Below are 72,089 nucleotides of genomic sequence, written 5' to 3'. Positions count from 1 at the left end.
AAGGACACCAGAAACAAAATTGTAGACCTGCACCAGGCTGGGAAGACTGAATCTGCAATAGGTAAGCAGCTTGGTTTGAAGAAATCAACTGTGGGAGCAATTATTAGGAAATGGAAGACATACAAGACCACTGATAATCTCCCTCGATCTGGGGCTCCACGCAAGATCTCACCCCGTGGGGTCAAAATGATCACAAGAACGGTGAGCAAAAATCCAAGAACCACACGGGGGGACCTAGTGAATGACCTGCAGAGAGCTGGGACCAAAGTAACAAAGCCTACCATCAGTAACACACTACGCCGCCAGGGACTCAAATCCTGCAGTGCCAGATGTGTCCCCCTGCTTAAGCCAGTGCATGTCCAGGCCCGTCTGAAGTTTGCTAGAGTGAATTTGGATGATCCAGAAGAGGATTGGGAGAATGTCATATGGTCAGATGAAACCAAAATAGAACTTTTTGGTAAAAACTGAACTCGTCATGTTTGGAGGACAAAGAATGCTGAGTTGCATCCAAAGAACACCATACCTACTGTGAAGCATGGGGGTGGAAACATCATGCTTTGGGGCTGTTTTTCTGCAAAGGGACCAGGACGACTGATCCGTGTAAAGGAAAGAATGAATGGGGCCATGTATCTTGAGATTTTGAGTGAAAACCTCCTTCCATCAGCAAGGGCATTGAAGATGAAACGTGGCTGGGTCTTTCAGCATGACAATGATCCCAAACACACCGCCCGGGCAACGAAGGAGTGGCTTCGTAAGAAGCATTTCAAGGTCCTGGAGTGGCCTAGCCAGTCTCCAGATCTCAACCCCATAGAAAATCTTTTGAGGGAGTTGAAAGTCTGTTATGCCCAAGGGCAACTTGCTTAAATTCCCCTTTTCCCAGAAACACACAACAAAGTTACCAAACAGAGTAACCAGCAAATGAATGCGTAAACAAAACACAGGACACCACAGTATCCATACTCACATACGGAAAATAGTCTCTAACAACAAACACAACTGACCGGCTTTTAAACAATGGGATGTGTGATTGAAAAACCAGAAACAGGTGGTGCAATGCAGAGGAATGTCCACTGATTGGTCCACCTCAGCAATGTGTGAGCAATGTATTTAACACCTTATTTTTTGCACTAAACAGTCTCCATATACAGTGCCTTGCAAAAGTATTCATCCTCCTTGGCGTTTTTCCTATTTTGTTGCATTGCAACCTGTAATTTAAATTGAATTTTATTAGGATTTCATGTAATTGACATACACAAAATAGTCCAAATTGGTCAAAACTTCTAAAAAATAAATAACGAAAAAGTGGTGCGTTTATACGTATTCACCCCCTTTGCTATGAAGCCCCTAAATAAGATCTGGTGCAACTAATTACCTTCAAAAGTCACATAATAAGTTAAATAAAGTCCACCTGTGTGCAATCTAAGTGTCACATGATCTGTCACATGATCTCAGTATATATACACCTGTTCTGAAAGGCCCCAGAGTCTGCAACACCACTAAGCAAGGGGCACCACCAAGCAAGCGGCACCATGAAGACCAAGGAGCTCTCCAAACAGGTCAGGGACAAAGTTGTGGAGAAGTACAGATCAGAGAGCACCATTAAATCCATTATAAAAAAATTGAAAGACAATGGCACCACAACAAACCTGCCAAGAGAGGGCCTCCCACCAAAACTCACAGACCAGGCAAGGAGGGCATTAATCAGAGAGGCAACAAAGAGACCAAAGATAACCCTGAAGGAGCTGCAAAGCGCCACAGTGGAGATTGGAGTATCTGTCCATAGGACCACTTTAAACCGTACACTCCACAGAGCTGGGCTTTTATGGAAGTGGCCAGAAAAAAGCCATTGCTTAAAGAAAAAAATAAGCAAACACGTTTGGTGTTAGCCAAAAGGCATGTGGGAGACTCCCCAAACATATGGAAGAAGGTACTCTGGTCAGATTAGACTAAAATTGAGCTTTTTGGCCATCAAGGAAAACGTTATGTCTGGCGCAAACACAACACCTCTCATGAAGCATGGTGGTGGCAGCATCATGCTGTGTGGATAGTTTTCATCGGCAGGGACTGGGAAACTCGTCAGAATTGAAGGAATGATGGATGGCGCTAAATACAGGGAAATTCTTGAGGGAAACCTGTTTCAGTCTTCCAGAGATTTGAGACTAGGACGGAGGTTCACCTTCCAGCAGGACAATGACCCTAAGCATACTGCTAAAGCAACACTTGAATGGTTTAAGGGGAAACATTTAAATGTCTTGGAATGGCCTTGTCAAAGCCCAGACCTCAATCCAATTGAGAATATGTGGTATGACTTAAAGATTGCTGTACACTAGCGGAACACATCCAACTTGAAGGAGCTGGAGCAGTTTTGCCTTGAAGAATGGACAAAAATCCCAGTGGCTAGATGTGCCAAGCTTATAGAGACATACCCCAAGAGACTTGCAGCTGTAATTGCTGCAAAAGGTGGCTCTGCAAAGTATTGACTTTGGGGGGGGGGGGGGGGTGAATAGTTATACACACTCAAGTTTTCTGTTCTTTTGTCTTATTTCTTGTTTGTTTCACAATAAAACATATTTTGCATCTTCAAAGTGGTAGGCATGTTGTGTAAATGAAATGATACAAACCCCCCAAAAAATCCATTTTAATTCCAGGTTGTAAGGCAACAAAATATGAAAAATGCCAAGGGGGTTGAATACCTTCGCAAGCCACTGTATGTAGTACTGTGTGCCTCCCATAGTCTGTTCTTGACTTGGGGATTGTGAAGAGACCTTTGGTGGCATGTCTTCTGGGGTATGCATGGGTGTCCGAGCTGTGTGCTAGTAGTTTAAACAGACACCTCGGTGCATTCAGCATGTCAACACTTCTTACAAAAACAAGTAGTGATGAAGTCAATCTCTCCTCCACTTTGAGCCATGAGAGATTTACATGAATATTATTAATGTTAGCTCTCCGTTTACATTTAAGGGCCAGCCGTGCTGCCCTGTTCTGAGCCAATTGTAATTTTCCGAGGTCCCTCTTTGTGGCACCTGACCACACAACTGAACAGTAGTCCAGGTGTGACAAAACTAGAGCCTGTAGGACCTGCCTTGTTGATAGTGTTGTTAAAAAGGCAGAGCAGCGCTTTATTTTGGACAGACTTCTACCCATCTTAGCCACTGTTGTATCAACATGTTTTGACCATGGCAGTTTAGAATCCAGGGTTACTCCAAGCAGTTTATTCACTTCAACTTGCTCAATTTCCACACCATTTTGATTTTGTTGAGGTCTAGGGTTTAGTGAATGATTTGTCCCAAATACAATGCTTTTAGTTTTAGAAATATTAAGGACGAACTTATTCCTTGCTACCCATTCTGAAACTAACTGCAGCTCTTTGTTAAGTACTGCAGTGATTTCACTCGCTGTATTAGCTGACGTGTATAGTGTTGAGTTATCCACATACATAGACACACTGGCTTTACTCAAGGCCAGTGGCATGTCATTAGTAAAGATTGATAAAAGTAAGGGGCCTAGACAGCTCCCCTGGGGAATTCCTGATTCTATCTGGATTATGTTGAAGAGGCTTCCATTAAAGAACACCCTCTGTGTTCTGTTAGACAGGTAACTCTTCATTCACAATATAGCAGGGGGTGTAAAGCCATAACACATACATTTTTCCATCAGCAAACTATGATCGATAATGTCAAAAGCCGCACTGAAGTCTAACAAAACAGCTCCCACAATCGTTTTATCATCAGTAATTTATGTAAGTGCCGTGCAGTTGAATGTCCTTCCCTATAAGCGTGCTGAAAGTCTGTTGTCAATTTGTTTACAGTAAAATAGCATTGTATTTGGTCAAACCCCATTTTTTCAAAACGTTTACTAAGGGTTGGTAACAGGCTGATTGGTCGGCTATTTGAGCCAGTAAAGGGGGCTTTACTATTCTTGGGTAGCATAATTACTTTTGCTTCCCTCCAGGCCTGAGGGCACACACTTTGTAGTAGGCTTAGATTGAAGATATGGCAAATAGGAGTGGCAATAATGTCCGCTATTATCCTAGTAATTTTCCATCCAAGTTGTCAGACCCCGGTGGCTTGTCATTGTTGATAGACTACAATAATTTTTTCACCTCTTCCACATTTACTTTACAGAATTCAAAATTACAATTATTGTCTTTCAGAATTTGATCAGTTATACTTGGATGTGTAGTGTCAGCATTTGTTGCTGGCATGTCATGCCTAAGTTTGCTGATCTTGCCAATTAAAAAAATATATATCAGTGGGTTTTGTGATGAATGAGCCATCTGATTCAATGAATGATGGAGCTGAGTTAGCATTTTTGCCCAAAGTTTCATTTAAGGTACTCAAAAGCTTTTTACTATCATTCTTTATATCATTTATCTTTGTTTCATAGTATAGTTTCTTCTTCTTTTTATTCAGTTTAGTCATATGATTTCTCAATTTGCAGTACGTTTTCCAATCGGTTGTGCAGCCAGACTTATTTGCCATTCCTTTTGCCGCATCCCTCTCAACCATACCATTTTTCAATTCCTCATCAATCCATGGGGATTTAACAGTTTTTACAGTCATTTTCTTAATGGGTGCATGCTTATTAGTAACTGGAATAAGTAATTTCATAAATGTGTCAAGTGCAGCGTCTGGTTGCTCCTCATTAAACACCATAGACCAACATATATTATTTACATCAACAACATAGGAATCACTACAATACTTATTGTATGACCTCTCATACACTATATTAGGCCCAGCCTTTGGAACTTCAGTTTTTCTAGATATTTGACTGCTATATTGTGATCACTACATCGAATGGATTTGGATACTGCTTTAAAGCAAATTTTTGCAGCATTAGTAAAGATGTGATCAATACATGTTGATGATTTCATTCCTGTGCTGTTTGTAACTACCCTGGTAGGTTGACATTTTGTAATTGTTGGAGTAATGATTACACCCTAGATCAGCTAGATGCAAGCAAGAGTGTGCAAGGTAGTATTGAATGTGTCACTGTCTGTCCATGTGTCACTTTCTGTCACCTCAAATGTTTATCTCGACCTGTATTGTCAACTTTCATTCATAGGCTAGGTTGCAGCAACGTCATGAAGGGAAAACTCAAGTATCATGTAGTAGCCTAAACCTATATATGTTACATTGAACTGGGTGAATGGAATATGAATGACAGTCATCCAATATGCTGTAATAGAAATAAGGCCATGCTCATGAAAAAAATAATCTTGTCCTCCCTCATCTTAAACGGCACCGACCGCCACTGGTTTAGGTTACTGAAAACTTGGTATCGTTTGATTCAGATGTTATAAATGGAATTAAATGCCTTTGTTCTCTCTCTTATCGGAGTATCCAGTCCATGGAGGAAGGTTGAATGATCAATTCTAATTTCCCAGGTTTCTAGGCCTCTGGCCTAGTAAGCATCTCTTTGTTCATGCTTTGTATTGTACATTAACCTTAGGATATACAGTGGGGAGAACAAGTATTTGATTTTGCAGGTTTTCCTACTTACAACGCATGTAGAGGTCTGTAATTTTTATCATAGGTACACTTCAACTGTGAGAGACGGAATCTAAAACAAAAATCCAGAAAATCACATTGTATGATTTTTAAGTAATTAATTTGCATTTTATTGCATGACATAAGTATTTGATCACCTACCAACCAGTAAGAATTCCGGCTCTCACAGACCTGTTAGTTTTTCTTTAAGAAGCCCTCCTGTTCTCCACTCATTACCTGTATTAACTGCACCTGTTTGAACTCGTTACCTGTATAAAAGACACCTGCCCACACACTCAATCAAACAGACTCCAACCTCTCCACAATGGCCAAGACCAGAGAGCTGTGTAAGGACATCAGGGATAAAATTGTAGAGCTGCACAAGGCTGGGATGGGCTACAGGACAATAGGCAAGCAGCTTGGTGAGAAGGCAACAACTGTTGCCGCAATTATTAGAAAATGGAAGAAGTGCAAGATGTCGGTCAATCACCCTCGGTCTGGGGCTCCATGCAAGATCTCACCTCGTGGGGCATCAATGATCATGAGGAAGGTGAGGGATCAGCCCAGAACTACACGGCAGGACCTGGTCAATGACCTGAAGAGAGCTGGGACCACAGTCTCAAAGAAAACCATTAGTAACACACTATGCCGTCATGGATTAAAATCCTGCAGCGCACGCAAGGTCCCCCTGCTCAAGCCAGCGCATGTCCAGGCCCATCTGAAGTTTGCCAATGACCATCTGGATGATCCAGAGGAGGAATGGGAGAAGGTCATGTGGTCTGATGAGACAAAAATAGAGCTTCTTTTTTTTCCACTCGCCGTGTTTGGAGGAAGAAGAAGGATGAGTACAACCCCAAGAACACCATCCCAACCGTGAAGCATGGAGGTGGAAACATTATTCTTTGGGGATGCTTTTCTGCAAAAGGGACAGGACGACTGCACCGTATTGAGGGGAGGATGGATGGGGCCATGTATCGCGAGATCTTGGCCAACAACCTCCTTCCCTCAGTAAGAGCATTGAAGATGGGTCGTGGCTGGGTCTTCCAGCATGACAACGACCCGAAACACACAGCCAGGACAACTAAGGAGTGGCTCCGTAAGAAGCATCTCAAGGTCCTGGAGTGGCCTAGCCAGTCTCCAGACCTGAACCCAATAGAAAATATTTGGAGGGAGCTGAAAGTCCGTATTGCCCAGCGACAGCCCCGAAACCTGAAGGATCTGGAGAAGGTCTGTATGGAGGAGTGGGCCAAAATCCCTGCTGCAGTGTGTGCAAACCTGGTCAAGAGCTACAGGAAACATATGATCTCTGTAATTGCAAACAAAGGTTTCTGTACCAAATATTAAGTTCTGCTTTTCTGATGTATCAAATACTTATGTCATGCAATAATTACTTAAAAATCATACAATGTGATTTTCTGGATTTTTGTTTAAGATTCCGTCTCTCACAGTTTAAGTGTACCTATGATAAAAATTACAGACCTCTACATGCTTTGTAAGTAGGAAAACCTGCAAAATCGGCAGTGTATCAAATACTTGTTCTCCCCACTGTATATGCTTGGAATGATGCCTTCAATGCTTGTTAATACTTGTAACTTAAGCTTCATGCTTTGTATGTGAATCCATTCATTGTACAATGTTTAATTAAATATCTGCCTTTGATATAGACAATTCTCAAACCAATTATTGCTAGTCAACGTCATCTAATTGCCTAATGCTTGCTTGTATATTTTAATTATCTTTATGGAGTCAGAAAAACATTTTATTAGGTCAATTGCTTAGTCTTATCACGAGTCGCATGTCATGTACATATAATATACCATATATTCACATATCAAATATTACTGCCCACTACAAGTGACCAGTGTTCAATGTCTCTATATACATGGGGCAACAGTCTGATGGCCTGGAGATAGAAAACCATTTGATGATACCAATTATTTTATTGATTACTTCATTGGCAACGTGGGCAAACTTAGGCAGGAAATGTCAACAACGAACAGTGAGCCATCGTACTCATGCATAAAAAAAATGAAAAATGAAAGAAAAGCATTGCAAGTTTGAATTTTGTAAAGTTAGTGTGGGAGAGGTGGAAAAATTATTGTTATCGCTCAATAATGTCAAACCTTCTGGCATTGACAACTTAGATGGAAAGCTACTGAGGATGGTAGCTGACTCTATAGCCACTCCCATCTGTCATATCTTTAATCTGAGCCTAGAGGGAAGTCTTTGTCCTCAGGCCTGGAGGGAAGCCAAAGTCATTCCGCTACCCAAGAGTGGTAATGCGGCCTTTACTAGTTCTAACAGCAGACCTATTAGCTTGCTGCCAGCTCTTAGCAAACTGTTGGAAAAAATTGTGTTTGACCAAATACAATTATATTTCTCTGTAAACAAATTAACAACAGACTTTCACCATGCTTATAGAGAAGGGCACTCAACATGTACTGCACTGACACAAATGTAATATGATTGGTTGAAAGAAATTGATAAAAACAAGATTGTGGGAGCTGTACAGTTAGATTTCAGTGCAGCCTTTGACATTATTGACCATAACCCGTAGTTGAGATAACGTATGCGTTATGGCTTTTCAACCTCTGCCATATCATGGATTTAGAGCTATCTATCTAATAGAACTCAGAGGGTTTTCTTTAATGGAAGCTTCTCTAATCGTATCTATTTTTATCAATGATCTGCCACTGGCATTAAACAAAGCATGAGTGTCCATGTCTGCTGATGATTCAACCATATACGCATCTGCAACCACAGCTAATGAACCCTTAACAAAAAGTTCAAGTCTGATTTGGAATGGGTGGCCAGTAATAAACTGGTCCTGAACATCTCTAAAACTAAGAGCATTGTATTTGGTACAAATCATTCCCTAAGTTCTAGACTTCAGCTGAATCTGGTAATGAATGGTGTGGTTGTTGAACAAGTTGAGGAGACTAAATTACTTGGTGTTACCTTAGATTGTAAACTGTCATGGTGAAAACATATAGCTATTTTGCCCATGAGAGGTCTGTCCGTAATAAAGAGATGCTCCGCTTTTATGACACCACACTCCAAAAAGCAAGTCCTGCAGGCTGTAGTTTTGTAATATCTTTATTATTGTCCAGTCGTGTGGTCGAGTGCTGCAAGGAAAGACCTAGTTAAGCTGCAGCTGGCCCAGAACAGAGCAGCACATCTTGCTCTTCATTGTAATCAGAGGGCTAATATAAATACAATGCATGCCAGTCTCTCTTGACTAAGAGTTGAGGAGAGACTGACTGCATCACATTAATGTATTTAAAATTCCAAATGGTTTGCATAGTCAACTTACACACAGCTCTGACACACACACTCACCCCACCAGACATGCCACCAGGGGTCTTTTCACAGTCCCCAAATCCAGAACAAATTCAAGAAAGCGTACAGTATTATATAGAGCCATTATTACATTGAACTCTGTTCCACCTCATATTACTCAAATTAACAGCAAACCTGGTTTAAAAAAACAGCTAAAGCAAAACCTCACGGCACAACGCCTCTCCCCTATTTGACCTAGATAGTTTATGTGTATGTATTCAAATCAAATCAGATCAAATCAAATTTTATTTGCCACATGCGCCGAATACAACAGGTGTAGACATTACCGTGAAATGCTTACTTACAGCCCTTAACCAACAATGCATTTATTTTTTAATAAAAAAGTTAAATAAAACAACAACAACAAAAAAGTGTTGGGATAAAAAGAGCAGAAGTAAAATAAAATAACAGTAGGGAGGCTATATACAGGGGGGTACCGGTGCAGAGTCAATGTGCGGGGGCACCGGCTAGTTGAGGTAGTTGAGGTAATATGTACATGTGGGTAGAGTTAAAGTGACTATGCATAAATAATTAACAGAGTAGCAGCAGCGTAAAAATATGGGGTGGGGGTGGGGGGGCAGTGCAAATAGTCTGGGTAGCCATGATTAGCTGTTCAGGAGTCTTTTGGCTTGGAGGTAGAAGCTGTTGAGAAGCCTTTTGGACCTAGACTTGGGGCTCTGGTACCGCTTGCCGTGGGGTAGCAGAGAGAACAGTCTATGACTAGAGTGGCTGGAGTCTTTGACAATTTTGAGGGCCTTCTTCTGACACCGCCTGGTATAGAGGTCCTGGATGGCAGGAAGCTTGGCCCCAGTGATGTACTGGGCCGTACGCACTACCCTCTGTAGTGCCTTGGAGGCTGAGCAGTTGCCATGCCAGGCGGTGATGCAACCAGTCAGGATGCTCTCGATGGTGCAGCTGTAGAACTTTTTGAGGATCTGAGGACCCATGGCAAATCTTTTCAGTCTCCTGAAGGGGAATAGGCATTGTCGTGCCCTCTTCACGACTGTCTTGGTGTGTTTGGACCATGATAGTTTGTTGGAGATGTGGACACCAAGGAACTTGAAGCTCTCAACCTGTTCCACTACAGCCCCATCGATGAGAATGGTGGCGTGCTCAGTCCCCTTTTTTGAAGTCCACAATCATCTCCTTTGCCTTGGTCACGTTGAGGGAGAGGTTCTTATCCTGGCACCACATGACCAGGTCTCTGACCTCCTCCCTTTAGTCTGTCTCATCGTTGTCAGTGATCAGGCCTACCACTGTTGTGTCGTTGGCAAACTTAATGATGGTGTTGGAGTCGTGCCTGGCCATGCAGTCATGGGTGAACAGGGAGTACAGGAGGGGACTGAGCACGCACCCCTGAGGGGCCCCTTTGTTGAGGATCAGCGTGGCAGATGTGTTGTTACCTACCCTTATCACCTGGGGGCGGCCCGTCAGGAAGTCCAGGATTCAGTTGCAGAAGGAGGTGTTTAGTCCCAGGATCCTTAGATTAGTGATGAGCTTTGAGGGCACTATGGTGTTGAACGCTGAGCTGTAGTCAATGAATAGCATTCTCACGTAGGTGTTCCTCTTGTCCAGGTGGGAAAGGGCAGTGTGGAGTGCAATAGAGATTGCATAATCTGTGGATCTGTTGGGGCAGTATGCAAATTGGAGTGGGTCTAGGGTTTCTGGGATAATGGTGTTGATGTGAGCCATGACCAGCCTTTCAAAGTACTTCATGGCTACAGACGTCAGTGCTACGGGTCGGTAGTCATTTAGGCAGGTTATCTTAGTGTCCTTGGGCACGGGGACTATGGTGGTCTGTTTGAAACATGTTGGTATTACAGACTCAGTCAGGGACATGTTGAAAATGTCAGTGAAGACAGCACATGCTTGGAGTACACGTCCTGGTAATCCGTCTGGCCCTGCGGCCTTGTGAATGTTGACCTGCATAAAAGTCTTACTCACATCTGCTACGGAGAGCATGATCACATAGTCATCCGGAACAGCTGGTCCTCTCATGCATGCTTCAGTGTTGCTTGCCTCGAAGCGAGCATAGAAGTGGTTTAGCTCGTCTAGTAGGCTTGTGTCACTGGGCATCTCGCGGCTGTGCTTCCCTTTGTAGTCTGTAATAGTTTTCAAGCCCTGCCACATCCGACGAGCGTCACAGCCAGTGTAGTACGATTCAATCTTAGTCCTGTATTGACTCTTTGCCTGTTTGATGGTTCGTCGGAGGGCATAGCGGGATTTCTTATAAGCGTCCGGGTTAAGAGTCCCGCTCCTTGAAAGCGGCAGCTCTACCCTTTAGCTCAATGCGGATGTTGCCTGTAATCCATGGCTTCTGGTTGGGGTATGTGCGTACGGTCACTGTGGGGACGACGTCATCGATGCACTTATTGATGAAGCCAGTGACTGATGTGGTGTACTCCTCAATGCTATCTGAAGAATCCCGGAACATGTTCCAGTCTGTGCTAGCAAAAGAGTCCTGTAACTTAGCATCTGCGTCATCTGACCATTTTTTTATTAACCGAGTCACTGGTGCTTCCTGCTTTAGTTTTTGCTTATAAACAGGAATCAGGAGGATAGAGTTATGGTCAGATTTTCCAAATGGAGGGCGAGGGAGAGCTTTGAATGCGTCTCTGTGTGTGGACTAAAGATGGTCTAGAGTTTTTTTTCCTCTGGTTGCACATTTAATATGCTGGTAGAAATTAGGTAGAACGGATTTAAGTTTCCCTGCATTAAAGTCCCCGGCCACTAGGAGCGCTGCCTCTGGATGAACGTTTTCCTGTTTACTTATACAGCTCATTGAGTGCAATGTTAATGCCAGCATTGGTTTGTGGTGGTAAATAGACAGCTATGAAAAATATAGATGAAAACTCTCTTGGTAAATAGTGTGGTCTACAGCTTATCATAAGATACTCTACGTCAGGCGAGCAAAACCTTGAGACTTCCTTAGTATTTGATTTTGTGCACCAGCTGTTGTTTACAAATATACACAGACCGCCACCCCTTGTCTTACCGGAGTCAGCCGTTCTATCCTACCGATGTAGCATTTATCCCGTCAGCTGTATATTGTCCATGTCTTCGTTCAGCCACGACTCGGTGAAACATAAGATATTACAGTTTTGAATGTCCCGTTGGTAGGATAATCATAATCTTAGGTCATCTAATTTATTTTCAAATGATTTAACATTGGCTAATAGGATTGATGGAAGAGGCAGTTTACTCGCTCGCCATCGGATCCTTACAAGGCACCCCGACCTATGTCCACGATATCTCAGTCTCTTTCTCCTGCGAATGACGGGGATTTGGGCCTTGTCGGGTGTCTGTAGGATATCCTTCGCGTCCGACTCGTTGAAGAAAAAATCTTCGTCCAATACGAGGTGAGTAATCGCTGTCCTGATATCCAGAAGCTCTTTTTGGTTATAAGAGACGATGGCAGAAACATTATGTACAGAATAAATGACAAATAACGTGAAAAAACACACATAATAATACAATTGGTTAGAGGGCTGTAAAATAGCAGCCATCCTCTCCGGCGCCATCATAGAAAATAAAAATAAATAAAAACTACAATTGATATGTAGGCTACGTGTGCCATTTTTAAATTGATGTAGTTCTGTCCTTGAGCTGTTCTTGTCAATTCATGTTCTGTATTATGTCATTTTTCATGTTTTGTGTGGACCCCAGGAAGCGTAGCTGCTGCTTTCGCAACAGCTAATGGGGATCCTAATAAAATACAAAAAATACCACCTGGGGGAGATCCTTCAGGAAGTCTAGGACCCAGTTGCACAGGGAGGGGTCCTGTCCCAGGGCCCTGAGCTTAGTGAGGAATTTGGAGGGCACTATGGTGTTGAAGGCTGAGCTGTAGTCGATGAACAGCATTCTTACATAAGTTTTCCTCTTGTCCAGGTGGGATAGGGAGGTGTGCAGTGTAGTGGTTATTGCGTCATCCGTGGATCTGTTGGGGTGGTATGCAAATTGTAGTTGGTCGAAGGTGTCGGGTAAGATGGAGCTGATATGGTCCTTGATTAGCCTCTCAAAGCACTTTATGGTAACAGAAGTGAGAGCTACCGGGCGATAGTCATTTAGCTCAGTTACCTTCGCTTGCTTGGATTCTGGAACAATGGTGGACATCTTGAAGCAAGTGGGGATGACAGACTGGGATAGGGATAGATTAAATATGTCTGTAAACACTCCAGCCAGCTGGTCTGTGCATGCTCTGAGGACGCGGCTTGGAATGTCGTCTGGGCCACCAGCCTTGCGAGGGTTAACTCGCTTGAAAGTCTTACTCACGTCGGCCATGGTGATCGAGAACCCACAGTCCTTGTGAGCAGTGGGGGACCCGTCAGTGGCTCTGTGTTATTCTCCTCAAAGCGGGTGAAGAAGGTGTTCAGCTTAGCTGGGTATGACATGGCTGGGTTTCCCTTCATAATCTATGATTGACTGAAGTCCCTGCCACATGCGTCTCGTGTTGAATTGTGACTCCACTTTGTCTCTGTACTGTCATTTCGCCTCTTTGATCACCTTACAGAGGTCATAGCTGGTCTGTTTAGCATCATGAAGAAACATAGGACCTCTGGATACTGGACTTGTATGTAACCGACCTGACTTAGATAAACAATGGAGACCACAGAAACCCGGAGAAGAACATTCCTCGTATGTCTCTCAATAAGGGTTCTCACAAAACCTTGCAGTAGAACAGCAGATAAAAACACAACACAACCGTGCCAGAGGATTGTGGTCACCAAATACCATCACTCACTTATCCAATCAAGGTCATTTCACAATGTAGCCGAGCTGTTGCTAGCGGGTAGACCAACCACTGATAGTTACAGCTTAATGAGAAAACAAACCCAGGGAAATGTTGGTCTTTCTGTTTACAGAACAAAGTTAGTTTGATAGTAGTCAGCCAGTCATATAGCCAAGCAGGAAACACCAGTCTGAAGCTACAGCTTCAGGAGAGAGGAATAAAAACATAGCAGCCGGAGAGGCAACAGACATGAGTGTAGCTCAACAGTGTTTAGAGAACGAATCGGACATCCTGATTCTGCCCCTGTCTATTCTTACCTGACAAGGGTGTGACATTTTTTGGGGTGGAGGGTGGAGGGATGAAGGGTTTGGCAAGGCTTAGTCTAAGGCAGTGTGTGGTGTGTGTTTGTTTGTGTGTGTATGCATGTGTGTGTGTGTGTGTGTGTGTGCATGCGTGTGCATGCGTGCATGCGTGTGAAACTGTCCAACTCTTTCAACCAATGTGTGTGTGTAGTCCCAGTCACCCCAGGTTGCTGTCACACTGTCACAAACACTGACTGACGGATGGAACGCTGAAATCCAAGCCCCTGCGTGCCGTGACTGCCGTCACCCGAGAGCACTGGTTTTAGGTTCTGTGCCAGCGTCCATCTCTCCTCTCTCTCTCCAAATGTCACGCGGTATCAGGTCTCAGGTCTCAGACCCACCCAGGTACTGGCAGGCCCCAATCAAACAAATCCAGTAAGGCCTCAAATGCCTCCCTGGCTCTCTCCACAGAGCCCTGCTCAGGGCTGGCAACAATTACTTACTATCAGACCACATGACACAGCTTACCGGTCAGATGATGCTATGATACCTGCCCTGCCCTGCACGGGTCACTTTTCATCAGGGACGTCAACTGGGTTGGGCAGTGTCTCTCTAAACTGAGTGATGTCACTGTTTCAAAATACCCTCAGATTGAAATACATTTGGATGGAAATTCGCTGATAACATACTGTAGTTCTGGCTGCGTTGTGTTATGATTATATTTTGGGGTTTCATCTAGATACCAAATCGGTTACGTGTCTAGTTTCATTCTCATAATCCCAGTACTGCAAAAACTGGCTACGAATCAAAGAGACAGAGACTTTTTCTGATATGGTCCCCATGGGAATACAGTGTTGTGATTGTGTTGATGTTGAGCACAAGAATGTGGATTCATTTTTCATTTGGACTAATGGACTTGTCCTATATGACCTCATCTGTTCCCACTCTAAAACCAGTAACAAAAAACTGACAAAAATGAATCCTCTAAGTGATTGGGATAGTGAGTCTGTTTGCTCCCTCAAACATATAGTATGTAGTAATTCACAACAGACCCTCGTGGTGTGGTGCACAGGGCTGGAGTATAAATATAGGCCCCTATAACATTCCACTCACGTTCTAGGCTGAGGCCTACTGGGAGTGCTCAGAGCGGCGGCAAGGGTGCACTTTTCTAAAGGACGTTCAAAACAGAACTATCCTCGGGAGGACTTTCATAGGGGGGCTGATTGGCTGAAACCTTTTCGTGTGTTTCTGGGTTTATATTTATAGAGTGTGAAGTCAGGGCGTCAGGGCGGGAGGCTGAACCATGCGGGGTGGCCTTTTTAAACCTAGCTGCATGTTAAGCGATGCTGCTGAGGGGAGCTCTCACAGTCTCACTGCAGAATTAGACGATTATCCACGTTTCTCCCAACGTCAAATATCAAAGTTGCTCCAAATGTCAAATTTATAAGGTTAAGGGTTAAGGTTTTGGATAGGGTTAAAACATTACGTTTAGGCACTCATTCCGAATGGTTAAGGTAAGGGTTAAGGATTGGGATAGGGGTTAAACAAAAATCTAAAACAAGTGTCCAACACTGGGCTCAAACATGCAACCTTCAGATCCAGAGTCATGGGATTATGCTCATCTGCCACCCAAGTCCAGAAAGCGCTAGCAAAACCCACGCTCACTTGATGGAAATAGCACTTATTGTTGCCCTTAGTGGCCGGTTTTGAAGCAATTTCTTGATATCCTCAGGACATGGATAGACATCCAATTTTGAAGTCCCTCTTGAGCAATCTGCCTGGAAAGGAGGCCACCAATTGGTCAGCGGTGGGGGTGGAGCAATGACATGGCATTCATTCCATTCTAAATGTAAACCTGCCTGGGACAATAGTAACCCTGTACAAAAGCTGAAGAACATAGGCACATCCAAGTACTTTCCTCAGGTGCTGGAGTTGTAGGTGAATCATGAAAAACAGAAAGGAAAACGCTGCACACTGCTGCTCACCCTTAGGTCGCCTGATGAAGACCTAAGGGTCGAAACGTTGTTATAAATAAATATCACCTGGGAGCATGAGCAGCAGTGTACTGCATTTTCCTTTATGTTTTACAATAGTAATCCTAGCCTGGTTGCACCAAATTAAACGCATCGCTCACTATTATGATGAGGCCGGGCAGCGTTCAGTCCCGGTATAACCAGGGCTGTGTTCAGTATGTTTTTACGTTCTGGAATGTTCAATTGAACAGAAACAGTGCTGTACCAAACAACCAGTTGAAAAAACTGGGAGGGGGAGGGGTTGGGTTGTGGGTTGGAGAATGCTATCAGCATGGCTACTGCCCTTTAAATATGTCACTTATTGCTTCAAGCCACACCTCGCCACACCAACGAAACGGGAGCAAACTACAGGAGGTTGGTGGCACCTTAATTGGGGAGGAAGGGCTCGTGGTAATGGCTAGAGCGGAATTAGAATCTGTTCAAGAACGTACAAACGTACAAACCATTCCAATAAGCAAGCGTTCAAGCGAACTGAACGCACCTCAGGCTATAGTAGCCCTGCCCTGCACTTCACACTGTGTAAACCTAATGGGCAAGTTCATTTTGCATGGCCCGGTGCCCTGGGTGGGTAAAGATTTCACTTAAGGACCAAAGGAAGGTTCTAAAATGTACAAACTCTGCCCACCTGGGACACAGGGCCATGCAAAACAAATGCGCCCACTGTGTGGACCATAAGTCCCCGCCTCGCTAGAACCACTGGATTTAAACAACATGAGATAGTGAGAAACATGAGCCTGCATCCTGTTGGACATCCTTCATTAATAGAGGGCTGAAAGTGTAGTAAATGTAGCCAAGAGCAGGTCAGGAAAGAGTATATGAGACGCACAGTAGCAGACTACCTTGATCCTAGAAACGTATGGTATAACCTCTATGTTGCACACTCTAGACCCAGTATGTCTATGAGGTTAGTTTGTCTATTGCAAATGTCTAATGCAAATGCCTAGTTTGTCTGATGCAAATGTTTTGATTCAAAGGAACAGCAGCATGATTTAGCTTGTAATTCCAGTCACAGACCTGTGAAACACTGCCTCTTTTATAACGAACACCCACATTGTCTTACTTGCTAGACAGTTAAAGTCTCCCACTGTAATGGATGGCAATGAATGCCATGCCAAACAATGGTATGGGAACATACCTTAGTGGTAATACACTGTCATAATCTCTGGCTTTAAGAGCCCCATTAGTTCAGCATTACTGGGGGAGTATGACTCAGTGGGAATAGCTTTTAAGTTTCTGTTTGAGAGCAGCAGACCTGGGTTCAAATACCATTTGAAATCATAATTTTATTTATTTATCTGAGCTTGATTTAGTTTGCCTGTTGCAATATAACCAATAGACAGTGCCAACAGTGCAAACCCTACACACCTGACACTCCAAGTGGGCTAAAGCAAACGCTCAAAGCATTTGAATGATTTAGAATAGTGTTTGAATCCAGGTCTGGAGAGCAGCAGTCAGTCCAGTCATCCTGTTAAGTCAGGCTGGTGGAAAAGCAAAGCGGTAATGCAGTGTTTTTGTAGTGAAAGCACAGAACCCCAGGGGAGACAATCACAGTAGAGTAATAGTGACAGGCTCATGCCATGGAAAACAAAACAATGAGGAGTCCTATCGCTAAGACAACAGTCCAGCATGAGGCACTGTCTATATTAGGCAGAGGAGGGGAGCCGTATTGGGCTGACTGTTGGGTGAGAATAGTTACATCACTGTTAGGCTACAATAACTTAAATACCTGAGTGTCTCTACTGTGGAAGGACCTAAATCATTCACAACCACTGCCTTTCAGCGTGTAACTACAGTCACAAGGAAAGGAAATAGGAAGTGATCCTCAATCAGAGATGGTAGCACTGATATAGTTCCTGCTGTGGTGTACATATTCCTCCTTGTGACACCCATTTCACAAACAAGCCTAAAAACTCTCCTGAGTAACTGCAGCTATGAGATGACACTGATGACAACCAGGGATGGGGATACATTACAAGTTACAAATACAAAATACAACTACAAAATACCCTAAAGATAAATGTATCGCAACAGAATATAAGATACTTCTGCAAAGTATTGTATTTAATTTAAATACATGTATTTTGTATTTTAAAACACAAAAATAAATGTGCAAGTAGGTGGCCAAACAGCAACAACATTCTCAGTAAGGGTTACTGAAACTTCTTTGTTGCTATGACTGTGATATGTTGTGGTTTATCTACATTAGTTGAATGCACTGTCATTCTGGATTAGAGTGTCTGCTAAATTACCTAAATATAAATGTTTATGTGAAAATGAACAACTGAAAAGCACACTGGGTATTGTCATTGGTCTTGTTTCAGGGCGGTGCTCCTTAGAGTCTACACCCACTAAAACTTTTTTTTTCACATTTTGCTGCCTTACAATTACATTTTAAATTACAGATCTAAACAGAGCTACAGATCTAAACAACCTACTCCACATTTTCAAAGTGAAAGAAAGTTATCCGCCATTTCCTGGTTGCTAAAGTCTAATAGTTTGCCTAATTTCAGTTTATGTGACAAAACAGCATCATGTTATGGGTATGATTGTCACCGGCAGGGACTGGGGAGTTTGTTAGGATCAAAATAAATATGAAAGGAGCAAAGACCAGGTAAAGCGTCTTCTGAAAACCTAACCCTGCGATATGGTTAAATTTTTCTGCAGGACAATTACACAAATTTTTATGCAAAACACACTAAATTGGCTTTCCAAGAGGTGTTGAGTGTTCCTGAGTGGTCTAGTCTCAGTCCTGACTTAAATCTTTAAAAAATATCAGAGACAATGTTTGAATATAGCTGTCCATCAATGATTCCCAACCAAATTTAATGAGCTTAAGCAATTTTGACAAAAACTATGGATGCCTTCAGAAAGTATTCATTTCCACATTTTGTTGTGTTACACCCTGAATTTAATTTTTTTTTAATTGAGATTGTTTGGGTCACTGGCTTACACGCAATACCCCACAATGTCAAAGTGGAATTATGTTTTTAGAAATTCTTACAAATTAATAAAAAATGAAAATCTGAAATGTCTTGAGTCAATAAGTATTCAACCCCTTTGTTATGGCAAGCCTAAATAAGTTCAGGAGTAAAAATGTGCTTAACATGTCACAGAATAAGTTGCATGGACTCACTCTGTGTACAATAATAGTGTTTAACATTATTTTTTAATGACTACCTCATCTCTGTACCCCACACATACAATTATATGTAAGGTCCCTCAGTCGAGCAGTGAATTTCAAACTCAGATTCAAACACAAAGACCAGGGAGGTATTCCAGTGCTTCGCAAAGAAGGGCACCTATTACATTTACATTACATTTTAGTCATTTAGCAGACGCTCTTATCCAGAGCGACTTACAGTTAGTGCATACATTATTTTATCGAACCCACAACCCTGGCGTTGCAAACGCCATGCTCTACCAACTGAGCTACATCCCCTGCCGGCCAAATCCCTCCCCTACCCTGGACGATTGGTAGGTGGGTAAAAAAAAAAGAAGCAGACATTCAATATCCCTTTCAGCATGGTGAAGTTATTAATTACACTTTGTGTGTTCCAAAGGAAAACCATTACAGACAAACATATTTAAATCAATAATTATTTATAAATCAATAACAGTCTGTATAACATTGAGTAAAAAAAATGTAAAAATACACTCATCAAAAGGGATGGGTTGGGGACAGGGACATAATGCAGTGTGTGATACATAATACATAGAAGAATAGGGAAAAACCAAGTGTATCAATGAAGGCACTGAAGATACAGTATAGTACAAAATAAATGACTGTGAAAAGGGCCAACAATGTATTTAAGTATGTACAGAGGCTCTCTGTTAGGAACCATTCAATGTATCAATACACCCAGTCACTACATTTAAAAAACATTTTTAGTCATTTAGCAGACATGCTTATCCAGAGCGACTTACAGTTAGTGAGTGCATAAATGTTTCATACTGGCCCCCCGTGGGAATCAAACCCACAACCCTGGCATTGCAAGCACCATGCTCTACCAACTGAGCTACAGGAGGGCTTACCACGAGAAAGATCCAGGCATCCTTCTTAACTCAGTTGCTGGAGAAAGAATGGCGCCAGATGGGATGGCCGCTGTTTTATGGGCTCCTGACCAATAGTGCATTTATTTGCGCTGTTTTAAACTTTTTTTTGTACATAATGTTTTTTTCTTTAATGAGTCGGACGTGAAGGATATACTGCGCTTCCCGGACCAGGCCCAAATCCCTGTAATTCGTAAGAATAGGAGAGGCCGCTACAGAGGTCGACAAGCCGGATGCCTGGCGAGACTGCGTCAGTGAGTGGCCTTTACCCTCCATTCTACTGGCAAACATGCAATCACTGGAGAATAAACTGGATGAGCTCCGTTCAAGACTATCCTATCAACAGGACATTAAAAACTGTAATATCCTATGTTGCACCAAGTCGTATCTGAACAAGGACATGGATAATAGACAGTTAACTGAGTTTTCCGTGCATCGGCAAGACAGGACAGCAGCCTTCGGTAAGATCAGTGGGGCTGGGGTGTGTCTCTTTGTCAACAACAGCTGGTGTGCCATCTCTAATATTAAGGACGTCTCGAGGTTTTGCTCGCCTGAGTTAGAGTACCTTCCAGGACCTCTATACTGGGACCTCTATACCAGGTGGTGTCAGAGGAAGACCCACACTATTTACCAAGATCATTTTCATCTATGTTCTTCGTAGCTTTCTATTTACCACCACAAACCAATGCTGGCACTAAGACCCCACTCAACAAGCTGTATAAGGCCATAGTCAAACAAGAAAAAGCTCCTCCAGAGGCGGTGCTCCTAGTGGCTGGGGACTTTAATGCAGGAAAACTGAAATCCATTTTACCTAATTTCTACCAGCATGTCACCTTTGCAACTAAAGGAAAAATAAAAATAGATCACCTTTACTCCACACACAGAGACACATACAAAGCTCTCCCTCGCCTTCCATTTGGAAAATCTGACCATAACTCTATCCTCCTGATTCCTGCTTACTAGCAAAAACTCAAACAGGAAGTACCAGTGACGCGCTAAATACGGAAGTGGTCCGATGAAGCGGACGCTAAGCTACAGGACTGTTTCGCTAGCACAGACTGGAATATGTTCCGGAATTCATCCGATGGCATTGAGGAGTATACCACATCAGTCACCGGTTTCATTAATAAGTACATCGACGACGTCGTCCCCACAGTGACCGTACATACATATCCCATCCAGAAGCAATGGATTACAGGCAACATCCGCACTGAGCTAAAGGCCAGAGCTGCCGCTTTCAAGGAGCAGGACACTAATCAGGACACTTGTAAGAAATCCTGTCACGCCCTCATCAATCAGGCAAAGCGTCAAGGCAGGACGAAGATCGAATCCAACTACACCAGCTCTGACGCTCATCAGATGTGGCAGGGCTTGCAAACTATCACGAATAACAAAGGGAAACCAAGCCGCAAACTGCCCAGTGATGCGAGCCTACCAGACGAGCTAAATGCATTCTACGCTCGCTTCGAGGCAAGCAATACTGAACCATGCATGAGAGCACCAGCTGTTCTGGAAGACTGTGTGATCACACTCCCCATAGCCGATGTGATTAAGACCTTTAAACATGTTAACATTCACAAGGTCGCAGGGCCAGACAGATTACCAGGACGCATACTCAGAGCATGCACTGATTAGCTGGCAAGTGTATTCACTGACATTTTCAATCTTTCCCTGACCCAGTCTGTAATACCTTGCAGACCACCATAGTCCCTGTGCCCAAGAATGCCAAGGTAACCTGCCTAACTGACTACCGCCCCGTAGCACTCACATCTGTAGCCATGAAATGCTTTAAAAGGCTGCTCATGGCTCACATCAACACCATCATCTCAGAAACCTTGGACACACTCCAATTTGCATACCTCCCCAACAGATCCACAGATGACGCAATCTCTTTTGCACTCCACACGACCCTTTCCTACCTGGACAAAAGGAACACCTACGTGAGAATGCTGTTCATTGACTAAAGCTCAGCGTTCAACACCATAGTGCCCTCCAAGCTCACCACTAAGCTAAGGACCTGGGACTGAACACCTCCCTCTGCAACTGGATCCTGGACTTCCTGACAGGCCACCGCCAGGTGGTGCGGGTAGGCAACAACACATCCACCACGCTGACCCTCAACACGGGACCCATCAGGGCCATGACTGCGGGGCCACACACGACTCCAATACCATCATTAAGTTAGCCGACGACACGTCGGTGATAGGCCTGATCACCGATGACGATGAGAGAACCTATAGGGAGGAGGTCAGAGGCAGTGTGATGCCAGGACAACAACCTTTCCCTCAACGTGAGGAAGACAAAGGAGCTGATCATGGACTTAAGGAAAAGGAGGGCCGAGCATCGACGGGGCTGTAGTTGAGCAGGTCGAGAGCTTCAAGTTCCTTGGTGTCCACATCACTAAGGACCTATCATAGTACAAACACACCAACACAGTCATGAAGAGGGCATGGCAACGCCTATTCCCCCTCAGGACGCTGAAAAGATTTGGCATGGGACCTCAGATCCTCAAAAAGGCGCTACAGAGGGTAGTGCGTATGGCCCAGTACAACACTGGAGCCAAGCTTCCTGCCTTCCAGGACCTCTATACCAGGTGGTGTCAGAGGAAGGCCCTAAAAATTGTCAAAGACTCCAGCCACCCAAAGTTATAGACTTTTCTCTCTGCTACCGCATGGCAAGCGGTACCGGAGTGCCAAGTCCTGGACCGAAACGCTCTTTAACAGCTTCTACCGCCAAGACATAAGACTGCTGAACAGTTCATCAAATATTTGCATTCACCCCTAATTTTATTCTTATTTTTTGCACTGACTCTCTTGCACAGGCTTGATGTACACTCACTGGACTCTAACCACACACTCACACATACTACACTGACACTCCAACACACACACACAAACACATGCATGCAAATTGACGCCACACACATACATTCACATTCCTGAACACTCTTCACATACACTGCTGCTACTCTCTGTTTATTATCTATGCATATTAACTTTACCCCTGCTTACATGTACATATTACCTCAATTACCTTAATGACCCCGTACATTGACTCTGCACCAGTACCCTTTGTATATAGCCTCGTTATTGTTATTTTATTGTGTTAGTATTTTTCCTTTAGTTTATTTAGCAAATCTTTCTTACTTACTTTTTAAAAAACTCTGCATTGTTGGTTAAGGGCTCGTAAGTAAGCATTTCAATGTAAGGTCTACACCTGTTGTATTCGGTGCATGTGACAAATACAAATAGATTTGATTTGATTTGAGAGGAAGGAAACCTCTCAGGGATTTCACCATGAGGCCAATGGTGACTTTAAAACAGTTACAGAGTTTAATGGCTGTGATAGGAGAAAACTGAGGATGGATCAACAACATTGTAGATACTCCACAATACTAACCTAATTGACAGAGTGAAAAGAAGAAAGCATGTACAGAACATAAATATTCCAAAACCTGCATCCTGTTTGCAACAAGGCTAACTTAATACTACAAAAAATTTGGCAAAACAATTAACTTTTTGGCCTGGATACAAAGTGTTATGTTTGGGGCAAATCCAATTCAACACATTACTGAGTACCACTCTTCATAATTTCAAGCATAGTGGTGGCGCATCATGTTATGGGTATGCTTGTTATGGTTAAGTACTGGGGAGTTTTTCAGGATAAAAAATAAACGGAGTGGAGCTAAGCACAGGCAAAATCCTAGAGGAAAACTTGGTTCAGTCTGCTTTCCACCAGACACTGGGAGATGAATTCACCTTTCAGCAGGACAATAACCTAAAACACAAGGCCAAATCTACACTGGAGATGTTTACCAAGAAGACAGTAAATGTTCCTCAGTGGCCGATTTACTACTTAAAGATCTATGTCAAGACCTGAAAATGATTGTCTAGCAATTATCAACAAACAATTTGACAGAGCTTGAAGAAGTTTTAAAAGAATAATGGGCAAATGTTGCACAATCCAGGTGTGGAAAGCTCTTAGAGACTTACCCTGAAAGACTGCTGTAATCACTGCCAAAGGTGCTTCTACAAAGTATTAACCCGTTTTTGCTTTGTCATTATGAGATATTGTGTGTAGATTGATTAGGGGAAAAAACTATTTAAGCAATTTTAGAATAAGGCAGTAACGTAACAAAATGTGTAAAAAGTCAAGTGGTCTGAATACTTTCCGAAGGCACTGAATACATTTAGTTCATTTAGCAGACGCTCTTATCACACCATAGTGCCATCATACTTTTGATACCAATGTAGGGTGAAAGAGGGCCATAAAATGTTGAACAGCTATAAAGGAATTGTATAGATTTTGAAAATACAAATTACAGCTTTCGAAAATATCTTGTTACAAAATACATTAGAGTGCAGTTCAGCACAGAAGTAATTAAAATACGTATTTCAAATACATGTAACAGAAATACTGCCCATCTCTGATGACAACCAATGCCATTAGACGCCGCCCACCACCACTCTGATTTGCTTTTGTATCTGTGCCCAATTTTCCTGTAATACAGTACTCTCATCACCTGTCTGACACTGACGGTAACTGGAGACAAGCCCCGGGGTTTGGACTTGAGTGGAGGGCTACTGTCATTGTCAGTCCAAACCCAAACCCCTGATTACCCAGATTAGTGTAAAAGATCCTGGTAACATGACACACATATTGTTATTGTGTGCTACATTAGCTTACTGTGTGGACTCTTCCTGTGCTATGAATTATTAACCAGGAGACTGTAACCTATACACCCCAGGATAGTTACCTCAGAGTGGGGTTAGGTTGTTTATTGCTGTGTCCGAAATGGCACCCTATTCCCTATGCAGTGCGTTACTTTTGACCAGGGTCTATTGGGATCTGGTCAAAAGTAGTGCACTATGAAGTGAATAAGGTGCCATTTGGGACACACATTCTGATGCTGCTGTAAGTGAAGACTGACTGAACTCATCTGCTTCAAACACTACCATACAGAAAAAAATACATTTAAAATATACTTTTAGATACATTTTTTAGGATACATGTGAAAAACTTAAAGTTGGACAAATAATGTATCCAAAAAAAAAAATATATATATATATATATATATATATATATATATATATATATATATATATATATATATATATATATATTTAATACATTTTAAATAGATTCCAAAATGTATTAAGGAATGTATTTAAAATGTATATCACAATCAGAGATGGCCAGTATTTCAAAACGTCTTAGTATTTTGTCATTTGTATTACACAGGGATGAACTACACGCCAATGATTTTGTAAAAATATACTTTTGAGAGCTTTAATTAGTATTTTCAAAATACAAAATCATTTTCTATACTTTTTGTTGTTGTTGTTGTAGTTCGCAGTTTTATGGCCCCCTTTCACCCTGCATTGGTATTGGAAGTCTGATAGCACTATGGTGTGATAAGAGCAACTGCTAGTTGAACTAAATATACAGTGCCTTCAGAAAGTATGCATACCCCTTGACTTTTTCCACATTTTGTTGTGTTCCAGCCTGAATTCAAAATTTATTAAATTGAGTTTTTTATTACCTATCTACATACAATACCCATAATGACAAAGTGAAAACATGTTTTTAGAAATGTTTACACATTTATTGAATATGAAATACATAAGTACCCCTGAGTAAATACATGTTAGCATCACCTTTGGCAGCGATTACAGCTGTGAGTCTTTCTGTGTCCCTAAGATCTTTGCACACCTGGATTGTACAATATTTGCACATTATTCTTTTAAAATTATTTAAGCTCTGTCAAGCCAGTTTCAAGTCTTACCATAGATTTTAAGGCGATTTAAGTCAAAACTGTAACTAGGTCACTCAAGAACATTCAATGTCGTCTTGGTAAGTAACTCCAGTGTATATTTGGCTTTGTGTTTCAGGTTATTGTCCTGCTGAAAGGTGAATTTGTCTCCCAGTGTCTGTTGTAAAGAAGACTGAATCAGGTTTTCCTAGTACTCAGGACATAACGTTAATTTCTTTGCCACATTTCTGTCAGTTTTACTTAGGGCCTTATTGCAAACAGGATGCATGATTTGGAATATTTGTATTCTGTACAGGCTTCCTTCTTTTCAGTCTGTCATTTATGTTAGTATTGTGGAGTAACTACAATGTTGTTGATCTCCTGTCACAGCCATTCAACTCTGCAACTGTTTTAAAGTCACCATTGGCCTCAGCGGTTTCTTTCCTCTCCGGCAACTGACTTAGGAAGGACGCCTGTATCTACGTAGTGACTGGGTGTATTGATACACCATCCAAAGTGTAATTAATAACTTCACCATGCTCAGAGGGATATTCAAAGTCTGCTCTTCTTTGCGAGTAATCTGAAAACCTCCCTGGTCTTTGTGGTTGAATGTGTTTGAAATTCACTCCTCGACTGAGGGACCTTACAGATAATTGTATGTGTGGGGTAAGATATGAGGTAGTCATACAAAAATAATGTTAAACACTATTATTGCACACAGATTGAGTCCATGTATTTTATTTTGTGACATGTTAAGCACATTTCTACACTGAACTTATTTAGGCTTGCCATAACAATGGGGCTCAATACTTATTGACTCAAGACATTTCAGATTTTCATTTTTTATTAATTTGTAAAGATTTGTGAAACATAATTCCACTTTGACATTATGGGGTATTATGTGTAGGCCAGTGACACAAAATCTCAATTTAATCAATTTTAAATTCAGGCTGTAACACAACAAAATGTGCAAAAAGTCAAGGGGAGTGAATACTTTCTGAAGGCACTGTATGTACATGCATCTCTGGAATATATTTTAAGGCATTACATGCATTTTATTACATGTATTTGAAATACATTTTACGTGACGTTAAATATATTGAAATGTACTGTGGTCAATGGAACGCAGACCGTGGGGGAAAAAGCAAGGACACGGTCATTGGCGGCCATTAAAAATATTGGAATCTAGCAAAGTGGATATTCGTCAAATCCGTCATTATTTATGAGTTCCAACAGGCCCACAATATGGTTAATAAAATCAAATTTGGATATATTTGGCTGTTTTTGCTGCATAATATTTAGAAGTTATCCTTTTCGGGTTTAGAAAAAAATATCTGATAAACGTTCAATTCCCGTTTCTATAAACTTGTAGCATAGCTAGCCATATAGAAATCGGTAGTGGTAGTTAAAGTGTTTTTAAGTGTGATGCAGTTGATTAGTGACAATGACATGAACATGTATTGCGGTTGACATCCATACAAGCGTTATATTCAGTTTTTTACCCCAATGTGTGAAATACATATACTGTATAAACAATAGCCTTAAAATAGGCTAATTTTGATGGGTGGCAATGTGGAGATTCTGAATCTTTCCCCCACAGTGGGGATGCGTGCATGGCGTTTCCATTGCATTTCCATCATCTTGGTGGAATACCATTTACATTTTTATCGCATCTATAAGCCAGGGGGGAGCAGCATGGTTGCCATGTAACTGCAAAGAAGCAGTAAATACTCATAAGGATAATTGGGCAGCAGGTAGCTTAGTGGTTAATAGTGTTGTGCCAGTAACTGAAAGGTTGCTGGTTCTAATCCCCGAGCCGACTAGGTGAAAAATCTGTCAATGTGCCCTAATTGCTCCTGTAAGTCGCTCTGGATAAGAGCATCTGCTCAGAAATGCCAAAGTGACAGCAATGAAAAGAAGCAAATTTATGCTGTTATTTTCCATTCGTCAACCATTTTACAGATCTTTTTTTTTCACATTTTCAGGCTGTTATAATGCAGACACTTATCCATATGACTCACAGATGTCCACTATAAAGTAATGTTTCCCCTTAAACATTCCTTCATGGCGTATGCAGAAGGTTTTCAGCTCTGCTGGTGTTTGATTTCCTCCTATTTTGATTTGACTGAAAGGTATCCTGGGAGGGTGGTGGTGGAGAAGTCCAGTTGTGTGTTATAGTGTTAGTTATTATACATTTACATTTACATTTTAGTCATTTAGCAGACGCTCTTATCCAGAGCGACTTACAGTTAGTGAATGCATACATGTTTTTTTATTTTATTTTTTATTTTATTTTTTCATACTGGCCCCCCGTGGGAAACGAACCCACATCCCTGCCGGCCAAACCCTCCCCTACCTTGGACGACGCTGGACCAATTTTTGCGCCGCCCATGGGTCTACACAGCTGTAGGGCGAGGGAGGCCCATACTACCTCTCCTGCCAAGATTTACAACCACTGTCCAACTGCACCCAACAGATGTGTCTGCCATACATAGGCCTAACCAACAGGAGCCAAAGTCCAAAATCACACCATTGAGATATTATCTCTCTCTCACACACACACACACACACACACACACACACACACACACACACACACACACAGTCCATTTAGTCTGCACATGGATCTAGGCCTAGATCCAACAGAGCCATAGATGATTTAGCTGAGGCTGACTGTACATATTGTACATATTACAGACACGTTTACCGTCCAGATGTTCAACATTCACATTTCATTGGGTCATAACCAGACAGGAAACCTGATTCTAAAAACCATAAAGTTGATATTCACATTTAGAGGCCTTGAAATGCAAGCTTCAAGGCATTTAGCATTCCTTTAATATTTTCATCAGCAAAGTGTAGCCTAATTCTTGAGGCTCACAATGCTGAGAGAAACAGGTGACAACGAGCATGTAGAACCTTCTGAAAAGTATTGCTTTGTTTTCATGGCAAATTAATTCAGAATGTCTCCAGCAGACTGTTACAGCTACTGCAATGGCTGTGGATGGCTGCTGTTCAAATGGAATAGGCTACAATGTGACTATGTCCAAGGAGAGTAGTGAGTTTGGGAGGTAACTCTAAACTCCAACTGTCCTCTAAGTCACAGCAAATCCCATAATCAAAACGAGTAATGATTTTGCTGTCAAGAGATACAATGCATGCAGTTGTGTGGGGACTCTCTCTGTACCCATCGATGCTGAAAGTATAAAATCTGCAGTATGTCCATCAAGCAAATTTTTTGATGGATTCAATCTATAAGGAATAGCCCTGAACAGTATGCATAGGAAAATGTTCTGTGTAACGGGCTATTCCTTATAGATTGAATCCAAAATAATTACTAGTTTTGATTATGGGATTTGCTGTGACTTAGAGGACAGTTGGAGTTTAGAGTGGCCTACCTTGAAATATTAACCCCCCCCCCCCCCCCCCCCCCCCACCCCCGAAATGCTTCTCATTGCCTCTCATAGCAACCCATAGCAACCACGTCTGTAGCAACTGAAATGTGGGACAACTCACCTCCCAACTGAAGCAACCAGCCTTTCGGACGGTCCAAGATGCCATTGGCTTGCTCGAGCCCACAGCAGGAGTGGCCAGCGAACTTGTCCATCAATAATGTATCTTGGATTACCTTTCTAAATTCTTCAGCTCATGCTTAGGTGAGGACTGGTCGAGGTGAGCCTCTGTGCTGTTAGCGCTGGATGTCGGGGAAAACCTTTGTTTATTCACGTGTAAGTGTATTTTATTTCAATACAGCCTACTGTTATTTACAAAAGATGCTCATATACCTGTGACTGTGACTAATTGGCTATTTTCGCCACGTGATATTTCCTTCAATTTAAGTTTTTTCCAGTGGACATTTATTACTCGAAATATCAATGATATGTCAATGATGCCAAAAAGGTGTGACATTCATGCAAATGTAGAATATTTTTAATATTCTCAAATATTTTAAATATTCTCAAATATTTTAAATATTCTCAAATATATTATAGGAGCACAAGTCAACGTCTGGCAGTAGGAAGTAGCCTAACTTTAGTATTTTTGAAATTGCATCCCAGAAACTGAGAAGGGGGTAGCTGCAGCCCAACATGGCGACTGGAGTGTGTGTGTGGACAGAAAAGAAGTGGACGTGTGGAAGGGAGTGGGTGTATCAAAAGGAAAGTAGTGGCTGTGTGGAAGGGAGTGGGTGTGTGGAAAGGAAAGTAGTGGCTGTGTGGAAGGGAGTGGGTGTGTGGAAAGGAAAGTAGTGGCTGTGTGGAAGGGAGTGGGTGTGTGGAAAGGAAAGTAGTGGCTGTGTGGAAGGGAGTGGGTGTATCGGAAGGAAAGTAGTGGCTGTGTGGAAGGGAGTGGGTGTGTGGAAAGGAAAGTAGTGGCTGTGTGGAAGGGAGTGGGTGTATCGGAAGGAAAGTAGTGGCTGTGTGGAAGGGAGTGGGTGTGTGGAAAGGAAAGTAGTGGGCATGTGGAAGGGAGTGGGTGTATCAGAAGGAAAGTAGTGGCTGTGTGGAAGGGAGTGGGTGTGTGGAAAGGAAAGTAGTGGGCATGTGGAAGGGAGTGGGTGTATCGGAAGGAAAGTAGTGGGCGTGTGGAAAGGAGTGGGTGTGTCAAAAGCGCTCTGCATTAGGTTAGATGGTTTTGATTGAGCAGTGTTTTCTTTCTTCCGTTTCTTACCACTCAACTACCGTACATTGAGGTACCATACTGCGAGAGTTTGGACTTGTGTTTTGAAGCCAGAGGATTAGTCTGAGTCGTATTTCACTGTTAGTTTTACACAAATAATTGTACATTGTCAGTTATAAAACTGGCAATTATTTATTTTTGATTAAAAGTACTGATGATGGGTGTACTGTTTCCTTATGTGTTGTACAGTATGTGTGTGCTTACTGTGACTGTCACCCTGACTACTAGGTAGCTACTTCCCAGTGTAGCCGGTCAGTAGTGCTTGTTAAGCGGGAGCGAAGGGCACTGTGTCCCAGTGTTGTTGCCGTTCTTGCCCTCCCCATTGAGTAGTAGACTGTATGTATCAAGATGACATCTAGATGGTTATCAATAATAGTTACTTCTTGTGTAGGCTGCTATCCTACTTGAAATAAAATCATGGGAGGGGAAAACATTTGGCCACATTAGCTACAGACGTCGACACAATGGTGATACCAAAGATATTTATAACTAACCGAAGATTGTTAATCTGTGTTGTTATCAATGGGAGCAAATTAAGCATAGTGGGCAGAACAAGCAAGGAGGTGGGCAGAGCCAAGCACAAGCTAGAGAGATCCTATTGGTGCGTTATAGCATGTTTTTGCATATTTCCATTAGGGAACATCTTCCCTGTGAAGTGAGTCAATTCACCCTTGCACTCCTTGTAAATTTTAGAACTTTGGAACTTTTAGAACTTTGGCAAAGGGTCACGTCTACAAAACTTAATGCACTCTTTTCGTAACAGATTGTAGTTTTGGGAACGGAAAACTGTATTGAGATCAGGCTTTTCTTTGATGAGAAAATCAACAGAATGTTGGCCCAGTTCCATCTCGCTGCATACTCTCCCACTGATGGCCACTGGGCTTCCTCTCCTCACCATATTGGTGGGGAGTGGAAATTCCAACCGGATGCTTCAGATTTATACTTCCAGTGAAACATCTGGCTCCTTGTTCTATCTGTGGTGATAACCAGTAGGAAGCAGGTCGGCAGTCACGTCAATACAACACCGCTGCACTGGTCGCCGGCTTATCAACTCCTCGTGGAGCCCAATCAGTCACGCAAAAAAATCCTAAAAGATACTAGAATGTGTGGGTCTTGTGAAACTGTTCATAAAATATGAGAGACAGATACCAGTCTTTCACAATCTCATAAAGGCTTATTGATAACAGATGACATGTGATATGTAAGTACACTAATACACAGATCCAATATTGCATGTTTTCAGGAGACAAGAGGAGCCCTGAGAAGAAGAGTGACAGATGGAGCTGATGGGATCCACCCTGACGGCGGAGTACGCCCGGCCCAAAGCCAGCCACTTCTTCCCAGCCATCTCCACCATGGTGTCCTCCTACCGGAACAACCAGCCCGCCCTGGCCATGAACCCAAGTGCCAACCAGCCCTGGAGGACTAACGCCTACTACCGCACAGGCAGCGCTGCCACCATCCCCGCCCTCTCCTCCATCCAGAGGGAGAACCTAGGCTTCGACCTGGTCCGGGCCAAGACCATGTTCTACCCATCAAACCGGTCAGCCATGACCACCCGTTACACCCCAGACGACTGGTACAAGTCCAACCAGAGCAACTACCGTGAGTCAGAGTCGTCCAGGAACAGTGCTGAGCGGCTGAGGAGAGACACCATCAGGCTGATGCAGGATAAAGAGCAGCTGACCAGGAGGACCCAGGAGACCACCAGTAAGAACATCGGGGAACGCCTCAACGACATCAGCTTCTGGAGGTCAGAGTTGAACCATGAGATAGACAACATGGTGAGCGAGATCATGGCCCTCACTGAGGTGAAAAGAAGGCTGGAGAGAGCCTTGCAGGAGACCGAGGGGCCCCTGCAGGTAATGGAGTGTGTGTGTGTGTGTGTGTGTGTGTGTGTGTGTGTGTGTGTGTGTGTGTGTGTGTGTGCACGTGTGCAAGTGCGTGCTAAGTTCTACCTAAGAGTGTCCTGTAACTCCAACAGTACACAATGCATTCACACAGAAATGCAAATTGTACAGTATAAAGCACAACTAACCCCATCTCCAGTGCACCTATTTAATCATCCATGCATATCACTTACTCAGCACAGCGTCTTCCTGTCAGACTGTGGTGACACAGTTTTGTCAAAGGGGTCTGATGGTGGTGGATAAAGTGACAGTAGAGTTATTGGTTCTTCACACCACTTCAGAGCAGAGGGGTTCAGCATTCACAACACTCTAAATTAGGTCGCACGTATCCCATTAAGGTTGCTAGGCAACCAGGCAACCTTCCACAGAACAGCACCGGTGGTCATTTGTCTTAACCCAGAGTGCTTTGGGGTGTATAGTAGCGTCAACTTGATCTGGATGGAGATCTGGTGACATGAAGGTAGTTGAGACCAGGTAGCAACAAATAGTTCTCAGAGGGGACCTCTAATAAGTAATTGGAACCTATGAACTGAAGGTACACTCACTGTATAGAGAGAAATACAAATCAAATCATAATTTGTGTATATACACTACCGGTCAAAAGTTTTAGAATACCTACTCATTCAAGGGTTTTTCTTTATTTTTACTATTTTCTACATTGTAGAATAATAGTGAAAACATCAAAACTATGAAATAACACATATGGAATCATGTAGTAACCAAAAAAGTGTTAAACAAATCAAAATATATTTTATATTTGAGATTCTTCAAATAGCAACCCTTTGCTTTGATGACAGCTTTGCAAACTCTTGGCATTCTCTCAACCAGCTTCATGAGGTAGTCACCTGGAATGCATTTCAATTAACAGGTGTGCCTTCTTAAAAATTCATTTGTGGCATTTCTTTCCTTCTTAATGCGTTTGAGCCAATCAGTTGTGTTGTGACAAGGTAGGGGGGGGGTATACAGAAGATATCCCTATTTGGTAAAAGACCAAGTCCATATTATGGCAAGAACAGCTCAAATAAGCAAAGAGAAACGACAGTCCATCATTACTTTAAGACATGAAGGTCAGTCAAAACTGAAAATTTCAAGAACTTTGAAAGTTTCTTTAAGTGCAGTTGATAAAACCATCAAGCGCTATGAGGAAACTGGCTCTCTTGAGGACCGCCACAGGAATGGAAGACCTAGAGTTACCTCTGCTGCAGAGGATAAGTTCATTAGAGTTACCAGCCTCAGACATTCCAGCCCAAATAAATACTTCACAGAGTTCAAGTAACAGACACATCTCAACATCAACTGTTCAGAGGAGACTCTGTGAATCAGGCCTTCATGGTCTAATTACTGCAAAGAAACCACTACTAAAGGACACCAATAATAATAAAAGACTTGCTTGGGCCAAGAAACACGAGCAATTGACATTAGGCCGGTGGAAATTTTCCTTTGGTCTGGAGTCCAAATTGGAGATTTTTGGTTCCAACCGCCGTGTCTTTGTGAGACGTGGTGTGGGTGAATGGATGATCGCCGCATGTGTATTTCCCATCGTAAAGCATGGAGGAGGAGGTGTTATGTTGTAGGGGTGCTTTGCTGGTGATACTGTCTGTGATTTATTTAGAATTCAAGGCACACTTAGCCAGCATGGCTACCACAGCATTCTGCAGCGATATGCCATCCCATCTGGTTTGGGCTTAGTGGGACTATCATTTGTTTTTCAACAGGACAATGACCCAACACACCTCCAGGCTGTGTAAGGGCTATTTTACCAAAAAGGAGAGTGATGGAGTGCTGCATCAGATGACCTGGCCTCCACAATCCCCCGACCTCAACCAAATTGAGATGGTTTGGGATGACTCGGACCGCAGAGTGAAGGAAAAGTAGCCAACAAGCGCTCAGCATATGTGGGAATTCCTTCAAGACTGTTGGAAAAGCATTCCAGGTGAAGCTGATTGAGAGAATGCCAAGAGTGTGCAAAGCTGTCATCAAGGCAAAGGGTGGCTATTTGAAGAATATAAAATATAAAATATATTTTGATTTGTTTAACACTTTTTTGGTTACTACATGATTCCATATGTGTTATTTCATAGTTTTTATGTATTCACTATTATTATACGATGTAGAAAATAGTAAAAATAAAGAAAAACCCTTGAAAGAGTAGGTGTTCTAAAACTTTTGACTGCTAGTGTATATATTTTGTATACCTAAAGGGGTCCTTAAATTCAAAATTAAATAGCTAAATGATCCTTGGTATGACCCCGGCTTAGACTCTTAAGGATTAAGAACCAACGATGTGCTACCTTTTTGTAGCATTTCCGACAATGTTAACATCTTGTCAGCCAAATCTCATAGTTCTTAAATCAAACCAAAGCACTTGGGTTGTGCAGTGCTAGTAGCTAGCTAACACCAGTCTGATGAGAGGCAAGCTACAAGCAAAGGAAGCTAGCTATATTTTGCTATGGAAGGTTTTTCACATGGCTGAAGTCATCTGTGCAAACTGTTGGCCTTGACACTTGCGTGTAATCAGAGCACAAACAAATAAGCACAAATAAGATAGCGAATGTTCTTGGCTGTTATTGCCAGTTAGCTAGCCAACTAATGTTAGCCAGTAAACATTAGCTAGCTAGCTACAAGCCAACAAGGCTGTAATGTTAGCTGTATGGACAGATCGTGCATCGGCAAAACTCAATGTTGACAATATCTCCCACATTCTTCCACAAAGCACTGCTAGCTTGCTAGCGAAGTAAAGTTCATAGTCAACACCAAACATTGGGAAACTACCACACTGCTAATGTATAATACATGCAATGGGCATTGCTCATCTAACGTTAACGTTGGCTAACGTTACTACATACACTAATAAATCATGCTTGCTTAGCAATGTAGCTAGCTAGCTAACGTTACCTTATGCATTGATTCAGTATGAGCCCTCTGTCAATGCAAAAAATGTTTTGTCATTATAATCTAAATTTGTGCTGACTGATTAACACGGTGTCAAGTTACTTTTCAATGTATTCCCAAAAACCTGAAGTCGCCATCCAAGTAAAAAGTAGCCAGGGGGTGCGGGTGCAACAACATCATTGCTTGCTTGTCTGACCTTTGCACAGTGAAAAGACAACACCATGCTTGCTAACTTAGTGAGCTATGTGACATCAACTATTTTAGATTTTAAACCAAGCAATATAAATAAACATTCAATCAGTACTGAGTGAATGAACAACAAAAACATTTTGCAACTAAAGCTTCCTGTCATCACCAGTCTGTCCATTTAAATAGTGATAAAGTGTTTATGACAGGGTTTGTAGAGTAACAGTTAATGTCACCGCCATGGGATCTAAAGGTTCTGGGTTCGCCTCTCGGAGGACACATTTCGACCATTCTCATTCGTGTATAGTTTTGAAACCCCCTCCAAGTCCCGACACACACACACACCGATGAGCATGCACGGTTTGTGCTTATTTTCAATTATTTGGTGGCTCTTCAAAAAGCATTGTTGAGTGACAATGGACAGGGAGTGTGGTGTGTGTACTACTGCGTGCGTCTTGCTACTACGGAGGAGAGAACGTTGGAGACTGGAAAGACCAAGTCTCAACTCTCAAGTAATACATCGTTGACCTCATCCGTCAGATGCACTCCACCCCTAAGGTACGTCCCAGGGACACACTGCTTAATGGCAGGGTGGCGGATTGTGTTCCCTGAAATGCGTACACTAGCTGATCGACAGAGTGCCGTGCCGTCTCTATGCACTTGTTTATCTTCTGGTCACACTCCCACTGGAACATCCAGCTCCTCCGCTGCACAATATCAGAGAAGACCACCGTTGTCCCGGGAAACATTCGGATGGCCACCTCTAAATCCGAGCATCTGCCGCACCAGTGCCTTCGCCTTGGTGTCACCTAATGTGACAGTCAATAATGTATGTAAATAGTTAATGGGTAGGCTACATGCTGATTATTTGTGTATTTTCCAGGAGCTTGCTTGATTGCCATTTTAAACATAATTGTCTTAATTTTAATTTAATTAATTTTAGTAATTTAGCAGACGCTCTTATCCAGAGCGACTTACAGTTAGTGAGTGCATACATTAAAAAAAAGAAATCATACTGGTCCCCCGTGGGAAACGAACCCACAACCCTGGCGTTGCAAACGCCATGCTCCACCAACTTAGCTACACGGGACTAATTGGGTTTATTGGCTTAATTGGGTTTCTGTTTTTTTGCTGTAATTTTACATAAATACTAATAACAACATTATTTCTGTTTACATTTGTCATTATTGTGTATTTTTACTTTACTTGTATTGCTGTGTTATGCTATATTCTAATGTTGAATAATAATGTTGCATAATCACCTTCCGGTGTAAAAAACATGGAAATTAAAAACAAAAAAACAACGTTTTAAGTGAGAAGTAGGCATTGGTCTGAAGCCGAAAAATAAAGGAAATTCCCATGAGCACCAGAATGCCTACTCCACCCATGCACTACCAAAGTTTTCTATCACACAGATTTGACCTACTACAGTAGCTATTTATTTAACTAGGCAAGTCAGTTAAGACCAAATTCTTACTTACAATGACGGCCTACACCGGCCAAACCTGGGCTAATTGTGCGCCGCCCTATGGGACTCCCAATCACGGCCGGTTGTGATAAAGCCTGGAATCGAACTAGGGGGTCTGTAGTGACGCCTCAAGCACTGAGATGCAGTGCCTTAGACCACTGCGCCACTCTGTGTATTGTACTTCAAACAATGTGTAGGCAGGTTGCGTAGGATTCAAACCTTCTCAAACAGCCTAATTCATACTCTTCAGAGGGATACTGGACTTTACAGTGTCCTGCTATTAAAATAATGTATATATATATATATACAGTATACAGTGCATTCGGAAAGTATTCAGACACCTTTACTTTTTCCACATTTTGTTACGTTACAGCCTTATTCTAAAATGGATTAAATTATTAGTTTTTTTTTTCTCATCAATCTACACACAATACCCCATAATGACATAGCATAAACTGGTTTTTAGAAATGTTTGTTAATGTATTAAAAATAAAAAAACTGAAATATTACATTTACATAAGTGTTCAGACCCTTTCCTCAGTACTCTGTTGAAGCACCTTTGGCAGCAATTACAGCCTCGAGTCTTCTTGGGTATGACACTACAAGCTTGGCACACCGGTATTTGGGGAGTTTCTCCCATTCTTCTCTGCAGATCCTCTCAAACTCTGTCAGGTTGGATGGGGAGCGTCGCTGCACAGCTATTTTCAGGTCTCTACGATAGGGTTCAAGTCTGGGCTTTGGCTGGGACCACTCAAGGACATTCAGAGACTTGTCCCGAAGCCATTCCTGCGTTGTCTTGGGTGTATGCTTAGAGTCTTCACCCCAGTCTGAGGTCCTGAGCGCTCTGGAGCAGGTTTTCATCAAGGATCTCTCTGTACTTTGCTCCGTTCATCTTTCCCTCAATCCTGACTAGTCTCCCAGTCCCTGCCGCTGAAAAACATCCTCACAGCATGATGCTGCCACCACCATGCTTCACTGTAGGGATGGTGCCAGATTTCCTCCAGACGTGACGCTTGGCATTCAGGCCAAAGAGTTCAATCTTGTTTTCATCAGACCAGACAATCTTGTTTTTCATAGTGTGAGAGTCCTTTAGGTGCCTTTTTTTGGCAAACTTCCAGCGGGCTGTCATGTGCCTTTTACTGAGGAGTGGCTTCCGTCTGGCCACTCTACCAAAAAGGCCTGATTGGTGGAGTGCTGCAGAGCTGGTTGTCCTTCTGGAAGGTTCTCCCATCACAACAGAGGAACTCTGGAGCTCTGTCAGAGAGACCATCGGGTTCTTGGTCACCTCCCTGACTAAGGCCCTTTCACCGATTGCTCAATTTGGCCGGGCGGCCAGCTCTAGGAAGTGGTTCCAAACTTCTTCCATTTAAGAATGATGGAGGTCACTGTGATCTTGGGGACCTTCAATGCTGCAGAAATGTTTTGGTACCCTTCCCCAGATCTGTGCATCGACACAATCCTGTCTCGGTGCTCTACGGACAATTCCTTCGACCTCATGGCTTGCTCTGACATGCACTGTCAACTGTGGGACCTTATATAGACAGGTGTGTGCCTTTCCAAATCATGTCCACTCAATTGAATTTACCACAGGTGGACTCCAATGAAGTTGTAGAAACATCTCAAGGATGATCAATGGAAACAGCATGCACCTGAGCTCAATTCCGAGTCTCATAGCAAAGGGTTTGAATACTTATACTTATACTAAATTCACAAAAAAATCGAAAAACCTGTTTTCGCTTTGTCATTATAGGGTATTGTCTGTACATTAATGAGGAAAAATATTTATTTAATCCATTTTAGAATAAGGCTATAACGTAACAAAATGTGGAAAAAGTCAAGGGGCTGAATACTTTCTGAATGCACTGTAAATCAGGAATGCAGACAGGCTAGCTCATTATATCTATATGAGTGAGCGACACTACTGCACTAATATATTTCCTATATAGTGCACTACTTTGGGCCAGAGCCCATAGGGCTCTAATCAAAAGTAGTGCACGATGGGCCCTGGTCAAAAGTAGTTCACCATGTAGGGGAATAGGGTGCAATTTGGGACACAGCATTAACATTGTGTGACCATCAACAGGTGTCCCAGGAATGCCTGTATCACAGAGAGAAGCGAATGTCCATCGATCTGGTTCACGACAACGTGGAGAAAGATCTCATAAGGGTACAAACAATGACATGTCCATACAATCATGGCATGACTTATGACTAATGATCCTAATGATCAGAACCTTATCAACTGAAATGATACCTGTTTTGATCATTATGTAACCAGGAAGTGGAAACCATTAAGTCATGCCAGGAGAGGATGAGGAGACATCTAGACAAAGCCATCGCTCAACTAGCGTGAGTCTGCGCTCCTAGAGTATGACACAGAACTACTGTAAAATAGGTTCACTGTTTGAAAACTACATAGCAAATTCTCCAGTGTAAAAAAAAGAGAAATGAACACTGAGAGTGTTAAATCAACACTGAATGTGTTGAGTCTGTGGACCCATATATACAGTGAGGGAAAAAAGTATTTGATCCCCTGCTGATTTTGTATGTTTGCCCACTGACAAAGACATGATCAGTCTATAATTTTAATGGTAGGTTTATTTGAACAGTAAGAGACAGAATAACAACAAAAAAATCCAGAAAAACACATGTCAGAAATGTTATGAATTGATTTGCATTTTAATGAGGGAAATAAGTATTTGACCCCTCTGCAAAACATGACTTAATACTTGGGGGCAAAACCCTTGTTGGCAATCACAGAGGTCAGACGTTTCTTGTAGTTGGCCACCAGGTTTGCACACATCTCAGGAGGGATTTTGTCCCTCTCCTGTTTGCAGATCTTCTCCAAGTCATTAAGGTTTCGAGGCTGACGTTTGGTAACTCGAACCTTCAGCTCCCTCCACAGATTTTTCTATGGGAGTAAGGTCTGGAGACTGGCTAGGCCACTCCAGGACCTTAATGTACTTCTTCTTGAGCCACTCCTTTGTTGCCTTGGCCGTGTGTTTTGGGTCATTGTCATGCTGGAATACCCATCCACGACCCATTTTCAATGCCCTGGCTGAGGGAAGGCGGTTCTCACCCAAGATTTGACGGTACATGGCCCCATCCATCGTCCCTTTGATGCGGGGAAGTTGTCCTGTCCCCTTAGCAGAAAAACACCCCCAAAGCATAATATTTCCACCTCCATGTTTGACGGTGGGGATGGTGTTCTTGGGGTCATAGGCAGCATTCCTCCTCCTCCAAAACACGGCGAGTTGAGTTGATGCCAAAGAGCTTGATTTTGGTCTCACCTGACCACAACACTTTCACCCAGTTCTCCTCTGAATCATTCAGATGTTCATTGGCAAACTTCAGACGGCCCTGTATACAGTGAGGGAAAAAAGTATTTGATCCCCTGCTGATATTGTACGTTTGCCCACTGACAAATAAATTATCAGTCTATAATTTTAATGGTATGTATATTTGAACAGTGAGAGACAGAATAACAACAACAAAAATCTGAAAAACGCATGTCAAAAATGTTATAAATTGATTTGCATTTTAATGAGGGAAATAAGTATTTGACCCCCTCTCAATCAGAAAGATTTCTGGCTTCCAGGTGTCTTTTATACAGGTAACGAGCTGAGATTAGGAGCACACTCTTAAAGGGAGTGCTCCTAATCTCAGCTTGTTACCTGTATAAAAGACACCTGTCCACAGAAGCAATCAATCAATCAGATTCCAAACTCTCCACCATGGCCAAGACCAAAGAGCTCTCCAAGGATGTCAGGGACAAGATTGTAGACCTACACAAGGCTGGAATGGGCTACAAGACCATCGTCAAGCAGTTTGGTGAGAAGCTGACAACAGTTGGTGTGATTATTCGCAAATGGAAAAAACACAAAAGACCTGTCAATCTCCCTCGGCCTGGGGCTCCATGCAAGATCTCACCTCGTGGAGTTGCAATGATCATGAGAACGGTGAGGAATCAGCCCATAACTACACGGGAGGATCTTGTCAATGATTTCAAGGCAGCTGGGACCATAGTCACCAAGAAAACAATTGGTAACACACTAAAACCATGAAGGACTGAAATCCTGCAGCGCCCGCAAGATCCCCCTGCTCAAGAAAGCACATATGCATGCCCGTCTGAAGTTTGCCAATGAACATCTGAATGATTCAGAGGAGAACTGGGTGAAAGTGTTGTGGTCAGATGAGACCAAAATCGAGCTCTTTGGCCTCAACTCAACTCGCCGTGTTTGGAGGAGGAGGAATGCTGCCTATGACCCCAAGAACACCATCCCCAACGTCAAACATGGAGGTGGAAACATTATGCTTTGTGGGTGTTTTTCTGCTAAGGGGACAGGACAACTTAACCGCATCAAAGGGACGATGGACGGGGCCATGTACCGTCAAATCTTGGGTGAGAACCTCCTTCCCTCAGCCAGGGCATTGAAAATGGGTCGTGGATGGGTATTCCAGCATGACAATGACCCAAAACACACGGCCAAGGCAACAAAGGAGTGGCTCAAGAAGAAGCACATTAAGGTCCTGGAGTGGCCTAGCCAGTCTCCAGACCTTAATCCCATAAAGAATCTGTGGAGGGAGCTGAAGGTTCGAGTTGCCAAATGTCAGCCTCGAAACCTTAATGACTTGGAGAAGATCTGCAAAGAGGAGTGGGACAAAATCCCTCCTGAGATGTGTGCAAACCTGGTGGCCAACTACAAGAAACGTCTGACCTCTGTGATTGCTAACAAGGGTTTTGCCACCAAGTACTAAGTCATGTTTTGCAGAGGGGTCAAATACTTATTTCCCTCATAAAAATGCAAATAAATTCATAATTTTTATGACATGCGTTTTTCTGGATTTTGTTGTTGTTATTCTGTCTCTCACTGTTCAAATAAATCTACCATTAAAATTATAGACTGATAATTTCTTTGTCAGTGGGCAAACGTACAAAATCAGCAGGGGATCAAATACTTTTTTCCCTCACTGTATGTGCTTTCTTGAGCAGGGGGACCTTGCGGGCGCTGCAGGATTTCAGTCCTTCACGGCGTAATGTGTTACCAATTGTTTTCTTGGTGACTATGGTCCCAGCTGCCTTGAGATCATTGACAAGATCCTCCCGTGTAGTTCTGGGCTGATTCCTCACCGTTCTCATGATCATTGCAACTCCACAAGGTGAGATCTTGCATGGAGCCCCAGGCCGAGGGAGATTGACAGTTATTTTGTGTTTCTTCCATTTGCGAATAATCGCACCAACTGTTGTCACCTTCTCACCAAGCTGCTTGGCGATGGTCTTGGAGCCCATTCCAGCCTTGTGTAGGTCTACAATCTTGTCCCTGACATCCTTGGAGAGCTCTTTGGTCTTGGCCATGGCGGAGAGTTTGGAATCTGATTGATTGATTGCTTCTGTGGACAGGTGTCTTTTCTACAGGTAACAAGCTGAGATTAGGAGCACTCCCTTTAAGAGTGTGCTTTCTGATTGAGAGGGGGTCAAATACTTATTTCCCTCATTAAAATCAAATCAATTTATAATATTTTTGACATGCGTTTTTCTGGATTTTTTTGTTGTTATTCTGTCTCTCACTGTTCAAATAAACCTACCATTAAAATTATAGACTGATCATTTCTTTGTCAGTGTGCAAACGTACAAAATCAGCAGGGGATCAAATACTTTTTTCCCTCACTGTACACCAGAACAGTGTTAAATTAACACACTGTTTAGTGAAAGCCTTATTCAAATATTTCCCAGAGTTCCTTTCGAGTAAATTGTAGCGTTACCACTCATGACTGTATTTGTTAGTGACAGAGACATGGTTGTTGCATTCATCCATTTTCAGTCCTATGGACTTCACCAAGTGAGATCCTAAGTGAATGTCATTATTTAACACAATACCATACGTATTTCATAAGCCCTTATTTTGAGGGCCTAGTTTTACCCTAATACAGGGGTCTGAAACTCATATGCATCACTTTGAACCAAAACCACGCCCATCATTATCATATTTCCCAGCATGTTCTATTGCAGGTTGATTTTCAGAATTGTTTATTTCAATATCTATGTTTGTGCATAATTGATTAGTTAATCTTATTCTACACAAAGATAAATAACATATTTTTCTAAACTAACCCAATCAGTTTGTAAAAAATTTTGCACCCGTTACTGAAATGTTTGTTCCAGTTTAAATTACTTAGGTAGTCTCCTCATAATGTTCCTGAATGTAGGTTGCAGATTATTAAAAACTATTGGAATCTAAATTCTGGCTAGGTTCCAATAGGAATTACACAAAACTTTGCAAGACAGCGTAATGTGACTTGCGGGTAGGTTTGCAATATGTGGGCAACTTTCCCAGGTTTTTCAGAAATCCTAGTTGGAAGTTTCCTGCAAATGGAAGCAGGAAATCTGAAATCCATCAACTAGGATTTTTGTAAAATCACTGGAATTTTGCAACCCTACTTCCAGGCTTGATGTGGCTTGAACAGTGGTACTATTATTCACTTACAACTAAAGGTACAGTGACAAGTGTTTGCACCCCTTTAGGAACAAATCTAAACTTTTGTGTGTGTGTGTAATACAATGGCCTGAAACTCATGGTTTACAGGCCACATCAGACCTGCAAATCACATCATGCTGGCTTGCAAGGTGATGTGTAATTCCTATTAGAATTCAGCCAGTGAGGGGATATCCAACTTTTGGATTTTTTTTATCACCCGCAACCTGTATTCAGAATGACTGCCAGGGTTGGGAAGACTAAGATATGAGACTACCTAAGGCATGTAAATAGAAACAACAATTTCAGTAATGGGTGCAATAAGTACAAGTTAACATATTAGATTAGTTTAGAAAATGTTTGTAATTTATATTTGAGTAGCATAAGACTAATTAATGAATCAATCAATGTACAGTTGAAGTCGAAAGTTTACATACACTTAGGTTGGAGTCATTAAAACTCGTTTTTCAACCACTCCACACATTTCTTGTTAACAAACTATAGTTTTGGCAAGTCGGTTAGGACATCTACTTTGTGCATGACACAAGTAATTTTTCCAATAATTGTTTAAAGACGTTATTTCACTTATAATTCACTGTATCACAATTCCAGTGGGTCAGAAGTTTACATACACTAAGTTGACTGTGCCTTTAAACAGCTTGGAAAATTCCAGAAAATGATGTCATGGCTTTAGAAGCTTCTGATAGGCTAATTGACATAATTTGAGTCAATCGGAGGTGTACCTGTGGATGTATTTCAAGGCCTACCTTCAAACTCAGTGCCTCGTTGCTTGACATCATGGGAAAATCAAAAGAAATCAGCCAAGAACTCCGAAAAAAAAAATGGTAGACCTCCACAAGTCTGGTTCAGCCTTGGGAGCAATTTCCAAATGCCTGAAGGTACCACGTTCATCTGTACAAACAATAGTACGCAACTATAAACACCATGGGACCACGCAGCCGTCATACCGCTCAGGAATGAGACGCGTTCTGTCTCCTAGAGATGAACGTACTTTGGTGCGAAAAGTGCAAATCAATCCCAGAACAACAGCAAAGGACCTGTGAAGATGCTGGAGGAAACAGGTAAAAAAGTAAAACGAGTCCTATATCAACATAACCTGAAAGGCCGCTCAGCAAGGAAGAAGCCACTGCTCCAAAACCGCCATAAAAAAGCCAGATTACACTTTGCAACTGCACACGGGGACAAAGATCGTACTTTTTGGAGAAATGTCCTCTGGTCTGATGAAACAAAAATAGAACTGTTTGGCCATAATGACCATCGTTATGTTTGGAGGAAAAAGGGGGTAGCTTGCAAGCCGAAGAACACCATCCCAACCGTGATGCACGGAGGTGGCAGCATCATGCTGTGGGGGTGCTTTGTTGCAGGAGGGACTGGTTCACTTCACAAAATAGATGGCATCATGAGGAAGGAAAAGTATCTGGATATATTGAAGCAACAGCTCAAGACATCAATCAGGAAGTTTGGTCACAAATGGGTCTTCCAAATGGACAATGACCCCAAGCATACTTCCAAAGTTGTGGCAAAATGGCTTAAGGACAACAAAGTCAAGGTATTGGAGTGGCCATCACAAAGCCCTGACCTCAATCCTATAGAAAATGTGTGGGCAGAACTGAAAAAGTGTGTACGAGCAAGGAGGCCTACAAACCTGACTCAGTTACACCAGCTCTGTCAGGAGGAAAAGGCCAAAATTCACCCAACTTATTGTGGGAAGCTTGTGGAAGGCTACCCGACACGTTTGACCCAAGTTAAACAATTTAAAGATAATGCTACCAAATACTAATTGAGTGTATGTAATTGTCTGACCCACTGAGAATGTGATGAAAGAAATAAAAGCTGAAATAAATAATTATCTCCACTGACATTTCACATTCTTAAAATAAAGTGGTGATCCTAACTGACCTAAGACAGGGCATTTTTACTAGGATTAAATGTCAGGAATTGTGGAAAAACTGAGTTTAAATGTATTTGGCTAAGGTGTATGTAAACTTCCGACTTCAACTGTATATGCACAAACATACAGTACATTCGAAAAGCGTTCAGACCCCTTGACTTTTTCCACATTTTGTTACTTTACAGCCTTATTCTAAAATGGATTAAATTACCCCCCCCCCCCCCTCAATACACCATAATGACAAAGCAAAAACAGGTTTTTAGAAATGTTTGCAAATTTATACAAAATTAAAAACAGAAATACCTTATTTACATAAGTATTCAGAACCTTTGCTATGAGACTCGAAATTGTGCTCAGGTGCATCCTGTATCCATTGATAAACCATGTGATGTTTCTACAACTTGATTGGAGTCCACCTGTGGTAAATTCAATTGATTCGACATGATTGGACACACCTGTCTATGTAAGGTCCCACAGTTGACAGTGCATGTCAGAGCAAAAACCAAGCCATGAGGTTGAAGGAATTGTCCGTAGAGCTCTGAGACAGGATTGTGTCGAGGCACAGATCTGCGGAAGGGTACCATAAAATGTCTGCATTGAAGGTCCCCAAGAACACAAATGGAAGAAGTTTGGAACCACCAAACTCTTCCTAGAGCTGGCCGCTCGGCCAAACTGAGCAATCGGGGGAGAAGGGTCTTGGTCGGGGAGGTGACGAAGAACCCAATTGTCACTCTGACAGAGCTCCAGAGTTCCAGAGAGCCAAGCTTTTAGCGTCATACCCAAGAAGACTCAAGGCTGTAGTCGCTGCCAAAGGTGCAACATCAAAGTACTGACTAAAGGGTCTGAATACTTATGTAAATGTGATATTTCAGGGGGGGATTTGGAATAAATTTGCTTTGTCATTATGGGGTATTGTGTGTAGATTGATGAAGGGGAAAAAATCATTTAATCCATTTTAGAATAAGGCTGTAACGTAACAAAATGTGGAAAAAGTCAAGGGGTCTGAATACTTTCCGGATGCGCTGTAGATATTGAAACAAACAATTCTAAAAAGCAACATGCAATAGAGCATGTTTGTAAATATGATAATGATGGGCATGTGTTTGGTTCAAAGTGATGTGTATGAGTTTCAGGCCCCTGTATTAGGGTAAAACTAGCCCCTTAAAATAAGGCCTTATAAAATATGTATGCTAGGCTGCGTTTTGTACAGGCAGCTCAATTCTTATATTTTTTCCACTAATTGTTTTTTTTACCAATCACATCAGATCTTTTCACATCAGCTATTTTTCAGAGCTGATCTGATTGGTCAAAAGACCAATTAGTGAAAAAAATATCAGAATTGGGCTGCCTGTCTAAAACAGGCTGTATTGTGTTAAATCATATTTATTTTATGATAACATATTCGCTTAGGATCTCACTTGGTGAAGGACATTGGACTGAAAATGTATGAATGCAACAACCATGTCTCTGTCACTAACAAACTATAGTCATGGGTCGTAACTGTACAATTTACTTGAAAGGCAAGGCACTCTGGGATATATTTGAATAAGGCTTTACACTAAGCAGTGTGTTAATTTAACACTGTTCCAGTGTCTATATGGGTCCACAGACTCAACACTTTCAGTGTTGATTTAACACTCTCAGTGTTAGTTTTGTTTGTTTTTTAACAATGGAGAATTTGCTGTGTAGGGGACAGTTTAACCAATAGTCCTACTCAGGAAAAAGTCAGGTAAAAAAAGTTCTCTCTCCAGGTATAGAAATATATTTTAAATGATGAGACTTATAAAACATTACAACGGCTCATACATGCTCATAACATAATAAAGCATTACACCTGTCAGTGCTACGTCAAGTGTTACAGTGTTACTATTACTCTGTGTGTGTTACTTCCATCAGGTCAAACCGAGCAGCTCAGCACGAGCTGGAGAGAGACCTCAGTGATAAGGTGACAGCCCAGAGGATAGATAATAGGTGTCACCATCTCAGGAACGCGTCAGACGGGATCAGCTACTACAGAGGGATCGAGAGACTGGACCCATCGTGAGTCATACCTACCCACTAGTTTAGATGTGGATGTTTACAGCTTTGTGATTGAAATGGGAGATACTGTATGTGCTGTGAAGGTGACTGCCCCCTCACCCATGTAGTTTGTAAATGTTTGGAATGATCTTCAAGAAAAACACAATTCGAAGTACACTGGTTAGCGATTTCGACGCATGCCTCGGAGCTCCGGTATCAAACATAACATCACTACCGGAGGCCCAGCTAACTAGCAAGTACGCAGTGTCCTTTGCCTATGCCTGCCGAGCACCTGTACTTGCCGTAACATTAACAGACCTACCGGAAAGCAGTGCTCGGCAGACGGGGGCGAAGGACACTGTCTACTGGTGTCCTAGATTTCTAGCTGCCAGTGTCTGCCTCCACCTCCCGCCTGTGTAACGTTACCGGAGTCCTAGCTTAAAAATGGGCCGTTAGAAGTATAGAAGGGGGGTTCCTACAGATACAGGAATACCCACAGGCAGGAACGCCCCGAGTTGTGGGCGGCAATCACACCCTTCTCTGCACATGCGCAGACACTGTGTGTGACTGTGTGAGAGCGAAGTCTTGCATCTCGCTAATCTCAATATCTGCGGTGCTGCTTGTGGCAACCTCATTTCGCTGAGTCTACCTTTAAATGACTGTATTTTCTCAAATTTGATGATATTATATTGAAGCCCATTCAAACCAGTACGGGACTGGATATGGAAGTAAAGCAGAAGGGGTCATCACTTTCAGATTGTATTGACACAGGTGTTTCACATTTTCCCTGAATATAAATCATCAATCCCAAATTCAAATCTAGCTACAACTACCCCTGTGTATCTCCTGCGTGCCTTCCAAAGTTGTCCCAGTCCGTTGACCATTGTGTCCATTGTCATTTCTCACCCACTTGACCAGGCTCTCCCTGCCCAACTCGTGGTCTAAGTTCACGGATGACAACATCCTTCACTCCCAGAGCGAGCGGGCGGCGTCCCACAAGCTGCGTGACGAGATCGAGATCCTGCTGAACGCCACGTCCAACGAGATGTGGAAACATTTCAACACGGTCAACGTGGCCTTCACCAACCGCATGTCAGAGACCGCCGACGCCAAGAACAGCCTGCAGACACACCTGGCTAAGGTGACTGACCGTCACCTGACCAATGACCATCAAGCTGATCTTTCATGTTTTAGTTCCTTTGTTGTTTAGTTCCATTCAACTCAGTGAGATGCAGTTTGGTTGTATCTTGTTATACGTCATTGTACTTCAACATCAGGTCCAGGGGGCAGTAAGGAAGGCATCGTAAACTGCCTGCGTACCATAGTTGATTATTGCTGAAATTTTACTTCCGTCTTTGATTAATTTCCCTGCTGGAGAAAAAAAACGGTATCGAGACCACATATTGAGTGTCTCAGTCTTGTCTCAGTGTCAGATATATTTGTACTTGGTCTTGACTCGGTCTCTGACAGTGAGACCAGCGGAGTAAAAAACTCATACTTATCAGCTTCCATTCAGTCAGCGCATTAAACCGTTTCGCCAGGCCAAATATATACACTCCTTTCTTGAAACATTAATATCTTAACAGCCTTTATATCCATTTTATACATGTTTGATAGGTGGAGAACCTATAGGCTTTCAGTGTGTGACAGGTTTGTGATTCTGAAAGGACAGCAACTGTAATACCGGTGCACTCGTGTAGGAGTGCACTTTTGTAAAACACAAAGGGCCAGTGGTGTAGAGGAGGGTATACATGTAGCTCAGTTGGTAGAGCATGGCTTTTGCAACGCCAGGGTTGTGGGTTCGATTCCCACGAGGGGCCAGTATGGGAAAAAATAAAATAAAAAAATAATGTATGCACTCATAAGGATAAGAGCGTCTGCTAAATGACTAAAATGTAAATGTATACACAGGTATAAACTGTATACCCACTTTTTTTCAGTGGGCCTTGCTTATACTCACTTCTTAATCCCTACTGATGCGTATCAAAGTAGTGTAGTGGAGGTATACGACTTATCAATTATGTACAATAGAGAAATCATGCACGAAGTAGTCTTTTTTTTTTTTTTTTTTTTTTATATTATTATTATTATATTATTTATTATTATAGTCTATACAATCGCAAAGCATGTGAAATATGTTCACATGCGCGCCGCACACAGCCTAGTTTCAGCGGAATATCATCTGCAGGCAGCAAGAGTGTGCAGCTCTCAACTGGTTTTGGAATGGAGCAGCTCGCAGAATAATGACATCGGTAGCCAGTAGGGTAGGAAAGACATTTCAACCTATGATATCTACCAGTAAATGCTAAGGCAACAATGGGTGTGCAAACCAGGTATTGAAAAAGTTCAGCCCAAAGTTTTGGTTAGTAGGCTATTCATCATGTGCTGTTTGCATCAGGGGGCGTAAACATTGATGGGCCTGGGTGGACATTAGCTAGATAGCTAGCTAGCTAGCTGCTAGGAGGATGTCATGTTATGCCATTGGAGGAGTGGGTGATTTACTGACTTTTTCCCCTCATATCGTTTTTCGGTGGCTATACACAGGTGTCATTTGGTTAGCTAGCAAGAACTTGAAAGACTGTCATACAGTTAGCAGATCTCTTGCGTTCACAAATTCACTTTGGCTATCTACTCCGATTACAGAGCACTCTTGTTTGAGTGTGCCAGAGCGCAGAACAACTTAGGAATTTAGGAACGCGCAACACCTGCTGAATATGACCGGTGTCAGTAAATGTAGGCAAAAAAAGTAATAGTTAGTCAAGAATGCTCTAGATAGCATGTAAACAGCCTAACCAGCTCTGCTACGGCGAGTAAAATGATCAGTGTGAGGTGTTCTCTCATTTGTGTCTGGAAGTAGCTAGCTAGCAAGCTAGACAACTTTAGCCAGTTAGCTTGGGTGCTTGGTTGGGACAAGTATGCATTTGCAGGCAATCTACAGAAGGATGAGGAGGCTACAATTCCCCATCATTTATCAGTGCAATTTTGATGGGCAACTAGCTGAAAAAGTTTGAGAGGGTTTATCTAATGTTCCTTCGTTAGATTTTGGCTCATCTTGCTCTGGCTAGCATTAGTTGCTGATCTTGTTGTTATTGATGTGCATAACTGAGGGAGGGAGAGCCTACCTTTTCAAGGTTGTTTAATCAATAGGACTGTAAAATTCCCAAATGTAAGAGGACTCCCGTGGTGTTTACATATTTGCAGAAATCCATTCAGGTGTATTTTGTGGCTTTTGACAAATGCGTTCTATTGATCTAAAGTAGCGCCTGTAAACACACAGTCCAGTTCAAAGTGAATGATGGCAGGCCCTTGTGGCAAATGGCTTGTTAGTATAAACGTCTACTCTAGGCCTGATCTTTAGCTTGTTTTTGGTCACAGGTCCAGGAATCAATCAATCAATCAATTTTATTTTATATAGCCCTTCTTACATCAGCTAATATCTCGAAGTGCTGTACAGAAACCCAGCCTAAAACCCCAAACAGCTAGTAATGCAGGTGTAGAAGCACGGTGGCTAGGAAAAACTCCCTAGAAAGGCAAAACCTAGGAAGAAACCTAGAGAGGAACCAGGCTATGAGGGGTGGCCAGTCCTCTTCTGGCTGTGCCGGGTGGAGATTATAACAGAACCATGCCAAGATGTTCAAAAATGTTCATAAGTGACAAGCATGGTCAAATAATAATCAGGAATAAATCTCAGTTGGCTTTTCATAGCCGATCATTAGAGTTTAAAACAGCAGGTCTGGGACAGGTAGGGGTTCCATAACCGCAGGCAGAACAGTTTAAACTGGAATAGCAGCAAGGCCAGGCGGACTGGGGACAGCAAGGAGTCACCACGGCCGGTAGTCCCGACGTATGGTCCTAGGGCTCAGGTCTCTCAGTTGGCTTTTCATAGCCGATCATTTAGAGTTGAAAACAGCAGGTCTGGGACAGGTAGGGGTTTCGTAGCCGCAGGCAGAACAGTTGAAACTGGAATAGCAGCAAGGCCAGGCGGACTGGGGACAGCAAGGTGTCATCATGCCCGGTAGTCCTGACGTATGGTCCTAGGGCTCAGGTTCTCAGAGAGAAAGAGAGAACGAGAGAATTAGAGAGAGCATACTTAAATTCACACAGGACACTGGATAAGACAGGAGAAGTACTCCAGGTATAACCAACTAACCCCAGCCCCCCGACACATAAACTACTGCAGCATAAATACTGGAGGCTGAGACAGGAGCGGTCCGGAGACACTGTGGCCCCATCCGAAGAAACCCCCGGACAGGGCCAAACAGGAAGGATATAACCCCACCCACTCCGCCAAAGCACAGCCCCCGCACCACTAGAGGGATATCCCCAACCACCAACTTACAATCCTGAGACAAGGCCGAGTATAGCCCACAGAGGTCTCCACCACAGCACAAACCAAGGGGGGGGCGCCAACCCAGACAGGAAGATCACGTCAGTAACTCAACCCACTCAAGTGACGCACCCCTCCCAGGGACGGCATGAAAGAGCACCAGCAAGCCAGTGACTCAGCCCCTGCAACAGGGTTAGAGGCAGAGAACCCCAGTGGAGAGGGGAACCGGCCCGGCAGAGACAGCAAGGGCTGTTCGTTGCTCCAGCCTTTCCGTTCACCTTCACACTCCTGGGCCAGACTACACTCAATCATATGACCTACTGAAGAGATAAGTCTTCAGTAAAGACTTAAAGGTTGAGACCGAGTCTGCGTCTCTCACATGGGTAGGCAGACTGTTCCATAAAAATGGAGATCTATAGGAGAAAGCCCTGCCTCCCGCTGTTTGCTTAGAAATTCTAGGGACAATTAGGAGGCCTGCGTCTTGTGACCGTAGCGTACGTATTGGTATGTACGGCAGGACCAACTCGGAAAGATAGGTAGGAGCAAGCCCATGTAACGCTTTATAGGTTAACAGTAAAACCTTGAAATCAGCCCTTGCCTTAACAGGAAGCCAGTGTAGGGAAGCTAGCACTGGAGTAATATGATCAAATTTCTTGGTTCTAGTCAGGATTCTAGCAGCCGTATTTAGCACTAACTGAAGAATGGCTGAAGGATTGCAATATTTACCTGGAGCTAACCCTGCAGATAGCACGAATGGGTGATCTGAAAAGTCATAGTCAATCGATCAATAATATAATAATACTTTTAGCAAAAACATTTTTTTTAAATTTACAATCTGTAGAAACAATGAGAATAGAAGGGTTCAGAACTTTTGTGAAACATCACAGTACAGTTGAAAAATATATGGCAAATAGAAATCCAATATGGGTGGTGTTAAGAGATAGATGGGAGGTGTTGAATGGAGCTGAAGGATGGGACTAATAACAACTAACAACAACTAATAACAACAAGATAACTAATGTAAAGCATACTGTGTCCATAATAAGTATATCGTTTATAGGTTGAGAGCTTTTGTGAAAGAGCACAGTTAGAAAGATATGGCATGAAGAGGCAGACCGGATGGACATCATGAAGATGATCGGAGAGGTTGTGGGCAGAGGAAGTTCAGGAGTAAAATTGACTGTGTCCATAAAATGTAAATAGTATGTATAAGCTGGAAGTAGAGGCCTAAGCGTTGTTGTTCACTAGATTACTCCAAATAGGGAAGGAGTGGTGGGGTTGGAAAGTAATAAAGGGAAATATATTTTTTTAAAGGATATGTATGTATATATATATACAGTGGGGAGAACAAGTATTTGATACACTGCCGATTTTGCAGGTTTTCCTACTTACAAAGCATGCAGAGGTCTGTAATTTTTATCATAGGTACACTTCAACTGTGAGAGACGGAATCTAAAAGAAAAATCCAGAAAATCACATTGTATGATTTTTAAGTAATTAATTTGCATTTTATTGCATGACATAAGTATTTGATACATCAGAAAAGCAGAACTTAATATTTGGTACAGAAACCTTCATTTGCAATTACAGAGATCATACGTTTCCTGTAGGTCTTGACCAGGTTTGCACACACTGCAGCAGGGATTTTGGCCCACTCCTCCATACAGACCTTCTCCAGATCCTTCAGGTTTCGGGGCTGTCGCTGGGCAATACGGACTTTCAGCTCCCTCCAAAGATGTTCTATTGGGTTCAGGTCTGGAGACTGGCTAGGCCACTCCAGGACCTTGAGATGCTTCTTACGGAGCCACTCCTTAGTTGCCCTGGCTGTGTGTTTCGGGTCGTTGTCATGCTGGAAGACCCAGCCATGACCCATCTTCAATGCTCTTACTGAGGGAAGGAGGTTGTTGGCCAAGATCTTGCGATACATAGCCCCATCCATCCTCCCCTCAATACGGTGCAGTCGTCCTGTCCCCTTTGCAGAAAAGCATCCCCAAAGAATGATGTTTCCACCACCATGCTTCACGGTTGGGATGGTGTTCTTGGGGTTGTACTCATTCTTCTTCTTCCTCCAAACACGGCGAGTGGAGTTTAGACCAAAAAGCTCTATTTTTGTCTCATCAGACCACATGACCTTCTCCCATTCCTCCTCTGAATCATCCAGATGGTCATTGGCAAACTTCAGACGGGCCTGGACATGCGCTGGCTTGAGCAGGGGGCCCTTGCGTGCGCTGCAGGATTTTAATCCATGACGGCGTAGTGTGTTACTAATGGTTTTCTTTGAGACTGTGGTCCCAGCTCTCTTCAGGTCATTGACCAGGTCCTGCCGTGTAGTTCTGGGCTGATCCCTCACCTTCCTCATGATCATTGATGCCCCACAAGGTGAGATCTTGCATGGAGCCCCAGACCGAGGGTGATTGACCGTCATCTTGATCTTCTTCCATTTTCTAATAACTGCGCCAACAGTTGTTGCCTTCTCACCAAGCTGCTTGCCTATTGTCCTGTAGCCCATCCCAGCCTTGTGCAGGTCTACAATTTTATCCCTGATGTCCTTACACAGCTCTCTGGTCTTGGCCATTGTGGAGAGGTTGGAGTCTGTTTGATTGAGTGTGTGGACAGGTGTCTTTTATACAGGTAACGAGTTCAAACAGGTGCAGTTAATACAGGTAATGAGTGGAGAACAGGAGGGCTTCTTAAAGAAAAACTAACAGGTCTGTGAGAGCCGGAATTCTTACTGGTTGGTAGGTGATCAAATACTTATGTCATGCAATAAAATGCAAATTAATTACTTAAAAATCATACAATGTGATTTTCTGGATTTTTGTTTTAGATTCAGTCTCTCACAGTTGAAGTGTACCTATGATAAAAATTACAGACCTCTACATGCTTTGTAAGTAGGAAAACCTGCAAAATCGGCAGTGTATCAAATACTTGTTCTCCCCACTGTATATATATATATATATATATATATATATATATATATATATATATATATATATATATATATATACATATATATGTATATGTATTTCTATGTATGTATGTCTATGTATGTATATACAGTGGGGAGAATAAATATTTGATACACTGCCGATTTTGCAGGTTTTCCTACTTACAAAGCATGTAGAGGTCTGTAATTTTTATTATAGGTCCAGAAAATCACATTGTATGATTTTTAAGTAATTCATTTGCATTTTATTGCATGACATAAGTATTTGATACATCAGAAAAGCAGAACTTAATATTTGGTTCAGAAACCTTTGTTTGCAATTACAGAGATCATACGTTTCCTGTAGGTCTTGACCAGGTTTTCACACACTGCAGCAGGGATTTTGGCCCACTCCTCCATACAGACCTTCTCCAGATCCTTCAGGTTTCGGGGCTGTCGCTGGGCAATACGGACTTTCAGCTCCCTCCAAAGATTTTCTATTGGGTTCAGGTCTGGAGACTGGCTAGGCCACTCCAGGACCTTGAGATGCTTCTTACGGAGCCACTCCTTAGTTGCCCTGGCTGTGTGTTTCGGGTCGTTGTCATGCTGGAAGACCCAGCCACAACCCATCTTCAAAGCTCTTACTGAGGGAAGGAGGTTGTTGGCCAAGTTCTCGCGATACATGGCCCCATCCATCCTCCCCTCAATACGGTGCAGTCGTCCTGTTCCCTTTGCAGAAAAGCATCCCCAAATGATGACGTTTCCACCTCCATGCTTCACGGTTGGGATGGTGTTATAATATATATAATAATAATATATAATATAAATATAATAATATAATAATATAATAATATATAATAATAATATAATATGCCATTTAGCAGACGCTTTTATCCAAAGCGACTTACAGTCATGCGTGCATACATTTTTTTTTTGTGTTCTTGGGGTTGTACTCATCCTTCTTCTTCCTCCAAACACGGCGAGTGGAGTTTAGACCAAAAAGCTAAATTTTTGTCTCATCAGACAACATGACCTTCTCCCATTCCTCCTCTGGATCATCCAGATGGTCATTGGCAAACTTCAGATTGGCCTGGACATGCGCTGGCTTGAGCAGGGGGACATTGCGTGCGCTGCAGGATTTTAATCCATGACGGCGTAGTGTGTTACTAATGGTTTTCTTTGAGACTGTGGTCCCAGCTCTCTTCAGGTCATTGACCAGGTCCTGCCGTGTAGTTCTGGGCTGATCCCTCACCTTCCTCATGATCATTGATGCCCCACGAGGTGAGATCTTGCATGGAGCCCCAGACCGAGGGTGATTGACCGTCATCTTGAACTTCTTCAATTTTCTAATAATTACGCCAACAGTTGTTGCCTTCTCACCAAGCTGCTTGCCTATTGTCCTGTAGCCCATCCCAGCCTTGTGCAGGTCTACAATTTTATCCCTGATGTCGTTACACAGCTCTCTGGTCTTGGCCATTGTGGAGAGGTTGGAGTCTGTTTGATTGAGTGTGTGGACAGGTGTCTTTTATACAGGTAACGAGTTCAAACAGGTGCAGTTAATACAGGTAATGAGTGGAGAACAGGAGGGCTTCTTAAAGAAAAACTAACAGGTCTGTGAGAGCCGGAATTCTTACTGGTTGGTAGGTGATCAAATACTTATGTCATGCAGTAAAATGCAAATTAATTACTTAAAAATCATACAATGTGATTTTCTGGATTTTTTAGATTCCGTCTCTCGCAGTTGAAGTGTACCTATGATAAAAATTACAGACCTCTACATGCTTTGTAAGTAGGAAAACCTGCAAAATCGGCAGTGTATCAAATACTTGTTCTCCCCACTGTATATATAGGTTTTTTTTGCGAGAAAAAAAATACATATGGGGGATTGGAAGTGATGCAGACAATTACATCGATGGAAGTTACAATCTATCTGCAATATTAAAGCTGATCTACCCAAAATATTTTTAAAAAACTGTCGTAAAACTGTGCGTGTGTGACCAAGCATTATAACTCCACCTGAATAACGGCCATTATCACCTTTTATGGTGACAATAACACCCTTATTTGCTGTATACTTTGGAAGTATTGGTATCAGGCCAAGACAGTATATCTAAGGGAAATATAAATGGTGAACTTGATCAAATGTTTGCAGAATGTTTTTTTTTTGCAGGGGCATTTGCTGTATCTGACCATTTCTGAAACACAAAAACAATTACAAATTATTGCGGACCTGTAAACAGATACTTTGAATTCAATAATGTTTTGCATTTACTTTCTCCCAAACCTAAATATGCTGCACTGCCCGTGAATTGATGTCACTTGTTAAATCCACTTCAATCAGTGTGGATGAAGGAGAGGAGACAGGTTAAAGAAGGATTTTTAAGCCTTGAGACAATTGAGACATGGATTGTGTATGTGTGCCATTCAGAGGGTGAATGGGCAAGACAGAAAATGTAAGTACTGTACCTTTGAACGAAGTATGGTAGTAGATGCCAGGCGCACCGGTTTGAGTCAAGAATTGCAACGATGCATCCAGCAAATTGACACAACTGTGGGAAGCATTGGAGTCAACATGGTCCAGTATCCCTGTGGAACGCTTCGACACCTTGTAGAGTCCATACCCAGACGAATTGAGGTTGTTCTGAGGGCAAAAGTGTGGGGGGGAGGTGCAACTCAATATTAGGAAGGTGTTCTTAATGTTTGGTATAATCAATGTATGTATTACAGTGAGGGAAAAAAGTATTTGATCCCCTGCTGATTTTATACGTTTGCCCACTGACAAAGAAATGATCAGTCTATAATTTTAATGGTAGGATAATTTGAACAGTGAGAGACAGAATAACAACAACAAAATCCAGAAAAACGCATGTCAAAAATGTTATAAATTGATTTGCATTTTAATGAGGGAAATAAGTATTTGACCCCCTCTCAATCAGAAAGATTTCTGGCTCCCAGGTGTCTTTTATACAGGTAACGAGCTGAGATTAGGAGCACACTCTTAAAGGGAGTGCCCCTAATCTCAGTTTGTTACCTGTATAAAAGACACCTGTCCACAGAAGAAATCAATCAATCAGATTCATTTTACTTGTTTTACTCTCCACCATGGTCAAGACCAAAGAGCTCTCCAAGGATGTCAGGGACAAGATTGTAGACCTACACAAGGCTGGAATGGGCTACAAGACCATCGCCAAGCAGCTTGGTGAGAAGGTGACAACAGTTGGTGTGATTATTCGCAAATGGAAGAAACACAAAATAACTGTCAATCTCCCTCGGCCTGGGGCTCCATGCAAGATCTCACCTGGTGGAGTTGCAATGATCATGAGAACAGTGAGGAATCAGCCCAGAACTACACGGGAGGATCTTGTCAATGATCTCAAGGCAGCTGGGACCATAGTCACCAAGAAAACAATTGGTAACACACTACGCCGTGAAGGACTGAAATCCTGCAGTGCCTGCAAGGTCACCCTGCTCAAGAAAGCACATATACAGGGCCGTCTGAAGTTTGCCAATGAACATCTGAATGATTCAGAAGAGAACTGGGTGAACGTGTCTTGGTCAGATGAGACCAAAATCGAGCTCTTGGGCATCAACTCAACTCGCCGTGTTTAGGAAGAGGAGGAATGCTACCTATGACCCCAAGAACACCATCCCCACCGTCAAACATGGAGGTGGAAACATTATGCTTTGGAGGTGTTTTTCTGCTAAGGGGAAAGGACAACTTCACCGCATCAAAGGGACGATGGACGGGGCCATGTAACGTCAAATCTTGGGTGAGAACCTTTCCCTCAGCCAGGGCATTGAAAATGGGTCGTGGATGGGTATTCCAGCATGGCAATGACCCAAAACACACAGCCAAGGCTACAAAGGAGTGGCTCAAGAAGAAGCACATTAAGGTCCTGGAGTGGCCTAGCCAGTCTCCAGACCTTAATCCCATAGAAAATCTGTGGAGGGAGCTGAAGGTTCGAGTTGCCAAACGTCAGCCTCGAAAACTTAATGACTTGGAGAAGATCTGCAAAGACTAGTGGAACAAAATCCCTCCTGAGATGTGTGCAAACCTGGTGGCCAACTACAAGAAACGTCTGATCTCTGTGATTGCCAACAAGGGCTTTGCCACCAAGTACTAAGTCATGTTTTGCAGAGGGGTCAAATAATTATTTCCCTCATTAAAATGTAAATCAATTTATAACATTTTTGACATGTGTTTTTCTGGATTTTTTTGTTGTTATTCTGTCTCTCACTGTTGAAAATAAACCTACCATTAAAATTATAGACTGATCATGTCTTTGTCAGTGGGCAAACGTACAAAATCAGCAGGGGATAAAATACTTTTTTTTCTCACTGTATGTATAACGTCCGAAGCTTCGTTTGATCACGTGCTTTTTCAAACCATGTGTTGCAAAATGCGAGATCCCACTGATTTCGTCGTGGTTCCGGTGCTTTCATAGATTCCAAGCTGCTTTCAAACACCGACCTCTACTGGACACCGCGCTTACAAATATAGTTATGATTTTGTACAAAAAGTTTCACCTGACTGGTAGTTAGCAGGTCGACTATGGAATACTCAGGGGTATGAGGGTATGAGGTCGAATCCTGTAGAAGGCACACTATTTTGAAAACCACACTTTCTGCACTGTTGTTAAAATAATTTGTTTTATTTAGTATAGTATAAGCTTCTGTGTTAATCATCCTAAATAATGCCATAAATTCAGTACAAGGCAAAAAAGTGAAGCATGATGTATGCAAACATGGTATTCCAACTGATTATAGGCTACGAAAGCCAATGACTTACCGCTGCACCACAGACTTTTGATGAAAACAGTGGAGAAATGTTTTTATATCTGATAATCACACGCTGCTATTTATTGTTGACCGGCAGATGTCACTAATGTGCATTGTGAACAGATAATGAAGCTCTGAGTAATGAACCGTTTTTCAGCACAATTTGGTGAAAGCGTTGAATTCTTCAGACAGCTTCAATATTCCATCACTAGCGAAAACACAACGAAGGCTGGTCACCAGCCTATGCTGCTCTATGCTGTTTTTTTCTCCAGGGTTGTCTCAAACTATTCAAGGGTCTATTGCATTTTCATGTGACATCTTTTATGATAATAGAAAACAAAGGTTTATTCCTATCACATTGCTTTTACTGTTTAATGAGGAGAAAAAGAAAACTCATTTCAGCCCCTTTTACTTGTGGCTAACAAGATCAGTGTTTAATGGCCAGAGACATGCAAACTAAGACCATGTGAGTATTGTGTAGTGATCACCCTCTTCACTGGTCTAGGCCTTATTTTCACTGTAATCGTGTTATGGAACCCAGGCATGCAAAGTAACTCACCAAACTCTGTTTATTGCTAGGCTAAATAGTATTGTCAAAAGGAGGACACCAAACATAGATATATCTTGCATTGCCTGTGTTCAACACTTTCCACTGATACATACACTGGGTAGTGGAGTAGTGGACAATGGAGCCCATTGTTGTCGAAGGGTTAATTGGAGGTTGCAGGGCTCTATCCACCTCAGCTGTTCTCTGGGTTTATCCATTGACAGCAGCTATGATGTGAGGCACACAGTCTTTAATAAAGCCAGTCAGCCAGCCAGTCAGTCAGCCAGGGATGGTTCTGAGGAGTGGTGGAGTGATTCAGGGGAATGAGATTACATGTGATGGTGGGGATGAGAAGGAAGAGGGCACTGTACAGTGTTAATCTGATTTGATCTACAGTTACATTTGGTGTTTGTTTTGCTTTTACAGACACCTGCATCTGTATCCACGGTGACTATACATTTCACATCACCTAACTGTGTGGTGTAAATAAACAAGTTATTTGAGTTTCCTAGAACTCTTTACCTCAAACCTTTACACAGCGGGCAAAACTGGTTGCAATGACGTCCATAGCATTATAGCCAGTTCCGGTTGTAAACTGGTTGTAACAACGTCATTTCAACCGCTAGTATGTTCCACTCCTGACCACTTAAATTCCTCTGTTTCCTTACTCCCTGGATCGTCTCACCATCCCTCTCGGCTGTTTCTACTTGCAGACCCTCCAGGAAATCTTCCAGACAGAGATGCTCATAGAGAGCCTGAAGAAGGCTCTGAGGGACAAGGAGTGCCCCCTGAAGGTGGCCCAGACCAGGCTGGACGAGAGGACACGCAGGCCCAACGTGGAGCTCTGCAGGGACAACCCACACCACAGGTAGGGCTCAGATGAGTGTAGGTATTTTATTGCCAGTAAAATTAGGACGTTTTACACTTCCATTCCCTTCCTTCTCCTCCATTTGCCTCTTCTCCTCTGTTTACCTTCCTATCCCTATTTCCAGACTGGTGGGAGAAGTGAGGGAGATAGAGGACACCATCCACAAGCTGCGTGAGAGGCTGATGGAGGCAGAGAACACACTGCAGAAGCTGGTGAAGACCAAGGCTGCCCTGGAGCATGACCTGTCCATCAAGGCTAACTCCCTGTTCCTGGATCAGGAGAAGTGCATGGGCATAAGGAAGAGCTTCCCCAGTACCCCACGCCTGGTGGGATACACCTAAAGCCATCACATAGTACTGTACATGTATACCACAGGAGGTTGGTGGCATCTTAATTGGGGAGGACTGGCTTGTGGTAATGGCTGGAGCGGAATCAGTGGAATGGTATCAAATACACCAAACACATGGTTTCCATGTGTTTGATGCTATTCCATTTGCTCCGTTCGAGCCATTATTATGAGCCGTCCTCCCCTCAGCAGCCTCCACTGATGTATACCATAAGAGTAGTGGGCTACACTTGGGCCTTGATAAAGTTTTGTATACATTAACTAAGGCCCAGAGTTTTTCCTGGTCAAGAGCATTGCACAAGGCCAGGGAAAACTCCTGGATCCTATATAAATGAGCACCACATAGGGATAGGGAAACTCATATCCTTTCCACACTATTGTACCGACCTGAACAGTACTGTTCTGGCTCCGCTTTTCACATTGTCCTTTCTAGCATGGTTCCAGCCAAGCCATCTGAGCAATACTGCTCTGGTCTGGTTCTTCCTACACTGAGAAACCAGGCCAGAGCACTATAGCTCAGATGAAGAATGATGGAGGAATCTAGTGCCCAAAAGCTTGTTTTAGCATGGGCACCACCATTGAGGACTTTTACCATTTTGGAGTAGTCAACTGGGTGGGACTTCCTTTAGGTTAAGGAATGATCACATAATTCCGTCCAGGACATCAGGAGGGATCGGCAAATTATTTATAATTGTGAGTAAACATTCCATAACTGCAGGTGGCAGTAAATCGCTAACCATGGCTTTCTACCTGTTCAAACAACACACTACAGGTGGAAGTATATACCATTTCAGTTTGTTTGCCAACTCATATAAGTAGTAGAAGAAGAAAATGGACTACTTCAAAATGTAGATGGCCTCAATGGCGCTTCCCATTCTCTCACAGACACCATAATGGGACAGATACAATGATGCGATACTTATGAATGCTGTGTGTGTGTTTGGTTGTTTGTATTTGGAAGAGGGATATCAGGGTTGTGGGGGATGGGGTAAATTATCTAGACAAATTATGTTGACCCTGCTAGATATGAAGATGATAAATTATCATAGATTCTATTTTAAGTCCTGAAGACATTCACTGTGTGGCCTAATTTCTTAATGAAGTGACTTGTCGCTCTCGAAGCAAAACATGTAATATGATGTCACACTGTTACAGCCAATGCAGTATGAGACTGAAAAGAAGCATTATGGTTGTATGTTACAAATATGACTTTTAACTCCCCTGTCTGATTTTGTGTCATAAGTTTATTTGTACACTATTTGTACAGTACATTCCCACAAGCACAAAAGCAGTGAGACTTACCACTTCAACTGGAGGAGAAGACGGGTACAAAACATGGCAGCAAAGAATGTGCTTACCAAGTATGGGTATTTTGCTTTTAAACTGGTCCATAGTACATACAATGCCTTCGGAAAGTATTCAGACCCCTTAACTTTTTCCACATTTTGTTACGTTACAGCCTTATTCTAAAATGGATTAAATAAATACAAATCGTCAGCAATCTACACACAATACCCCATAATGACAAAGCAAAAACAGGTTTTTAGAAATATTAGCAAATGTATTAAAATTAAAAAACAGAAATAGCTTATTTACATAGGTATTCAGACCCTTTGCTATGATACTCGAAGTTGAACTCAAGTGCATCCTGTTTCCATTGATCATCCTTGAGATGTTTCTACAACTTGATTAGAGTCCACATGTGGTAAATTCAATTGATTGGACATGATTTGGAAAGGCACACACCGGTCTGTATAAGACCCACAGTTGACAGTGCATGTCAGAGCAAAAACCAAGCCATGAGATCGAAGGAATTGTCCGTAGAGCTCCGAGACAGGATTGTGTTGAGGCACAGATCTGGGGAAGGGTACCAAAAACATTCTGCAGCATTGAAGGCCCCCAAGAACACAGTGGCCTCCATCATTCTTAAATGGAATAAATCTGGAACCACCAAGACTCTTCCTAGAGCTGGCCGCCCGGCCAAACTGAGCAATCGGGGGAGAAGGGCCTTGGTCAAGGAGGTGACCAAGAACCCGATGGTCACTCTGACAGAGCTCCAGAGAACCTTCCAGAAGGACAACCATCTCTGCAGCACTCCACCAACCAGGCCTTTACGGTAGAGTGGCCAGACGGAAGCCACTCTTCAGTAAAAGGCACATGACAGCCCGCTTGGAGTTTGCCAAAAGGCACCTAAAGACTCTCAGACTCTCAGACTCTCATACTCTCATACTCTCAGACCAAGATTGTCTGGTCTGATGAAACCAAGATGGAACTCTTTGACCTGAATGCCAAGCGTCACGTCTGGAGGAAAACTGGCACCATCTCTACGGTGAAGCATGGTGGTGGCAGCATCATGCTGTGGGGATGTTTTTCAGCAGCAGGAACTGGGAGACTAGTCAGGATCGAGGGAAAGATGAACGGAGCAAAGTACAGAGAGATCCTTGATGAAAACCTGCTCCAGAGCGCTCAAGACTTCAGACCGGGGTGAAGGTTCACCTTCCAACAGGACAACGACCCTGAGCACACAGCCAAGGCAATGCAGGAGTGGCTTTGGGACAAGTCCCTGAATGTCCTTGAGTGGCCCAGCCAGAGCCCAGACTTGAACCCGATCTAACATTTCTGGAGAGACCTGAAAATAGCTGTGAAGCAATGCTCCCCATCCAACCTGACAGAGCTTGAGAGAATATGCAGAGAAGAATGGGAGAAACTCCCCAAATACAGGTGTGCTAAGCTTGTAGCGTCATACCCAAGAAGACTTGATGCTGTAATCACTGCCAAAGGTGCTTCAACAAAGTACTGAGTAAAGGGTCTGAATACTTATCTAATGTGATATTTCTGTTTTTTATTTTTAATAATTTAGCAATTTCTAAAACCCTGTTTTTGATTAGTCATTATGGGGTATTGTGTGTAGATTGATGAGGGAAAAAATGTAATCCATTTTAGAAGAAGGCTGTAACGTAACAAAATGTAGAAAAAGTCAAGGGGTCTGAATACTTTCCAAAGGCACTGTATGTTACTACTGATGTTTGAGTGTTTGGAATTCAGGTATTTGCACTTGAAAGCAGTGAAATTAATGCCATTACAGATATGCATGTATTCACTAAGAAAAACACAATTAATCACTGATTCCTAAGAAAGAAAAAATAAAAAAGAGATTAAAAATATAAAACACACATCTCAGGCCAAATAGTGGAAGAGTTGGCAGAAGAGTTGAGATGCATTCCGTGACATCAACCAATGAGATTAGAGAGGTGAAAGGACCACTATTAGGGTCAAAGGTCAAAAACAAAATGTGTAATATTAACTTTATTAACTTAATGTGAACAAAAACGTGGTTCCTTACAATATAAGGCATTGGAGTTGGTAAGATATCACAAACAGATCTGGGACACAAGCTAGGCCAGGGTACAGACCTATTGGTCCGACGGTCTCTGGAACACATAGAGATAGATAGAGGACTCTAGTGCCGAAAAGCCCGTTTTAGCATGGGCAGCGCAATTGAGGACTTTCCCCATTTTTAAGTGGTCAACTGGGTGGGACTTCCTATGCGGTTGAGCAAGGATCACATAATGCCATCCAGGTCACAAGGAAGGATTAGCCAATTAATTATACTTGTGAGGACATTCCATAACTACCTGGCGGTTAAGAGCGTTGGGCCGGTAACCGAAAGGTCGCTGGTTCGAATCCCCGAGCCGACTAAGTGAAAAATCTTTCGATGTTCCCTTGATCAAGGATGTTAACCCTAATTGCTCCTGTAAGTCGCTCTAGATAAGAGCGTCTGCTAAATGACTAAAATGTAAATGTAAAACAACACACCCTAGTGTGCACCCTTTAAGTTTGTTTGCCTACTCATAGAAGTAGTAGAAAAATAAAATAGACAACTTCAAAATGGAGATGGCCTCAATGGCGCTGCCAATGCTCTCACAGACGCCATAATGGGACAGATACAATGATGTGATTTCTATCTAAGTCTATGGTGGAACATTATCACGACAATTTACACTGCTCAAAAAAATTAAGGGGACACTTAAACAACACAATGTAACTCCAAGTCAATCACACTTCTGGTGAAATCAAACTGTCCACTTAGGAAGCAACACTGATTGACAATACATTTCACATGCCACAAATGTGCATGTGTCTGCTCAAACGGTCAGAAACAGACTCTATGAAGGTGGTATGAGGGCCCGACGTCCACAGGTGGGGGTTGTGCTTACAGCCCAACACCGTGCAGGACGTTTGGCATTTGCCAGAGAACACCAAGATTGGCAAATTCGCCACTGGCGCCCTGTGCTCTTCACAGATGAAAGCAGGTTCACACTGAGCACATGTGACAGACGTGACAGAGTCTGAAGACACCGTGGAGAACGTTCTGCTGCCTGCAACATCCTCCAGCATGACCGGTTTGGCGGTGGGTCAGTCATGGTGTGGGGTGGCATTTCTTTGGGGGGCCGCACAGCCCTCCAGGTGCTCGCCAGAGGTAGCCTGACTGCCATTAGGTACCGAGATGAGATCCTCAGACCCCTTGTGAGACCATATGCTGGTGCGGTTGGCCCTGGGTTCCTCCTAATGCAAGACAATGCTAGACCTCATGTGGCTGGAGTGTGTCAGCAGTTCCTGCAAGAGGAAGGCATTGATGCTATGGACTGGCCCCGCCCGTTCCCCAGACCTGAATCCAATTGAGCACATCTGGGACATCATGTCTCGCTCCATCCACCAACGCCACGTTGCACCACAGACTGTCCAGGAGTTGGCGGATGCTTTAGTCCAGGTCTGGGAGGAGATCCCTCAGGAGACCATCCGCCACCTCATCAGGAGCATGCCCAGGCGTTGTAGGGAGGTCATACAGGCACGTGGAGGCCACACACACTACTGAGCCTCATTTTGACTTGTTTTAAGGACATTACATCAAAGTTGGATCAGCCTGTAGTGTGGTTTTCCACTTTAATTTTGAGTGTGATTCCAAATCCAGACCTCCATGGGTTGATAAATTTGATTTCCATTGATCATTTTTGTGTGATTTTGTTGTCAGCACATTCAACTATGTAAAGAAAAAAGTATTTAATAAGATTATTTCATTCATTCAGATCTAGGATGTGTTATTTTAGTGTTCCCTTTATTTTTCAGTTGGCAAGACAGCTCAAACAGGCCTGGGACTCAGGTTAGGGGACGCCCCTATTGGTCTGACAGTCCATGGAAACCAAACAGTGGTTCTGAGCGAGCAGCAGATGTGGCAGTAATCTCCAAACAAACATACAGGATTAGCTCCTACACGGGGGAGAGAGGCTAGAACAAATATATAGGCCTCTAGAGGGTTACTTAGTCAACCTCTGATATATCAGAGTCAATAACTGACCTGGATGTTACCTTTGTGAGCCATTGACACTTACTGGTGGTGGTTTTACTACTGTTTGAAAGGAAGCTCAGGCCCTGGAAAGCCAGTAAAAGTTCAAGTGAAACTGGCACAGGTGGCCATTTTTTAAATTACTTCCAGGCTGCTTGGTAACCATTATTATAAACCATTCAGTGAGTGAGTATTATTGTATTGTCAACTTCATTTAGGATTTGATTGTCTTTATTGGTGGAATATAAATAATATGACACAATGGTGGAGCTGTGTATATAGTACACCCCCCCATCTTCTCCTTCTCCCTGTATAGATGATCCCTCTCTCCCTCTTCTCCCCCTTTCCTTCTCCTTCTCCTCCTCTTCCTGATGTCTTTATAGTCCAGCATTGGGCGGTGATGGTGATGGATTGTTGTAATAGTTTTCCGGAAGTCCACAGACACATACGGTAACACACAGAGAAAGGCATGAACTATATTGATTTCCATTTTACTCCTTTGAGCGCCTGTACTAACCATTAACACATCTCCACCCCTGACCCAAACCAACCCTGCTACTTCAACACACTAACCTCCAACACAACCTTATGTTCAACCAAGGAATGTCAGTCTTGCTCAAGTCCGACGGAAAAGAGCAACATCTTACGAGTTCCAACCCGACTTTGCTATTTAGTGACTTTTTTTCATGTTTATCTTTTTTTGTACAGAAAGTTCATACTATTATCACATATGACTGTTAAGCTATGGTTAAACCCAGCACTCAGAGAAACAAAACACGACTAAGGGAGTGGAAGAAACAAAAATTATTTTAATAAAAGTTCAATTTGTCTTAGTCCAAAAACAACTGAAGAAAAGGAACAGAGTGGGCTAGTCGGCTCCGGAGGAAGGAGAGGCTGAGGCAGGCAGGCAGGCAGGCAGGCAGGTTGGGAGGTATGTCTGAACTGAAGACAAAACAAACGACAGGTTAAGGAGAGTAAAGAGCCAGGCTGAAGACAAAGACAATTTACTCTACTGGTGAGCCAAGTTACCGCTCTAGTAAGAACAATGATCTGGCGCCGGTGGAGAGCCATGCCCAGGAATTAGTAGTGCAGGTTGATGAGAGAATAGGATGCAGCTGCGTAGGCAGGAATCACTGGAAACAACCCGCAGCTGCACAGGAGAGGCAGATCCTGAGCACGCCCCCCGATCCACTCCAGACACACCCACATAATGGGGACAAACACACATACAGATACAACAGACAAAGAGGGGACAAAACAAGGAGGAAGGGAAACAGAAAAGGGAGAGACAAGCTGCCCACATAACAGTACCCCCCCCTCAATGGTCGCCACCTGGCGACCCACCAGGCCTGTCAGGGTTGTCGTGATGTAAGTCCGTGATCAGCTGAGGATCCAACACAAAACGCTTAGGGACCCAAGACCTCTCCTCTGGTCCATAACCTTCCCAATCGACTAGGTATTGGAGACCCCTACCCCGCCTCCGAGAGTCCAGGAGCCTACTGACGGTGTAGGCCGGATGGTCGTCAATGAGGCGAACAGGTGGAGGTGGACACAAAAGGCTGGAGGACACAGGTTTCAGTTGGGAGACGTGGAAAGTAGGGTGAATCTTCATGGCTGAAGGCAACTTCAAACGAACCGCAGCGGGGTTAACGATGGACTCCACCACAAACGGACCCAGGTACCGAGGAGACAGCTTGCGTGATTTGGTACGAAGAGGTACGTTCTTAGATGACAGCCAAACTTCTTGACCAGGATGAAACACAGGTGCGGGAGTCCTGCTCCTATCCGCTGTCGTCTTGTTCCTGTCGGTGGTCCGAAGCAACGCTTCCCGAGCGTCGCTCCACACTCTCTGGCAGCGGCGGAGGTTCTCCTGAACCGAAGGAACAGCCAATTCCTTCTCCTGAGCAGGAAACAGAGGGGGTTGATAACCCATGGTTACTTCGAAGGGTGAAAGGCCGGTGGCAGAGGTGGTGAGGGAGTTGTGGGCGTACTCTATCCAAGGCAGATGTTTGGCCCAGGATGATGGATGATGAGCAGCCACACAACGAAGGGTTGCTTCGAGGTTTTGATTGGCTCTTTCTGTTTGACCGTTGGTCTGGGGATGAAACCCTGAGGACAGACTAACGGAAGCACCCAAAGCAGAACAGAAAACCTTCCAAACACGGGAAGTAAACTGTGGGCCTCTATCAGATACGATGTGCACAGGTATTCCATGGGGACGGAATACATGTTGGACTAGGAGGTCCGCTGTCTCACTGGCAGACGGTAATTTTGGTAATGCTATATAGTGAACAGATTTAGAGAATCTGTCCACAATGGTAAGTATAGTATCATTACCTTCAGACTTGGGTAGGCCGGTGACAAAATCCATGGCTATGTGGGACCAGGGACGGCTGGGAACTGGGAGGGGTAGCAGCAGCCCCGAAGGGGACTGATGGGAGGCTTTGCCCCGAGCACAGGTTGAACAGGCTGCCACAAATCCCGAACGTCAGTTTCCATTGAAGGCCACCAAAAATGTCTCCTAAGCAGCGTCAACGTGCGTCTCATCCCAGGGTGACCAGCAAAACGGGAGGTGTGAATCCACTGCAACACCTGAGACCGGACCGTCTCGGGAACAAAGAGTAGGTTGGGAGGTCCATCACCCGGTCCCGGGTCCGTGGCAAGTGCAGTCTTCACAAGAGACTCGATCTCCCACTGTACTGCCGCCACGACACATGAGGAAGGTAGGACTGCCTCAGGCTCGCTGGTCTCCGAAGGGTCAGCAAACTGGCGGGACAAAGCATCTGGTTTAACATTTCTTGACCCCGGTCTGTATGTAAGAATAAAGTTAAACCTACTAAAAAACAGGGCCCATCTGGCTTGGGGGTGAGTTGAGTCTCTTAGTGGCTTGGATGTAAGCCAAGTTTTTGTGGTCTGTCCAGACCACAAACGGCAGTTCAGCTCCATCCAGCCAGTGCCGCCATTCTTCCAGTGCTAGCTTAACCGCCAGCAGTTCCCGGTTTCCAACGTCGTAATTCCGTTCTGTGGGTGACAATTTCTTGGAGAAAAAAGCACAGGGGTGAAGCTTTTGGTCAGTGGGGGAGCGCTGGGAGAGGACTGCTCCCACACCTGAGTCAGACGCGTCCACCTCCACAATAAACTGCAGAGAGGTATTGGGGTGTATCAACACGGGGGAGGTGGAAAACAGTTCCTTCAAAACCCCTACCGCCTGCTCCGCCTCAGGGGACCACAGAAAAGGGACTTTTGGGGATATGAGTCTAGTAAGGGGTGCCACCACTTTACTAAAACCCTTAATGAATCTACGGTAGAAGTTAGCAAAGCCCAAAAATCGTTGAAGTTGCTTACGGGTGGTGGGTGTGGGCCATTCCGTCACTGCCCGGATCTTCTCGGGGTCCGCCTTCACCTGCCCGCTCTCAATGATGAAACCAAGGAACGATGTAGACTGTTTGTGGAACTCACACTTTTCTTCTTTGACGTACAGCTTATTCTCCAAGAGCCGTTGAAGGACTTGACGGACGTGTGACTCATGCTCCTCGGGTGACTTGGAAAAAACAAGAATATCATCCAGGTATACAAAGACAAAGCGGTTCCAAAAATCCCTAAGAACATCGTTCACCATGGCTTGGAATACAGCAGGGGCGTTTGAGAGCCCAAAGGGCATGACCAAATACTCAAAATGCCCCAGTGGAGTGTTGAAAGTGGTTTTCCACTCATCTCCCTTTCGGATTCTGACAAGGTGATAAGCGTTCCTGAGGTCGAGCTTGGAGAAAACTGTGGCGCCATGCAGAGGTTCAAAAGCTGAGTTGATGAGTGGAAGGGGATACTTGTTTTTAACAGTTATGTTGTTTAAACCCCTGAAATCGATACAGGGGCGTAACGACTTGTCTTTCTTTTCAACGAAAAAGAAACCTGCACCCAAAGGAGACGACGAGGGACGGATTATGCCCGAGGCCAGAGAATCACCAATATACTGCTCCATTGCCTCTCTTTCCGGTCGGGACAGATTGTATAAGCGACTAGAGGGCAAGGGAGCACCAGGAAGCAGTTCAATAGGGCAATCATAAGGCCTATGTGGTGGTAGAGACAGAGCCTTGTCCTTACTGAAAACCTCCGCTAAGTCATGGTATTCTTTGGGGACAGATGACAGATCGAGAGGAGCTGAGGGATGAGTTGGGTTACACTTAGTGGGGGGAACCGCTGACCTAAGGCACTCTGAATGGCAGTTAGTGCTCCAACTGAGAATGGTGTGACGTGTGTTACGAACCCCGTGGCTTTAAACGTCTAGGGTGGATGGAGAAGAGACCCGTAACATAAGTCATGCAAATTAGACTCGTGACATGGAACAGTGAGAACAAAAACTACACGACAACCATAGACTACCGTCAAACATAAAATGTTTATTGCTGAACACACGGTAAAGGTTTGGGAAAAAGGGCTGAGCAGGACCCAAGAAATGAAACAATAGTGTAAAACACCCCTAAACTGATCTTGCCTGCCTCAAGAACCGCTAAGCTACTGCTAATCATACAAAAGTACAGGGGGTGGTCCGCTCAGGTCTAACTAGTGTTTTTAGACAGTTTTCTTCCCAAGGGTAATGTACGCCCAAGGGCAACTTGCTTAAACTCCCCTTTTCCCAGAAACACACAAAGTTACCAAACAGAGTAATCAGCAAATGAGTGAGTACACAAAACACAGGACACCACAGTATCCAAACTCACATACGGAAATAGTCTCTCTAACAAAGTTACCAAACACAACTGACTGGTTTTTATACAATGGGATGTGTGATTGAAAAACCAGCAACAGGTGGTGCAATGCAGAGGAATGTTCACTGATTGGTCCACCTTAGCAATCAGCAGACACCTCAACGACCACCAATCAGGAACATACAGGACACCTGTGATTAGGGCAGAAGGAGAGGAAAAACACAAAAAGACACAGGATACCTGTATCCGTAACACGTGTCCAATCAATTTGTGGGTTGTGAAGAGCCAACCAGGGGAAGCCAAGGATTAGGGAGGTAGCTGAGCCAGACATCACTCTTAACTGAATGCTTTCACAATGATTGCCAGAAATCACTAGGGAAACGGGGGTGGTTTGATGAGTTATCTCCGCGAGGAGGCGCCCATCAAGGGCTGTGACCCGAATGGGGGTAGGTAGTGGCTCCATGGGGATACGAGCTTGTGTAACGAACTGGTGGCTAATAAAGTTGTCTTCTGCACCTGAGTCTATGAGAGCTGAGAGTGGCAGGGAATGACTCTGGAAACGTAAGGTTACAGGTACTTGTAATCGGGGAATGATGGGTTCAGGATCTAACTCTGGGCTCGCAAGTAGACCCACCGTTACGAGCGAGCCTTGTCTTTTGGTCGCTTAGGGCATGTAGCCAGAATGTGTGTGGCGTCTCCACAGTACAGGCGCTCACCTGCCTGGAGGCGCCGTTGCCGCTCTGCTGGAGGTAGTCGAGCTCGACCCACTTGCATTGGTTCCTCCTCTGTGCTCGGGATGGGATCAGGAACAAGAAGCTGCCGGCTCCGGGGAGGCGAGACTCGAGTGGTTGAAGGCTGGGGAACTCGTCCTCCTAGATGTGGCCGACCGCCACTCTCCCGACGCCTCTCCCGCAACCGGTTGTCTAGCTTAATGGACAGGGAAACGAGAGAATGTAAATCATGTGGCTCGTCACGAGCAGCCAGTTCATCCTTAATGGCTTCATTCAAACCG

The 72,089-nt window shown here is 43.2% G+C and overlaps 1 protein-coding gene across 1 annotated transcript; it reads left to right on the top strand.

The window, feature by feature from the left end:
* Positions 1-31,651: 31,651 nt before the first annotated feature.
* Positions 31,652-61,022, top strand: tekt3 (tektin 3; the record flags this gene model as incomplete). Its single annotated transcript, XM_084141380.1, has 7 exons — positions 31,652-32,236; positions 38,914-38,997; positions 39,109-39,179; positions 47,112-47,255; positions 48,153-48,375; positions 60,527-60,681; positions 60,806-61,022. 7 exons carry the CDS (start codon positions 31,652-31,654, stop codon positions 61,020-61,022), a joined length of 1,479 nt encoding a protein of 492 aa, XP_083997506.1.
* Between the last annotated feature and the right edge of the window lie 11,067 nt (positions 61,023-72,089).

The sequence above is a fragment of the Coregonus lavaretus genome (assembly GCF_964263955.1).
Source record: "Coregonus lavaretus genome assembly, chromosome: 25".
Taxonomy (NCBI): Eukaryota; Metazoa; Chordata; class Actinopteri; order Salmoniformes; family Salmonidae; genus Coregonus; species Coregonus lavaretus.
The sequence above is the reverse complement of the archived record's forward strand: the minus strand, read 5'-3'. Positions and strand labels throughout refer to the sequence as shown.